This window comes from Pseudophryne corroboree, chromosome 8 (genome assembly GCF_028390025.1).
Source record: "Pseudophryne corroboree isolate aPseCor3 chromosome 8, aPseCor3.hap2, whole genome shotgun sequence".
Classification (NCBI taxonomy): domain Eukaryota; kingdom Metazoa; phylum Chordata; class Amphibia; order Anura; family Myobatrachidae; genus Pseudophryne; species Pseudophryne corroboree.
The window spans coordinates 166,629,706-166,701,794 of NC_086451.1; the positions used below are offsets into that span (position 1 = coordinate 166,629,706).

A 72,089-nucleotide genomic window follows, 5' to 3' on the forward strand; every position below is an offset into this window, starting at 1 on the left:
TTCAGTGATTTTATAAAAACAGCTAGGAAGCACAATTTAGCAGTGGGTTACAGAGAAAAAGAAATATGCTGGCAAAAAAATCCAATTGAGTGATTAAACAGCTCTTCATTTTCTGGCTTTATTTTTATGCTAACAAATTTGTTCTCTGAAAAGTGTCCACAAAGCCAAGTCTCTGATTAACACCTTTGTAAGGATGGTTTTTCACCTATTACTAAATTAAACTTGCTTCATTGGAAAGGCAGCAAGATGCATCCTCATTTCAATGTATACTGAAATAATACAGGTTGACACCAGGAAACATTAACGCCACGTGGAAGTCTGTTTAATGTGAAAACAAGGTGATATCTAATTAGCACACAGGTAAGGAATTAAGAAAATCTTTATTTAAGGGTGAAAATGTTTCTCACAAAATCGTTGCCCCAATGCATCATTGAAATTCAAGCTGGAAAGATGATTTTAATATATCACTTGTACATTTTGTATTGCTCTTCTGGTGACAATGTAGTTTGTTTTTGTCAATTACCATTTTAATAATAGGGTAAAGAAAATTAAGTGGATTTTTAAAAGAAAACAATACTTTCAATATACTATTAAAACAAATTAAAATGGTAAAAGTTATTGTACTTTAATGAAAAATAAAAGAGCAAAAATATCAATCCCAGTTTTGGATTACTTTAATTAACAAAAAAAATGCATATAGCAGAGGATAGTTTTAATCTGCCTACCTCTGGGTTATGGGCCCAGCATGCTTCCATTGCAGTACTCTGCTGCACATGTAAGTGCAAGAGATCCTGAAGCACTCACTCATCATGGGAAAGTACCAATGTGTTTCTTCGTTGGTGGATGGAAGAAACATCTTACAAAAACTCTCCAGATTATTGACTTTTTAAAGTTTTTCTAGGAAACGTTTTAGATGAATGCTTATTAGCCTTTGTCAGTATGTACTTTCGCAAAGTGTCTCTGTGGCGCAATCAGTTAGTGTGTACAGCTATAAACCAAAAGGTTGGTGGTTCAATCCCACCCAGGGACGTAATTGACCTTGTTATCAGATTTTGGTGATCTTTAAGTAGACAAGTCAAAATTTCAAATCCCCTCTTATGGTGTAGGGTACCTGGCCTTCTCTGATGTAATCAGAGTTAGATTTGATTCAGTGATTTTATAAAAACAGCTAGGAAGCACAATTTAGCAGTGGGTTGCAGAGAAAAAGAAATATGCTGGCAAAAAAATCCAATTGAGTGATTAAACAGCTCTTCATTTTCTGGCTTTATTTTTATGCTAACAAATATGTTCTCTGAAAAGTGTCCACAAAGCCAAGTCTCTGATGAACACCTTTGTAAGGATGGTTTTTCACCTATTACTAAATTAAACTTGCTTCATTGGAAAGGCAGCAAGATGCATCCTCATTTCAATGTCTACTGAAATAATACAGGTTGACACCAGGAAACATTAACGCCAATGCATCCTTGCTGCTTTCTCATGTGGAAGACTGTTTAATGTGAAAACAAGGTGATATCTAATTAGCACACAGGTAAGGAATTAAGAAAATCTTTATTTAAGGGTGAAAATGTTTCTCACAAAATCGTTGCCCCAATGCATCATTGAAATTCAAGCTGGAAAGATGATTTTAATATATCACTTGTACATTTTGTATTGCTCTTCTGGTGACAATGTAGTTTGTTTTTGTCAATTACCATTTTAATATTAGGGTAAAGAAAATTAAGTGGATTTTTGAAAGAAAACAATACTGTCAATATACTATTAAAACAAATTAAAATGGTAAAAGTTATTGTACTTTAAGTAAACATAAAATAGCTAACATATCAATCCCAGTTTTGGATTACTTTAACAAAAAAAATGCATATAGCAGAGGATAGTTTCAATCTGCCTACCTCTGGGTAATGGGCCCAGCATGCTTCCATTGCAGTACTCTGCTGCACATGTAAGTGCAAGAGATCCTGAAGCACTCACTCATCATGGGAAAGTACCAATGTGTTTCTTCGTTGGTTGATTTAAGAAAATTCTTACAAAAACTCTCCAGATTATTGACTTTTTAAAGTTTTTCTAGGAAACGTTCTAGATTAATGCTTATTAGCCTTTGTCAGTATGTACTTTTTGCAAAGTGTCTCTGTGGCGCAATCGGTTAGTGTGTCCGGCTACTACCCAAAAGGTTGGTGGTTCAATCCCACCCAGGGACGTAATTGACCTTGTTATCAGATTTTGGTGATCTTTAAGTAGACAAGTCAAAATTTCAATCCCCCTCTTATGGTGTAGGGTACCTGGCCTTCTCTGATGTAATCAGAGTTAGATTTGATTCAGTGATTTTATAAAAACAGCTAGGAAGCACAATTTAGCAGTGGGTTACAGAGAAAAAGAAATATGCTGGCAAAAAAATCCAATTGAGTGATTAAACAGCTCTTCATTTTCTGGCTTTATTTTTATGCTAACAAATTTGTTCTCTGAAAAGTGTCCACAAAGCCAAGTCTCTGATTAACACCTTTGTAAGGATGGTTTTTCACCTATTACTAAATTAAACTTGCTTCATTGGAAAGGCAGCAAGATGCATCCTCATTTCAATGTCTACTGAAATAATACAGGTTGACACCAGGAAACATTAACGCCACGTGGAAGTCTGTTTAATGTGAAAACAAGGTGATATCTAATTAGCACACAGGTAAGGAATTAAGAAAATCTTTATTTAAGGGTGAAAATGTTTCTCACAAAATCGTTGCCCCAATGCATCATTGAAATTCAAGCTGGAAAGATGATTTTAATATATCACTTGTACATTTTGTATTGCTCTTCTGGTGACAATGTAGTTTGTTTTTGTCAATTACCATTTTAATAATAGGGTAAAGAAAATTAAGTGGATTTTTAAAAGAAAACAATACTTTCAATATACTATTAAAACAAATTAAAATGGTAAAAGTTATTGTACTTTAATGAAAAATAAAAGAGCAAAAATATCAATCCCAGTTTTGGATTACTTTAATTAACAAAAAAAATGCATATAGCAGAGGATAGTTTTAATCTGCCTACCTGTGGGTTATGGGCCCAGCATGCTTCCATTGCAGTACTCTGCTGCACATGTAAGTGCAAGAGATCCTGAAGCACTCACTCATCATGGGAAAGTACCAATGTGTTTCTTCGTTGGTGGATGGAAGAAACATCTTACAAAAACTCTCCAGATTATTGACTTTTTAAAGTTTTTCTAGGAAACGTTTTAGATGAATGCTTATTAGCCTTTGTCAGTATGTACTTTTGCAAAGTGTCTCTGTGGCGCAATCAGTTAGTGTGTACGGCTATAAACCAAAAGGTTGGTGGTTCAATCCCACCCAGGGACGTAATTGACCTTGTTATCAGATTTTGGTGATCTTTAAGTAGACAAGTCAAAATTTCAAATCCCCTCTTATGGTGTAGGGTACCTGGCCTTCTCTGATGTAATCAGAGTTAGATTTGATTCAGTGATTTTATAAAAACAGCTAGGAAGCACAATTTAGCAGTGGGTTGCAGAGAAAAAGAAATATGCTGGCAAAAAAATCCAATTGAGTGATTAAACAGCTCTTCATTTTCTGGCTTTATTTTTATGCTAACAAATATGTTCTCTGAAAAGTGTCCACAAAGCCAAGTCTCTGATGAACACCTTTGTAAGGATGGTTTTTCACCTATTACTAAATTAAACTTGCTTCATTGGAAAGGCAGCAAGATGCATCCTCATTTCAATGTCTACTGAAATAATACAGGTTGACACCAGGAAACATTAACGCCAATGCATCCTTGCTGCTTTCTCATGTGGAAGACTGTTTAATGTGAAAACAAGGTGATATCTAATTAGCACACAGGTAAGGAATTAAGAAAATCTTTATTTAAGGGTGAAGATGTTTCTCACAAAATCGTTGCCCCAATGCATCATTGAAATTCAAGCTGGAAAGATGATTTTAATATATCACTTGTACATTTTGTATTGCTCTTCTGGTGACAATGTAGTTTGTTTTTGTCAATTACCATTTTAATAATAGGGTAATGAAAATTAAGTGGATTTTTGAAAGAAAACAATACTGTCAATATACTATTAAAACAAATTAAAATGGTAAAAGCTATTGTACTTTAAGTAAACATAAAATAGCTAACATATCAATCCCAGTTTTGGATTACTTTAACAAAAAAAATGCATATAGCAGAGGATAGTTTCAATCTGCCTACCTCTGGGTAATGGGCCCAGCATGCTTCCATTGCAGTACTCTGCTGCACATGTAAGTGCAAGAGATCCTGAAGCACTCACTCATCATGGGAAAGTACCAATGTGTTTCTTCGTTGGTTGATTTAAGAAAATTCTTACAAAAACTCTCCAGATTATTGACTTTTTAAAGTTTTTCTAGGAAACGTTCTAGATTAATGCTTATTAGCCTTTGTCAGTATGTAGTTTTTGCAAAGTATCTCTGTGGTGCAATCGGTTAGTGTGTCTGGCTACTAACAAAAAGGTTGGTGGTTCAATCCCACCCAGGGACATGATTGACCTTGTGATCAGGTTTTGGTGATATTTAAGTAGACAAGTCAAAATTTCAAACCCCCTCTTATGGTGTAGGGTACCTGGCCTTCTCTGATGTAATTAGATTTGATTCAGTGATTTTATAAAAACAGCTAGGAAGCACAATTTAGCAGTGGGTTGCAGAGAAAAAGAAATATGCTGGCAAAAAAATCCAATTGAGTGATTAAACAGCTCTTCATTTTCTGGCTTTATTTTTATGCTAACAAATTTGTTCTCTGAAAAGTGTCCACAAAGCCAAGTCTCTGATTAACACCTTTGTAAGGATGGTTTTTCACCTATTACTAAATTAAACTTGCTTCATTGGAAAGGCAGCAAGATGCATCCTCATTTCAATGTCTACTGAAATAATACAGGTTGACACCAGGAAACATTAACGCCACTGCATCCTTGCTGCTTTCTCATGTGGAAGTCTGTTTAATGTGAAAACAAGGTGATATCTAATTAGCACACAGGTAAGGAATTAAGAAAATCTTTATTTAAGGGTGAAAATGTTTCTCACAAAATCGTTGCCCCAATGCATCTTTGAAATTCAAGCTGGAAAGATGATTTTAATATATCACTTGTACATTTTGTATTGCTCTTCTGGTGACAATGTAGTTTGTTTTTGTCAATTACCATTTTAATAATAGGGTAAAGAAAATTAAGTGGATTTTTAAAAGAAAACAATACTTTCAATATACTATTAAAACAAATTAAAATGGTAAAAGTTATTGTACTTTAATGGAAAATAAAAGAGCAAAAATATCAATCCCAGTTTTGGATTACTTTAATTAACAAAAAAAATGCATATAGCAGAGGATAGTTTTAATCTGCCTACCTCTGGGTTATGGGCCCAGCATGCTTCCATTGCAGTACTCTGCTGCACATGTAAGTGCAAGAGATCCTGAAGCACTCACTCATCATGGGAAAGTACAAATGTGTTTCTTCGTTGGTGGATGGAAGAAACATCTTACAAAAACTCTCCAGATTATTGACTTTTTAAAGTTTTTCTAGGAAACGTTTTAGATGAATGCTTATTAGCCTTTGTCAGTATGTACTTTTGCAAAGTGTCTCTGTGGTGCAATCAGTTAGTGTGTACGGCTATAAACCAAAAGGTTGGTGGTTCAATCCCACCCAAGGACGTAATTGACCTTGTTGTCAGATTTTGGTGATCTTTAAGTAGACAAGTCAAAATTTCAAACCCCATCTTATGGTGTAGGGTACCTGGCCTTCTCTGATGTAATCAGAGTTAGATTTGATTCAGTGATTTTATAAAAACAGCTAGGAAGCACAATTTAGCAGTGGGTTGCAGAGAAAAAGAAATATGCTGGCAAAAAAATCCAATTGAGTGATTAAACAGCTCTTAATTTTCTGGCTTTATTTTTATGCCAACAAATTTGTTCTCTGAAAAGTGTCCACAAAGCCAAGTCTCTGATTAACACCTTTGTAGGGATGGTTTTTCACCTATTACTAAATTAAATTTGCTTCATTGGAAAGGCAGCAAGATGCATCCTCATTTCAATGTCTACTGAAATAATACGATTTGACACCAGGAAACATTAACGCCACAGCATCCTTGCTGCTTTCTCATGTGGAAGTCTGTTTAATGTGAAAACAAGGTGATATCTAATTAGCACACAGGTAAGGAATTAAGAAAATCTTTATTTAAGGGTGAAGATGTTTCTCACAAAATGGTTGCCCCAATGCATCATTGAAATTCAAGCTGGAAAGATGATTTTAATATATCACTTGTACATTTTGTATTGCTCTTCTGGTGACAATGTAGTTTGTTTTTGTCAATTACCCTTTTAATAATAGGGTAAAGAAAATTAAGTGGATTTTTGAAAGAAAACTATACTGTCAATATACTATTAAAACAAATTAAAATGGTAAAAGTTATTGTACTTTAAGTAAAAATAAAAGAGCAAAAAATATCAATCCCAGTTTTGATTACTTAAATTAACAAAAAAAATGCATATAGCAAAGGATAGTTTCAATCTGCCTACCTCTGGGTTATGGGCCCAGCATGCTTCCATTGCAGTACTCTGCTGCACATGTAAGTGCAAGAGATCCTGAAGCACTTAGTCATCATGGGAAAGTACCAATGTGTTTCTTCGTTGGTTGATGGAAGAAACATCTTACAAAAACTCTCCAGATTATTGACTTTTTAAAGTTTTTCTAGGAAACGTTCTAGATGTATGCTTATTAGCCTTTGTCAGTATGTACTTTTTGCAAAGTGTCTCTGTGGCGCAATCGGTTAGTGTGTCTGGCTACTAACCAAATGGTTGGTGGTTCAATCCCACCCAGGGACGTAATTGACCTTGTTGTCAGATTTTGGTGATCTTTAAGTAGACAAGTCAAAATTTCAAACCCCCTGTTCTGGTGTAGGGTACCTCGCCTGCTCTGATGTAATCAGAGTTAGATTTGATTCATTGATTTTATAAAAACAGCTAGGAAGCACAATTTAGCAGTGGGTTGCAGAGAAAAAGAAATATGCTGGCAAAAAAAATCCAATTGAGTGATTAAACAGCTCTTCATTTTCTGGCTTTATTTTTATGCTAACAAATTTGTTCTCTGAAAAGTGTCCACAAAGCCAAGTCTCTGATTAACACCTTTGTAGGGATGGTTTTTCACCTATTACTAAATTAAACTTGCTTCATTGGAAAGGCAGCAAGATGCATCCTCATTTCAATGTCTACTGAAATAATACAGGTTGACACCAGGAAACATTAACGCCACTGCATCCTTGCTGCTTTCTCATGTAGAAGTCTGTTTAATGTGAAAACAAGGTGATATCTAATTAGCACACAGGTAAGGAATTAAGAAAATCTTTATTTAAGGGTGAAGATGTTTCTCACAAAATCGTTGCCCCAATGCATCATTGAAATTCAAGCTGGAAAGATGATTTTAATATATCACTTGTACATTTTGTATTGCTCTTCTGGTGACAATGTAGTTTGTTTTTGTCAATTACCCTTTTAATAATAGGGTAAAGAAAATTAAGTGGATTTTTTAAAGAAAACTATACTGTCAATATACTATTAAAACAAATTAAAATGGTAAAAGTTATTGTACTTTAAGTAAAAATAAAAGAGCAAAAATATCAATCCCAGTTTTGATTACTTAAATTAACAAAAAAAAATGCATATAGCAAAGGATAGTTTCAATCTGCCTACCTCTGGGTTATGGGCCCAGCATGCTTCCATTGCAGTACTCTGCTGCACATGTAAGTGCAAGAGATCCTGAAGCACTCACTCATCATGGGAAAGTACCAATGTGTTTCTTCGTTGGTTGATGGAAGAAACATCTTACAAAAACTCTCCAGATTATTGACTTTTTAAAGTTTTTCTAGGAAACGTTCTAGATGTATGCTTATTAGCCTTTGTCAGTATGTAATTTTTACAAAGTTTCTCTGTGGCGCAATCGGTTAGTGTGTCTGGCTACTAACCAAAAGGTTGGTGGTTTAATCCCACCCAGGGACGTAATTGACCTTGTTATCAGATTTTGGTGATCTTTAAGTAGACAAGTCAAAATTTCAAACCCCCTGTTATGGTGTAGGGTACCTGGCCTTCTCTGATGTAATCAGAGTTAGATTTGATTCAGTGATTTTATAAAAACAGATAGGAAGCACAATTTAGCAGTGGGTTGCAGAGAAAAAGAAATATGCTGGCAAAAAAAATCCAATTGAGTGATTAAACAGCTCTTCATTTTCTGGCTTTATTTTTATGCTAACAAATTTGTTCTCTGAAAAGTGTCCACAAAGCCAAGTCTCTGATTAACACCTTTGTAGGGATGGTTTTTCACCTATTACTAAATTAAACTTGCTTCATTGGAAAGGCAGCAAGATGCATCCTCATTTCAATTTCTACAGAAATAATACAGGTTGACTCCAGGAAACATTAACGCCACTGCATCCTTGCAGCTTTCTCATGTGGAAGTCTGTTTAATGTGAAAACAAGGTGATATCTAATTAGCACACAGGTAAGGAATTAAGAAAATCTTTATTTAAGGGTGAAAATGTTTCTCACAAAATCGTTGCCCCAATGCATCATTGAAATTCAAGCTGGAAAGATGATTTTAATATATCACTTGTACATTTTGTATTGCTCTTCTGGTGACAATGTAGTTTGTTTTTGTCAATTACCATTTTAATATTAGGGTAAAGAAAATTAAGTGGATTTTTGAAAGAAAACAATACTGTCAATATACTATTAAAACAAATTAAAATGGTAAAAGTTATTGTACTGTAAGTAAAAATAAAAGAGCCAACATATCAATCCCAGTTTTGGATTACTTTAATTGACAAAAAAAAATGCATATAGCAGAGGATAGTTTCAATCTGCCTACCTCTGGGTTATGTGCCCAGCATGCTTCCATTGCTGTACTCTGCTGCACATGTAAGTGCAATAGATCCTGAAGCACTCACTCATGATGGGAAAGTACCAATGTGTTTCTTCGTTGGTTGATGGAAGAAACATCTTACAAAAACTCTCCAGATTATTGACTTTTTAAAGTTTTTCTAGGAAACGTTTTAGATGAATGCTTATTAGCCTTTGTCAGTATGTACTTTTGCAAAGTGTCTCTGTGGCGCAATCAGTTAGTGTGTATGGTTATTAACCAAAAGGTTGGTGGTTCAATCCCACCCAGGGACGTAATTGACCTTGTTATCAGATTTTGGTGATCTTTAAGTAGACAAGTCAAAATTTCAATCCCCCTCTTATGGTGTAGGGTACCTGGCCTTCTCTGATGTAATCAGAGTTAGATTTGATTCAGTGATTTTATAAAAACAGCTAGGAAGCACAATTTAGCAGTGGGTTACAGAGAAAAAGAAATATGCTGGCAAAAAAATCCAATTGAGTGATTAAACAGCTCTTCATTTTCTGGCTTTATTTTTATGCTAACAAATTTGTTCTCTGAAAAGTGTCCACAAAGCCAAGTCTCTGATTAACACCTTTGTAAGGATGGTTTTTCACCTATTACTAAATTAAACTTGCTTCATTGGAAAGGCAGCAAGATGCATCCTCATTTCAATGTATACTGAAATAATACAGGTTGACACCAGGAAACATTAACGCCACGTGGAAGTCTGTTTAATGTGAAAACAAGGTGATATCTAATTAGCACACAGGTAAGGAATTAAGAAAATCTTTATTTAAGGGTGAAAATGTTTCTCACAAAATCGTTGCCCCAATGCATCATTGAAATTCAAGCTGGAAAGATGATTTTAATATATCACTTGTACATTTTGTATTGCTCTTCTGGTGACAATGTAGTTTGTTTTTGTCAATTACCATTTTAATAATAGGGTAATGAAAATTAAGTGGATTTTTGAAAGAAAACAATACTGTCAATATACTATTAAAACAAATTAAAATGGTAAAAGCTATTGTACTTTAAGTAAACATAAAATAGCTAACATATCAATCCCAGTTTTGGATTACTTTAACAAAAAAAATGCATATAGCAGAGGATAGTTTCAATCTGCCTACCTCTGGGTAATGGGCCCAGCATGCTTCCATTGCAGTACTCTGCTGCACATGTAAGTGCAAGAGATCCTGAAGCACTCACTCATCATGGGAAAGTACCAATGTGTTTCTTCGTTGGTTGATTTAAGAAAATTCTTACAAAAACTCTCCAGATTATTGACTTTTTAAAGTTTTTCTAGGAAACGTTCTAGATTAATGCTTATTAGCCTTTGTCAGTATGTAGTTTTTGCAAAGTATCTCTGTGGTGCAATCGGTTAGTGTGTCTGGCTACTAACAAAAAGGTTGGTGGTTCAATCCCACCCAGGGACATGATTGACCTTGTGATCAGGTTTTGGTGATATTTAAGTAGACAAGTCAAAATTTCAAACCCCCTCTTATGGTGTAGGGTACCTGGCCTTCTCTGATGTAATTAGATTTGATTCAGTGATTTTATAAAAACAGCTAGGAAGCACAATTTAGCAGTGGGTTGCAGAGAAAAAGAAATATGCTGGCAAAAAAATCCAATTGAGTGATTAAACAGCTCTTCATTTTCTGGCTTTATTTTTATGCTAACAAATTTGTTCTCTGAAAAGTGTCCACAAAGCCAAGTCTCTGATTAACACCTTTGTAAGGATGGTTTTTCACCTATTACTAAATTAAACTTGCTTCATTGGAAAGGCAGCAAGATGCATCCTCATTTCAATGTCTACTGAAATAATACAGGTTGACACCAGGAAACATTAACGCCACTGCATCCTTGCTGCTTTCTCATGTGGAAGTCTGTTTAATGTGAAAACAAGGTGATATCTAATTAGCACACAGGTAAGGAATTAAGAAAATCTTTATTTAAGGGTGAAAATGTTTCTCACAAAATCGTTGCCCCAATGCATCTTTGAAATTCAAGCTGGAAAGATGATTTTAATATATCACTTGTACATTTTGTATTGCTCTTCTGGTGACAATGTAGTTTGTTTTTGTCAATTACCATTTTAATAATAGGGTAAAGAAAATTAAGTGGATTTTTAAAAGAAAACAATACTTTCAATATACTATTAAAACAAATTAAAATGGTAAAAGTTATTGTACTTTAATGGAAAATAAAAGAGCAAAAATATCAATCCCAGTTTTGGATTACTTTAATTAACAAAAAAAATGCATATAGCAGAGGATAGTTTTAATCTGCCTACCTCTGGGTTATGGGCCCAGCATGCTTCCATTGCAGTACTCTGCTGCACATGTAAGTGCAAGAGATCCTGAAGCACTCACTCATCATGGGAAAGTACAAATGTGTTTCTTCGTTGGTGGATGGAAGAAACATCTTACAAAAACTCTCCAGATTATTGACTTTTTAAAGTTTTTCTAGGAAACGTTTTAGATGAATGCTTATTAGCCTTTGTCAGTATGTACTTTTGCAAAGTGTCTCTGTGGTGCAATCAGTTAGTGTGTACGGCTATAAACCAAAAGGTTGGTGGTTCAATCCCACCCAAGGACGTAATTGACCTTGTTGTCAGATTTTGGTGATCTTTAAGTAGACAAGTCAAAATTTCAAACCCCATCTTATGGTGTAGGGTACCTGGCCTTCTCTGATGTAATCAGAGTTAGATTTGATTCAGTGATTTTATAAAAACAGCTAGGAAGCACAATTTAGCAGTGGGTTGCAGAGAAAAAGAAATATGCTGGCAAAAAAATCCAATTGAGTGATTAAACAGCTCTTAATTTTCTGGCTTTATTTTTATGCCAACAAATTTGTTCTCTGAAAAGTGTCCACAAAGCCAAGTCTCTGATTAACACCTTTGTAGGGATGGTTTTTCACCTATTACTAAATTAAATTTGCTTCATTGGAAAGGCAGCAAGATGCATCCTCATTTCAATGTCTACTGAAATAATACGATTTGACACCAGGAAACATTAACGCCACAGCATCCTTGCTGCTTTCTCATGTGGAAGTCTGTTTAATGTGAAAACAAGGTGATATCTAATTAGCACACAGGTAAGGAATTAAGAAAATCTTTATTTAAGGGTGAAGATGTTTCTCACAAAATGGTTGCCCCAATGCATCATTGAAATTCAAGCTGGAAAGATGATTTTAATATATCACTTGTACATTTTGTATTGCTCTTCTGGTGACAATGTAGTTTGTTTTTGTCAATTACCCTTTTAATAATAGGGTAAAGAAAATTAAGTGGATTTTTGAAAGAAAACTATACTGTCAATATACTATTAAAACAAATTAAAATGGTAAAAGTTATTGTACTTTAAGTAAAAATAAAAGAGCAAAAAATATCAATCCCAGTTTTGATTACTTAAATTAACAAAAAAAATGCATATAGCAAAGGATAGTTTCAATCTGCCTACCTCTGGGTTATGGGCCCAGCATGCTTCCATTGCAGTACTCTGCTGCACATGTAAGTGCAAGAGATCCTGAAGCACTTAGTCATCATGGGAAAGTACCAATGTGTTTCTTCGTTGGTTGATGGAAGAAACATCTTACAAAAACTCTCCAGATTATTGACTTTTTAAAGTTTTTCTAGGAAACGTTCTAGATGTATGCTTATTAGCCTTTGTCAGTATGTACTTTTTGCAAAGTGTCTCTGTGGCGCAATCGGTTAGTGTGTCTGGCTACTAACCAAATGGTTGGTGGTTCAATCCCACCCAGGGACGTAATTGACCTTGTTGTCAGATTTTGGTGATCTTTAAGTAGACAAGTCAAAATTTCAAACCCCCTGTTCTGGTGTAGGGTACCTCGCCTGCTCTGATGTAATCAGAGTTAGATTTGATTCATTGATTTTATAAAAACAGCTAGGAAGCACAATTTAGCAGTGGGTTGCAGAGAAAAAGAAATATGCTGGCAAAAAAAATCCAATTGAGTGATTAAACAGCTCTTCATTTTCTGGCTTTATTTTTATGCTAACAAATTTGTTCTCTGAAAAGTGTCCACAAAGCCAAGTCTCTGATTAACACCTTTGTAGGGATGGTTTTTCACCTATTACTAAATTAAACTTGCTTCATTGGAAAGGCAGCAAGATGCATCCTCATTTCAATGTCTACTGAAATAATACAGGTTGACACCAGGAAACATTAACGCCACTGCATCCTTGCTGCTTTCTCATGTAGAAGTCTGTTTAATGTGAAAACAAGGTGATATCTAATTAGCACACAGGTAAGGAATTAAGAAAATCTTTATTTAAGGGTGAAGATGTTTCTCACAAAATCGTTGCCCCAATGCATCATTGAAATTCAAGCTGGAAAGATGATTTTAATATATCACTTGTACATTTTGTATTGCTCTTCTGGTGACAATGTAGTTTGTTTTTGTCAATTACCCTTTTAATAATAGGGTAAAGAAAATTAAGTGGATTTTTTAAAGAAAACTATACTGTCAATATACTATTAAAACAAATTAAAATGGTAAAAGTTATTGTACTTTAAGTAAAAATAAAAGAGCAAAAATATCAATCCCAGTTTTGATTACTTAAATTAACAAAAAAAAATGCATATAGCAAAGGATAGTTTCAATCTGCCTACCTCTGGGTTATGGGCCCAGCATGCTTCCATTGCAGTACTCTGCTGCACATGTAAGTGCAAGAGATCCTGAAGCACTCACTCATCATGGGAAAGTACCAATGTGTTTCTTCGTTGGTTGATGGAAGAAACATCTTACAAAAACTCTCCAGATTATTGACTTTTTAAAGTTTTTCTAGGAAACGTTCTAGATGTATGCTTATTAGCCTTTGTCAGTATGTAATTTTTACAAAGTTTCTCTGTGGCGCAATCGGTTAGTGTGTCTGGCTACTAACCAAAAGGTTGGTGGTTTAATCCCACCCAGGGACGTAATTGACCTTGTTATCAGATTTTGGTGATCTTTAAGTAGACAAGTCAAAATTTCAAACCCCCTGTTATGGTGTAGGGTACCTGGCCTTCTCTGATGTAATCAGAGTTAGATTTGATTCAGTGATTTTATAAAAACAGATAGGAAGCACAATTTAGCAGTGGGTTGCAGAGAAAAAGAAATATGCTGGCAAAAAAAATCCAATTGAGTGATTAAACAGCTCTTCATTTTCTGGCTTTATTTTTATGCTAACAAATTTGTTCTCTGAAAAGTGTCCACAAAGCCAAGTCTCTGATTAACACCTTTGTAGGGATGGTTTTTCACCTATTACTAAATTAAACTTGCTTCATTGGAAAGGCAGCAAGATGCATCCTCATTTCAATTTCTACAGAAATAATACAGGTTGACTCCAGGAAACATTAACGCCACTGCATCCTTGCAGCTTTCTCATGTGGAAGTCTGTTTAATGTGAAAACAAGGTGATATCTAATTAGCACACAGGTAAGGAATTAAGAAAATCTTTATTTAAGGGTGAAAATGTTTCTCACAAAATCGTTGCCCCAATGCATCATTGAAATTCAAGCTGGAAAGATGATTTTAATATATCACTTGTACATTTTGTATTGCTCTTCTGGTGACAATGTAGTTTGTTTTTGTCAATTACCATTTTAATATTAGGGTAAAGAAAATTAAGTGGATTTTTGAAAGAAAACAATACTGTCAATATACTATTAAAACAAATTAAAATGGTAAAAGTTATTGTACTGTAAGTAAAAATAAAAGAGCCAACATATCAATCCCAGTTTTGGATTACTTTAATTGACAAAAAAAAATGCATATAGCAGAGGATAGTTTCAATCTGCCTACCTCTGGGTTATGTGCCCAGCATGCTTCCATTGCTGTACTCTGCTGCACATGTAAGTGCAATAGATCCTGAAGCACTCACTCATGATGGGAAAGTACCAATGTGTTTCTTCGTTGGTTGATGGAAGAAACATCTTACAAAAACTCTCCAGATTATTGACTTTTTAAAGTTTTTCTAGGAAACGTTTTAGATGAATGCTTATTAGCCTTTGTCAGTATGTACTTTTGCAAAGTGTCTCTGTGGCGCAATCAGTTAGTGTGTATGGTTATTAACCAAAAGGTTGGTGGTTCAATCCCACCCAGGGACGTAATTGACCTTGTTATCAGATTTTGGTGATCTTTAAGTAGACAAGTCAAAATTTCAATCCCCCTCTTATGGTGTAGGGTACCTGGCCTTCTCTGATGTAATCAGAGTTAGATTTGATTCAGTGATTTTATAAAAACAGCTAGGAAGCACAATTTAGCAGTGGGTTACAGAGAAAAAGAAATATGCTGGCAAAAAAATCCAATTGAGTGATTAAACAGCTCTTCATTTTCTGGCTTTATTTTTATGCTAACAAATTTGTTCTCTGAAAAGTGTCCACAAAGCCAAGTCTCTGATTAACACCTTTGTAAGGATGGTTTTTCACCTATTACTAAATTAAACTTGCTTCATTGGAAAGGCAGCAAGATGCATCCTCATTTCAATGTATACTGAAATAATACAGGTTGACACCAGGAAACATTAACGCCACGTGGAAGTCTGTTTAATGTGAAAACAAGGTGATATCTAATTAGCACACAGGTAAGGAATTAAGAAAATCTTTATTTAAGGGTGAAAATGTTTCTCACAAAATCGTTGCCCCAATGCATCATTGAAATTCAAGCTGGAAAGATGATTTTAATATATCACTTGTACATTTTGTATTGCTCTTCTGGTGACAATGTAGTTTGTTTTTGTCAATTACCATTTTAATAATAGGGTAAAGAAAATTAAGTGGATTTTTAAAAGAAAACAATACTTTCAATATACTATTAAAACAAATTAAAATGGTAAAAGTTATTGTACTTTAATGAAAAATAAAAGAGCAAAAATATCAATCCCAGTTTTGGATTACTTTAATTAACAAAAAAAATGCATATAGCAGAGGATAGTTTTAATCTGCCTACCTCTGGGTTATGGGCCCAGCATGCTTCCATTGCAGTACTCTGCTGCACATGTAAGTGCAAGAGATCCTGAAGCACTCACTCATCATGGGAAAGTACCAATGTGTTTCTTCGTTGGTGGATGGAAGAAACATCTTACAAAAACTCTCCAGATTATTGACTTTTTAAAGTTTTTCTAGGAAACGTTTTAGATGAATGCTTATTAGCCTTTGTCAGTATGTACTTTCGCAAAGTGTCTCTGTGGCGCAATCAGTTAGTGTGTACAGCTATAAACCAAAAGGTTGGTGGTTCAATCCCACCCAGGGACGTAGTTGACCTTGTTATCAGATTTTGGTGATCTTTAAGTAGACAAGTCAAAATTTCAAATCCCCTCTTATGGTGTAGGGTACCTGGCCTTCTCTGATGTAATCAGAGTTAGATTTGATTCAGTGATTTTATAAAAACAGCTAGGAAGCACAATTTAGCAGTGGGTTGCAGAGAAAAAGAAATATGCTGGCAAAAAAATCCAATTGAGTGATTAAACAGCTCTTCATTTTCTGGCTTTATTTTTATGCTAACAAATATGTTCTCTGAAAAGTGTCCACAAAGCCAAGTCTCTGATGAACACCTTTGTAAGGATGGTTTTTCACCTATTACTAAATTAAACTTGCTTCATTGGAAAGGCAGCAAGATGCATCCTCATTTCAATGTCTACTGAAATAATACAGGTTGACACCAGGAAACATTAACGCCAATGCATCCTTGCTGCTTTCTCATGTGGAAGACTGTTTAATGTGAAAACAAGGTGATATCTAATTAGCACACAGGTAAGGAATTAAGAAAATCTTTATTTAAGGGTGAAGATGTTTCTCACAAAATCGTTGCCCCAATGCATCATTGAAATTCAAGCTGGAAAGATGATTTTAATATATCACTTGTACATTTTGTATTGCTCTTCTGGTGACAATGTAGTTTGTTTTTGTCAATTACCATTTTAATAATAGGGTAAAGAAAATTAAGTGGATTTTTGAAAGAAAACAATACTGTCAATATACTATTAAAACAAATTAAAATGGTAAAAGTTATTGTACTTTAAGTAAACATAAAATAGCTAACATATCAATCCCAGTTTTGGATTACTTTAACAAAAAAAATGCATATAGCAGAGGATAGTTTCAATCTGCCTACCTCTGGGTAATGGGCCCAGCATGCTTCCATTGCAGTACTCTGCTGCACATGTAAGTGCAAGAGATCCTGAAGCACTCACTCATCATGGGAAAGTACCAATGTGTTTCTTCGTTGGTTGATTTAAGAAAATTCTTACAAAAACTCTCCAGATTATTGACTTTTTAAAGTTTTTCTAGGAAACGTTCTAGATTAATGCTTATTAGCCTTTGTCAGTATGTAGTTTTTGCAAAGTGTCTCTGTGGCGCAATCGGTTAGTGTGTCCGGCTACTACCCAAAAGGTTGGTGGTTCAATCCCACCCAGGGACGTAATTGACCTTGTTATCAGATTTTGGTGATCTTTAAGTAGACAAGTCAAAATTTCAATCCTCTTCTTATGGTGTAGGGTACCTGGCCTTCTCTGATGTAATCAGAGTTAGATTTGATTCAGTGATTTTATAAAAACAGCTAGGAAGCACAATTTAGCAGTGGGTTACAGAGAAAAAGAAATATGCTGGCAAAAAAATCCAATTGAGTGATTAAACAGCTCTTCATTTTCTGGCTTTATTTTTATGCTAACAAATTTGTTCTCTGAAAAGTGTCCACAAAGCCAAGTCTCTGATTAACACCTTTGTAAGGATGGTTTTTCACCTATTACTAAATTAAACTTGCTTCATTGGAAAGGCAGCAAGATGCATCCTCATTTCAATGTCTACTGAAATAATACAGGTTGACACCAGGAAACATTAACGCCACGTGGAAGTCTGTTTAATGTGAAAACAAGGTGATATCTAATTAGCACACAGGTAAGGAATTAAGAAAATCTTTATTTAAGGGTGAAAATGTTTCTCACAAAATCGTTGCCCCAATGCATCATTGAAATTCAAGCTGGAAAGATGATTTTAATATATCACTTGTACATTTTGTATTGCTCTTCTGGTGACAATGTAGTTTGTTTTTGTCAATTACCATTTTAATAATAGGGTAAAGAAAATTAAGTGGATTTTTAAAAGAAAACAATACTTTCAATATACTATTAAAACAAATTAAAATGGTAAAAGTTATTGTACTTTAATGAAAAATAAAAGAGCAAAAATATCAATCCCAGTTTTGGATTACTTTAATTAACAAAAAAAATGCATATAGCAGAGGATAGTTTTAATCTGCCTACCTGTGGGTTATGGGCCCAGCATGCTTCCATTGCAGTACTCTGCTGCACATGTAAGTGCAAGAGATCCTGAAGCACTCACTCATCATGGGAAAGTACCAATGTGTTTCTTCGTTGGTGGATGGAAGAAACATCTTACAAAAACTCTCCAGATTATTGACTTTTTAAAGTTTTTCTAGGAAACGTTTTAGATGAATGCTTATTAGCCTTTGTCAGTATTTACTTTTGCAAAGTGTCTCTGTGGCGCAATCAGTTAGTGTGTACGGCTATAAACCAAAAGGTTGGTGGTTCAATCCCACCCAGGGACGTAATTGACCTTGTTATCAGATTTTGGTGATCTTTAAGTAGACAAGTCAAAATTTCAAATCCCCTCTTATGGTGTAGGGTACCTGGCCTTCTCTGATGTAATCAGAGTTAGATTTGATTCAGTGATTTTATAAAAACAGCTAGGAAGCACAATTTAGCAGTGGGTTGCAGAGAAAAAGAAATATGCTGGCAAAAAAATCCAATTGAGTGATTAAACAGCTCTTCATTTTCTGGCTTTATTTTTATGCTAACAAATATGTTCTCTGAAAAGTGTCCACAAAGCCAAGTCTCTGATGAACACCTTTGTAAGGATGGTTTTTCACCTATTACTAAATTAAACTTGCTTCATTGGAAAGGCAGCAAGATGCATCCTCATTTCAATGTCTACTGAAATAATACAGGTTGACACCAGGAAACATTAACGCCAATGCATCCTTGCTGCTTTCTCATGTGGAAGACTGTTTAATGTGAAAACAAGGTGATATCTAATTAGCACACAGGTAAGGAATTAAGAAAATCTTTATTTAAGGGTGAAGATGTTTCTCACAAAATCGTTGCCCCAATGCATCATTGAAATTCAAGCTGGAAAGATGATTTTAATATATCACTTGTACATTTTGTATTGCTCTTCTGGTGACAATGTAGTTTGTTTTTGTCAATTACCATTTTAATAATAGGGTAATGAAAATTAAGTGGATTTTTGAAAGAAAACAATACTGTCAATATACTATTAAAACAAATTAAAATGGTAAAAGCTATTGTACTTTAAGTAAACATAAAATAGCTAACATATCAATCCCAGTTTTGGATTACTTTAACAAAAAAAATGCATATAGCAGAGGATAGTTTCAATCTGCCTACCTCTGGGTTATGTGCCCAGCATGCTTCCATTGCTGTACTCTGCTGCACATGTAAGTGCAATAGATCCTGAAGCACTCACTCATCATGGGAAAGTACCAATGTGTTTCTTCGTTGGTTGATTTAAGAAAATTCTTACAAAAACTCTCCAGATTATTGACTTTTTAAAGTTTTTCTAGGAAACGTTCTAGATTAATGCTTATTAGCCTTTGTCAGTATGTAGTTTTTGCAAAGTATCTCTGTGGCGCAATCGGTTAGTGTGTCTAGCTACTAACAAAAAGGTTGGTGGTTCAATCCCACCCAGGGACATGATTGACCTTGTGATCAGGTTTTGGTGATATTTAAGTAGACAAGTCAAAATTTCAAACCCCCTCTTATGGTGTAGGGTACCTGGCCTTCTCTGATGTAATCAGAGTTAGATTTGATTCAGTGATTTTATAAAAACAGCTAGGAAGCACAATTTAGCAGTGGGTTGCAGAGAAAAAGAAATATGCTGGCAAAAAAAATCCAATTGAGTGATTAAACAGCTCTTCATTTTCTGGCTTTATTTTTATGCTAACAAATTTGTTCTCTGAAAAGTGTCCACAAAGCCAAGTCTCTGATTAACACCTTTGTAAGGATGGTTTTTCACCTATTACTAAATTAAACTTGCTTCATTGGAAAGGCAGCAAGATGCATCCTCATTTCAATGTCTACTGAAATAATACAGGTTGACACCAGGAAACATTAACGCCACTGCATCCTTGCTGCTTTCTCATGTGGAAGTCTGTTTAATGTGAAAACAAGGTGATATCTAATTAGCACACAGGTAAGGAATTAAGAAAATCTTTATTTAAGGGTGAAAATGTTTCTCACAAAATCGTTGCCCCAATGCATCTTTGAAATTCAAGCTGGAAAGATGATTTTAATATATCACTTGTACATTTTGTATTGCTCTTCTGGTGACAATGTAGTTTGTTTTTGTCAATTACCATTTTAATAATAGGGTAAAGAAAATTAAGTGGATTTTTAAAAGAAAACAATACTTTCAATATACTATTAAAACAAATTAAAATGGTAAAAGTTATTGTACTTTAATGGAAAATAAAAGAGCAAAAATATCAATCCCAGTTTTGGATTACTTTAATTAACAAAAAAAATGCATATAGCAGAGGATAGTTTTAATCTGCCTACCTCTGGGTTATGGGCCCAGCATGCTTCCATTGCAGTACTCTGCTGCACATGTAAGTGCAAGAGATCCTGAAGCACTCACTCATCATGGGAAAGTACAAATGTGTTTCTTCGTTGGTGGATGGAAGAAACATCTTACAAAAACTCTCCAGATTATTGACTTTTTAAAGTTTTTCTAGGAAACGTTTTAGATGAATGCTTATTAGCCTTTGTCAGTATGGACTTTTGCAAAGTGTCTCTGTGGTGCAATCAGTTAGTGTGTACGGCTATAAACCAAAAGGTTGGTGGTTCAATCCCACCCAAGGACGTAATTGACCTTGTTGTCAGATTTTGGTGATCTTTAAGTAGACAAGTCAAAATTTCAAACCCCATCTTATGGTGTAGGGTACCTGGCCTTCTCTGATGTAATCAGAGTTAGATTTGATTCAGTGATTTTATAAAAACAGCTAGGAAGCACAATTTAGCAGTGGGTTGCAGAGAAAAAGAAATATGCTGGCAAAAAAATCCAATTGAGTGATTAAACAGCTCTTAATTTTCTGGCTTTATTTTTATGCCAACAAATTTGTTCTCTGAAAAGTGTCCACAAAGCCAAGTCTCTGATTAACACCTTTGTAGGGATGGTTTTTCACCTATTACTAAATTAAATTTGCTTCATTGGAAAGGCAGCAAGATGCATCCTCATTTCAATGTCTACTGAAATAATACGATTTGACACCAGGAAACATTAACGCCACAGCATCCTTGCTGCTTTCTCATGTGGAAGTCTGTTTAATGTGAAAACAAGGTGATATCTAATTAGCACACAGGTAAGGAATTAAGAAAATCTTTATTTAAGGGTGAAGATGTTTCTCACAAAATCGTTGCCCCAATGCATCATTGAAATTCAAGCTGGAAAGATGATTTTAATATATCACTTGTACATTTTGTATTGCTCTTCTGGTGACAATGTAGTTTGTTTTTGTCAATTACCCTTTTAATAATAGGGTAAAGAAAATTAAGTGGATTTTTGAAAGAAAACTGTACTGTCAATATACTATTAAAACAAATTAAAATGGTAAAAGTTATTGTACTTTAAGTAAAAATAAAAGAGCAAAAATATCAATCCCAGTTTTGATTACTTAAATTAACAAAAAAAATGCATATAGCAAAGGATAGTTTCAATCTGCCTACCTCTGGGTTATGGGCCCAGCATGCTTCCATTGCAGTACTCTGCTGCACATGTAAGTGCAAGAGATCCTGAAGCACTCAGTCATCATGGGAAAGTACCAATGTGTTTCTTCGTTGGTTGATGGAAGAAACATCTTACAAAAACTCTCCAGATTATTGACTTTTTAAAGTTTTTCTAGGAAACGTTCTAGATGTATGCTTATTAGCCTTTGTCAGTATGTAATTTTAACAAAGTTTCTCTGTGGCGCAATCGGTTAGTGTGTCTGGCTACTAACCAAAAGGTTGGTGGTTTAATCCCACCCAGGGACGTAATTGACCTTGTTATCAGATTTTGGTGATCTTTAAGTAGACAAGTCAAAATTTCAAACCCCCTGTTATGGTGTAGGGTACCTGGCCTTCTCTGATGTAATCAGAGTTAGATTTGATTCAGTGATTTTATAAAAACAGATAGGAAGCACAATTTAGCAGTGGGTTGCAGAGAAAAAGAAATATGCTGGCAAAAAAAATCCAATTGAGTGATTAAACAGCTCTTCATTTTCTGGCTTTATTTTTATGCTAACAAATTTGTTCTCTGAAAAGTGTCCACAAAGCCAAGTCTCTGATTAACACCTTTGTAGGGATGGTTTTTCACCTATTACTAAATTAAACTTGCTTCATTGGAAAGGCAGCAAGATGCATCCTCATTTCAATTTCTACAGAAATAATACAGGTTGACTCCAGGAAACATTAACGCCACTGCATCCTTGCTGCTTTCTCATGTGGAAGTCTGTTTAATGTGAAAACAAGGTGATATCTAATTAGCACACAGGTAAGGAATTAAGAAAATCTTTATTTAAGGGTGAAAATGTTTCTCACAAAATCGTTGCCCCAATGCATCATTGAAATTCAAGCTGGAAAGATGATTTTAATATATCACTTGTACATTTTGTATTGCTCTTCTGGTGACAATGTAGTTTGTTTTTGTCAATTACCATTTTAATAATAGGGTAAAGAAAATTAAGTGGATTTTTAAAAGAAAACAATACTTTCAATATACTATTAAAACAAATTAAAATGGTAAAAGTTATTGTACTTTAATGAAAAATAAAAGAGCAAAAATATCAATCCCAGTTTTGGATTACTTTAATTAACAAAAAAAATGCATATAGCAGAGGATAGTTTTAATCTGCCTACCTCTGGGTTATGGGCCCAGCATGCTTCCATTGCAGTACTCTGCTGCACATGTAAGTGCAAGAGATCCTGAAGCACTCACTCATCATGGGAAAGTACCAATGTGTTTCTTCGTTGGTGGATGGAAGAAACATCTTACAAAAACTCTCCAGATTATTGACTTTTTAAAGTTTTTCTAGGAAACGTTTTAGATGAATGCTTATTAGCCTTTGTCAGTATGTACTTTCGCAAAGTGTCTCTGTGGCGCAATCAGTTAGTGTGTACAGCTATAAACCAAAAGGTTGGTGGTTCAATCCCACCCAGGGACATAATTGACCTTGTTATCAGATTTTGGTGATCTTTAAGTAGACAAGTCAAAATTTCAAACCCCCTCTTATGGTGTAGGGTACCTGGCCTTCTCTGATGTAATCAGAGTTAGATTTGATTCAGTGATTTTATAAAAACAGCTAGGAAGCACAATTTAGCAGTGGGTTGCAGAGAAAAAGAAATATGCTGGCAAAAAAATCCAATTGAGTGATTAAACAGCTCTTAATTTTCTGGCTTTATTTTTATGCTAACAAATTTGTTCTCTGAAAAGTGTCCACAAAGCCAAGTCTCTGATTAACACCTTTGTAGGGATGGTTTTTCACCTATTACTAAATTAAATTTGCTTCATTGGAAAGGCAGCAAGATGCATCCTCATTTCAATGTCTACTGAAATAATACGGGTTGACACCAGGAAACATTAACGCCACAGCATCCTTGCTGCTTTCTCATGTGGAAGTCTGTTTAATGTGAAAACAAGGTGATATCTAATTAGCACACAGGTAAGGAATTAAGAAAATCTTTATTTAAGGGTGAAGATGTTTCTCACAAAATCGTTGCCCCAATGCATCATTGAAATTCAAGCTGGAAAGATGATTTTAATATATCACTTGTACATTTTGTATTGCTCTTCTGGTGACAATGTAGTTTGTTTTTGTCAATTACCCTTTTAATAATAGGGTAAAGAAAATTAAGTGGATTTTTTAAAGAAAACTATACTGTCAATATACTATTCAAACAAATTAAAATGGTAAAAGTTATTGTACTTCAAGTAAAAATAAAAGAGCAAAAATATCAATCCCAGTTTTGATTACTTAAATTAACAAAAAAAATGCATATAGCAAAGGATAGTTTCAATCTGCCTACCTCTGGGTTATGGGCCCAGCATGCTTCCATTGCAGTACTCTGCTGCACATGTAAGTGCAAGAGATCCTGAAGCACTCACTCATCATGGGAAAGTACCAATGTGTTTCTTCGTTGGTTGATGGAAGAAACATTTTACAAAAACTCTCCAGATTATTGACTTTTTAAAGTTTTTCTAGGAAACGTTCTAGATGTATACTTATTAGCCTTTGTCAGTATGTAATTTTTACAAAGTGTCTCTGTGGCGCAATCAGTTAGTGTGTCTGGCTACTAACCAAAAGGTTGGTGGTTCAATCCCATCCAGGGACGTAATTGACCTTGTTATCAGATTTTGGTGATCTTTAAGTAGACAAGTCAAAATTTCAAACCCCCTGTTATGGTGTAGGGTACCTGGCCTTCTCTGATGTAATCAGAGTTAGATTTGATTCAGTGATTTTATAAAAACAGATAGGAAGCACAATTTAGCAGTGGGTTGCAGAGAAAAAGAAATATGCTGGCAAAAAAAAATCCAATTAAGTGATTAAACAGCTCTTCATTTTCTGGCTTTATTTTTATGCTAACAAATTTGTTCTCTGAAAAGTGTCCACAAAGCCAAGTCTCTGATTAACACCTTTGTAGGGATGGTTTTTCACCTATTACTAAATTAAACTTGCTTCATTGGAAAGGCAGCAAGATGCATCCTCATTTCAATTTCTACTGAAATAATACAGGTTGACACCAGGAAACATTAACGCCACTGCATCCTTGCTGCTTTCTCATGTGGAAGTCTGTTTAATGTGAAAACAAGGTGATATCTAATTAGCACACAGGTAAGGAATTAAGAAAATCTTTATTTAAGGGTGAAGATGTTTCTCACAAAATCGTTGCCCCAATGCATCATTGAAATTCAAGCTGGAAAGATGATTTTAATATATCACTTGTACATTTTGTATTGCTCTTCTGGTGACAATGTAGTTTGTTTTTGTCAATTACCCTTTTAATAATAGGGTAAAGAAAATTAAGTGGATTTTTTAAAGAAAACTATACTGTCAATATACTATTCAAACAAATTAAAATGGTAAAAGTTATTGTACTTCAAGTAAAAATAAAAGAGCAAAAATATCAATCCCAGTTTTGATTACTTAAATTAACAAAAAAAAATGCATATAGCAAAGGATAGTTTCAATCTGCCTACCGCTGGGTTATGGGCCCAGCATGCTTCCATTGCTGTACTCTGCTGAACATGTAAGTGCAAGAGATCCTGAAGCACTCACTCATCATGGGAAAGTACCAATGTGTTTCTTCATTGGTTGATGGAAGAAACATCTTACAAAAACTCTCCAGATTATTGACTTTTTAAAGTTTTTCTAGGAAACGTTTTAGATGAATGCTTATTAGCCTTTGTCAGTATGAACTTTTGCGAAGTGTCTCTGTGGCGCAATCAGTTAGTGTGCATGGCTATTAACCAAAAGGTTGGTGGTTCAATCCCACCCAGGGACGTAATTGACCTTGTTATCAGATTTTGGTGATCTTTAAGTAGACAAGTCAAAATTTCAAACCCCCTGTTCTGGTGTAGGGTACCTGGCCTTCTCTGATGTAATCAGAGTTAGATTTGATTCAGTGATTTTATAAAAACAGCTAGGAAGCACAATTTAGCAGTGGGTTGCAGAGAAAAAGAAATATGCTGGCAAAAAAAATCCAATTGAGTGATTAAACAGCTCTTAATTTTCTAGCTTTATTTTTATGCTAACAAATTTGTTCTCTGAAAAGTGTCCACAAAGCCAAGTCTCTGATTAACACCTTTGTAAGGATGGTTTTTAACCTATTACTAAATTAAACTTGCTTCATTGGAAAGGCAGCAAGATGCATCCTCATTTCAATGTCTACTGAAATAATACAGGTTGACACCAGGAAACATTAACGCCACTGCATCCTTGCTGCTTTCTCATGTGGAAGTCTGTTTAATGTGAAAACAAGGTGATATCTAATTAGCACACAGGTAAGGAATTAAGAAAATCTTTATTTAAGGGTGAAAATGTTTCTCACAAAATCGTTGCCCCAATGCATCATTGAAATTCAAGCTGGAAAGATGATTTTAATATATCACTTGTACATTTTGTATTGCTCTTCTGGTGACAATGTAGTTTGTTTTTGTCAATTACCATTTTAATAATAGGGTAAAGAAAATTAAGTGGATTTTTGAAAGAAAACAATACTGTCAATATACTATTAAAACAAATTAAAATGGTAAAAGTTATTGTACTGTAAGTAAAAATAAAAGAGCCAACATATCAATCCCAGTTTTGGATTACTTTAATTAACAAAAAAAAATGCATATAGCAGAGGATAGTTTCAATCTGCCTACCTCTGGGTTATGGGCCCAGCATGCTTCCATTGCTGTACTCTGCTGCACATGTAAGTGCAATAGATCCTGAAGCACTCACTCATCATGGGAAAGTACCAATGTGTTTCTTCGTTGGTTGATGGAAGAAACATCTTACAAAAACTCTCCAGATTATTGAATTTTTAAAGTTTTTCTAGGAAACGTTTTAGATGAATGCTTATTAGCCTTTGTCAGTATGTACTTTTGCAAAGTGTCTCTGTGGCGCAATCAGTTAGTGTGTACGGCTATTAACCAAAAGGTTGGTGGTTCAATCCCACCCAGGGATGTAATTGACCTTGTTATCAGATTTTGGTGATCTTTAAGTAGACAAGTCAAAATTTCAAACCCCCTCTTATGGTGTAGGGTACCTGGCCTTCTCTGATGTAATCAGAGTTAGATTTGATTCAGTGATTTTATAAAAACAGCTAGGAAGCACAATTTAGCAGTGGGTTGCAGAGAAAAAGAAATATGCTGGCAAAAAAATCCAATTGAGTGATTAAACAGCTCTTCATTTTCTGGCTTTATTTTTACGCCACTGCATTTAATAATAGGGTAAAGAAAATCCACTTAATTTTCTTTACCCTATTATTAAAAGGGTAATTGACAAAAACAAACTACATTGTCACCAGAAGAGCAATACAAAATGTACAAGTGATATATTAAAATCATCTTTCCAGCTTGAATTTCAATGATGCATTGGGGCAACGATTTTGTGAGAAACATCTTCACCCTTAAATAAAGATTTTCTTAATTCCTTACCTGTGTGCTAATTAGATATCACCTTGTTTTCACATTAAACAGACTTCTACATGAGAAAGCAGCAAGGATGCAGTGGCGTTAATGTTTCCTGGTGTCAACCTGTATTATTTCAGTAGACAATGAAATGAGGATGCATCTTACTGCCTTTCCAATGAAGCAAGTTTAATTTAGTAATAGGTGAAAAACCATCCCTACAAAGGTGTTAATCAGAGACTTGGCTTTGTGGACACTTTTCAGAGAACAAATTTGTTAGCATAAAAATAAAGCCAGAAAATGAAGAGCTGTTTAATCACTCAATTGGATTTTTTTTGCCAGCATATTTCCTTTTCTCTGCAACCCACTGCTAAATTGTGCTTCCTAGCTGTTTTTATAAAATCACTGAATCAAATCTAACTCTGATTACATCAGAGTAGGCCAGGTACCCTACACCATAAGAGGGGGTTTGAAATTTTGACTTGTCTACTTAAAGATCACCAAAATCCGATAACAAGTTCAATTACGTCCCTGGGTGGGATTGAACCACCAACCTTTTGGTTAGTAGCTGGACACACTAACCGATTGCGCCACAGAGACACTTTGCAAAAAATATATACTGACAAAGGCTAATAAGCATACATCTAGAACATTTCCTAGAAAAACTTTAAAAATTCAATAATCTGGAGAGTTTTTGTAAGATGTTTCTTCCATCAACCAACGAAGAAACACATTGGTACTTTCCCATGATGAGTGAGTGCTTCAGGATCTCTTGCACTTACATGTGCAGCAGAGTACTGCAATGGAAGCATGCTGGGCCCATAACCCAGAGGTAGGCAGATTGAAACTATCCTCTGCTATATGCATTTTTTTTGTTAATTAAAGTAATCCAAAACTGGGATTGATATGTTAGCTATTTTATGTTTACTTAAAGTACAATAACTTTTACCATTTTAATTTGTTTTAATAGTATATTGACAGTATTGTTTTCTTTCAAAAATCCACTTAATTTTCTTTACCCTATTATTAAAATGGTAATTGACAAAAACAAACTACATTGTCACCAGAAGAGCAATACAAAATGTACAAGTGATATATTAAAATCATCTTTCCAGCTTGAATTTCAATGATGCATTGGGGCAACGATTTTGTGAGAAACATCTTCACCCTTAAATAAAGATTTTCTTAATTCCTTACCTGTGTGCTAATTAGATATCACCTTGTTTTCACATTAAACAGACTTCCACATGAGAAAGCAGCAAGGATGCATTGGCGTTAATGTTTCCTGGTGTCAACCTGTATTATTTCAGTAGACATTGAAATGAGGATGCATCTTGCTGCCTTTCCAATTAAGCAAGTTTAATTTAGTAATAGGTGAAAAACCATCCTTACAAAGGTGTTCATCAGAGACTTGGCTTTGTGGACACTTTTCAGAGAACAAATTTGTTAGCATAAAAATAAAGCCAGAAAATGAAGAGCTGTTTAATCACTCAATTGGATTTTTTTGCCAGCATATTTCTTTTTCTCTGCAACCCACTGCTCAATTGTGCTTCCTAGCTGTTTTTATAAAATCACTTAATCAAATCTAACTCTGATTACATCAGAGAAGGCCAGGTACCCTACACCATAAGAGGGGATTTGAAATTTTGACTTGTCTACTTAAAGATCACCAAAATCTGATAACAAGGTCAATTACGTCCCTGGGTGGGATTGAACCACCAACCTTTTGGTTTATAGCCGTACTCACTAACTGATTGCACCACAGAGACACTTTGCAAAAGTACATACTGACAAAGGCTAATAAGCATTCATCTAAAACGTTTCCTAGAAAAACTTTAAAAAGTCAATAATCTGGAGAGTTTTTGTAAGATGTTTCTTCCATCCACCAACGAAGAAACACATTGGTACTTTCCCATGATGAGTGAGTGCTTCAGGATCTCTTGCACTTACATGTGCAGCAGAGTACTGCAATGGAAGCATGCTGGGCCCATAACCCAGAGGTAGGCAGATTGAAACTATCCTTTGCTATATGCATTTTTTTTTGTTAATTTAAGTAATCAAAACTGGGATTGATATTTTTGCTCTTTTATTTTTACTTGAAGTACAATAACTTTTACCATTTTAATTTGTTTGAATAGTATATTGACAGTATAGTTTTCTTTAAAAAATCAACTTAATTTTCTTTACCCTATTATTAAAAGGGTAATTGACAAAAACAAACTACATTGTCACCAGAAGAGCAATACAAAATGTACAAGTGATATATTAAAATCATCTTTCCAGCTTGAATTTCAATGATGCATTGGGGCAACGATTTTGTGAGAAACATCTTCACCCTTAAATAAAGATTTTCTTAATTCCTTACCTGTGTGCTAATTAGATATCACCTTGTTTTCACATTAAACAGACTTCCACATGAGAAAGCAGCAAGGATGCAGTGGCGTTAATGTTTCCTGGTGTCAACCTGTATTATTTCAGTAGAAATTGAAATGAGGATGCATCTTGCTGCCTTTCCAATGAAGCAAGTTTAATTTAGTAATAGTTGAAAAACCATCCCTACAAAGGTGTTAATCAGAGACTTGGCTTTGTGGACACTTTTCAGAGAACAAATTTGTTAGCATAAAAATAAAGCCAGAAAATGAAGAGCTGTTTAATCACTCAATTGGATTTTTTTTCCAGCATATTTCTTTTTCTCTGCAACCCACTGCTAAATTGTGCTTCCTATCTGTTTTTATAAAATCACTGAATCAAATCTAACTCTGATTACATCAGAGAAGGCCAGGTACCCTACAACATAACAGGGGGTTTGAAATTTTGACTTGTCTACTTAAAGATCACCAAAATCTGATAACAAGGTCAATTACGTCCCTGGGTGGGATTGAACCACCAACCTTTTGGTTAGTAGCCAGACACACTAACCGATTGCGCCACAGAGACACTTTGTAAAAAGTGCGTACTGACAAAGGCTAATAAGCATACATCTAGAACGTTTCCTAGAAAAACTTTAAAAAGTCAATAATCTGGAGAGTTTTTGTAAGATGTTTCTTCCATCAACCAACGAAGAAACACATTGGTACTTTCCCATGATGAGTGAGTGCTTCAGGATCTCTTGCACTTACATGTGCAGCAGAGTACTGCAATGGAAGCATGCTGGGCCCATAACCCAGAGGTAGGCAGATTGAAACTATCCTTTGCTATATGCATTTTTTTTTGTTAATTTAAGTAATCAAAACTGGGATTGATATTTTTGCTCTTTTATTTTTACTTAAAGTACAATAACTTTTACCATTTTAATTTGTTTTAATAGTATATTGACAGTATAGTTTTCTTTAAAAAATCCACTTAATTTTCTTTACCCTATTATTAAAAGGGTAATTGACAAAAACAAACTACATTGTCACCAGAAGAGCAATACAAAATGTACAAGTGATATATTAAAATCATCTTTCCAGCTTGAATTTCAATGATGCATTGGGGCAACGATTTTGTGAGAAACATCTTCACCCTTAAATAAAGATTTTCTTAATTCCTTACCTGTGTGCTAATTAGATATCACCTTGTTTTCACATTAAACAGACTTCTACATGAGAAAGCAGCAAGGATGCAGTGGCGTTAATGTTTCCTGGTGTCAACCTGTATTATTTCAGTAGACATTGAAATGAGGATGCATCTTACTGCCTTTCCAATGAAGCAAGTTTAATTTAGTAATAGGTGAAAAACCATCCCTACAAAGGTGTTAATCAGAGACTTGGCTTTGTGGACACTTTTCAGAGAACAAATTTGTTAGCATAAAAATAAAGCCAGAAAATGAAGAGCTGTTTAATCACTCAATTGGATTTTTTTTGACAGCATATTTCTTTTTCTCTGCAACCCACTGCTAAATTGTGCTTCCTAGCTGTTTTTATAAAATCACTGAATCAAATCTAACTCTGATTACATCAGAGTAGGCCAGGTACCCTACACCATAAGAGGGGGTTTGAAATTTTGACTTGTCTACTTAAAGATCACCAAAATCCGATAACAAGTTCAATTACGTCCCTGGGTGGGATTGAACCACCAACCTTTTGGTTAGTAGCTGGACACACTAACCGATTGCGCCACAGAGACACTTTGCAAAAAATATATACTGACAAAGGCTAATAAGCATACATCTAGAACGTTTCCTAGAAAAACTTTAAAAAGTCAATAATCTGGAGAGTTTTTGTAAGATGTTTCTTCCATCAACCAACGAAGAAACACATTGGTACTTTCCCATGATGAGTGAGTGCTTCAGGATCTCTTGCACTTACATGTGCAGCAGAGTACTGCAATGGAAGCATGCTGGGCCCATAACCCAGAGGTAGGCAGATTGAAACTATCCTCTGCTATATGCATTTTTTTTGTTAATTAAAGTAATCCAAAACTGGGATTGATATGTTAGCTATTTTATGTTTACTTAAAGTACAATAACTTTTACCATTTTAATTTGTTTTAATAGTATATTGACAGTATTGTTTTCTTTCAAAAATCCACTTAATTTTCTTTACCCTATTATTAAAATGGTAATTGACAAAAACAAACTACATTGTCACCAGAAGAGCAATACAAAATGTACAAGTGATATATTAAAATCATCTTTCCAGCTTGAATTTCAATGATGCATTGGGGCAACGATTTTGTGAGAAACATCTTCACCCTTAAATAAAGATTTTCTTAAATCCTTACCTGTGTGCTAATTAGATATCACCTTGTTTTCACATTAAACAGACTTCCACATGAGAAAGCAGCAAGGATGCAGTGGCGTTAATGTTTCCTGGTGTCAACCCGTATTATTTCAGTAGACATTGAAATGAGGATGCATCTTGCTGCCTTTCCAATGAAGCAAATTTAATTTAGTAATAGGTGAAAAACCATCCCTACAAAGGTGTTAATCAGAGACTTGGCTTTGTGGACACTTTTCAGAGAACAAATTTGTTAGCATAAAAATAAAGCCAGAAAATGAAGAGCTGTTTAATCACTCAATTGGATTTTTTTGCCAGCATATTTCTTTTTCTCTGCAACCCACAGCTAAATTGTGCTTCCTAGCTGTTTTTATAAAATCACTGAATCAAATCTAACTCTGATTACATCAGAGAAGGCCAGGTACCCTACACCATAAGAGGAGGTTTGAAATTTTGACTTGTCTACTTAAAGATCACCAAAATCTGATAACAAGGTCAATTACGTCTCTGGGTGGGATTGAACCACCAACCTTTTGGTTAATAGCCATGCACACTAACTGATTGCGCCACAGAGACACTTTGCGAAAGTCCATACTGACAAAGGCTAATAAGCATTCATCTAAAACGTTTCCTAGAAAAACTTTAAAAAGTCAATAATCTGGAGAGTTTTTGTAAGATGTTTCTTCCATCAACCAACAAAGAAACACATTGGTACTTTCCCATGATGAGTGAGTGCTTCAGGATCTCTTGCACTTACATGTGCAGCAGAGTACAGCAATGGAAGCATGCTGGGCCCATAACCCAGCGGTAGGCAGATTGAAACTATCCTCTGCTATATGCATTTTTTTTTGTTAATTAAAGTAATCCAAAACTGGGATTGATATTTTGGCTCTTTTATTTTTACTTAAAGTACAATAACTTTTACCATTTTAATTTGTTTTAATAGTATATTGACAGTATTGTTTTCTTTCAAAAATCCACTTAATTTTCTTTACCCTATTATTAAAATGGTAATTGACAAAAACAAACTACATTGTCACCAGAAGAGCAATACAAAATGTACAAGTGATATATTAAAATCATCTTTCCAGCTTGAATTTCAATGATGCATTGGGGCAACGATTTTGTGAGAAACATCTTCACCCTTAAATAAAGATTTTCTTAATTCCTTACCTGTGTGCTAATTAGATATCACCTTGTTTTCACATTAAACAGACTTCCACATGAGAAAGCAGCAAGGATACAGTGGCGTTAATGTTTCCTGGTGTCAACCTGTATTATTTCAGTAGACATTGAAATGAGGATGCATCTTGCTGCCTTTCCAATGAAGCAAGTTTAATTTAGTAATAGGTGAAAAACCATCCCTACAAAGGTGTTAATCAGAGACTTGGCTTTGTGGACACTTTTCAAAGAACAAATTTGTTAGCATAAAAATAAAGCCAGAAAATGAAGAGCTGTTTAATCACTCAATTGGATTTTTTTTGCCAGCATATTTCTTTTTCTCTGCAACCCACTGCTAAATTGTGCTTCCTAGCTGTTTTTATTAAATCACTGAATCAAATCTAACTCTGATTACATCAGAGAAGGCCAGGTACCCTACACCATAACAGGGGGTTTGAAATTTTGACTTGTCTACTTAAAGATCACCAAAATCTGATAACAAGGTCAATTACGTCCCTGGTTGGGATTGAACCGCTGACCTTTTGGTTAGCAGCCGGACACACTAACCGATTGCGCCACAGAGACACTTTGCAAAAAGTACATACTGACAAAGTCTAATAAGCATACATCTAGAACGTTTCCTAGAAAAACTTTAAAAAGTCAATAGTCTGGAGAGTTTTTGTAAGATGTTTCTTCCATCAACCAATGAAGAAACACATTGGTACTTTCCCATGATGAGTGAGTGCTTCAGGATCTCTTGCACTTACATGTGCAGCAGAGTACTGCAATGGAAGCATGCTGGGCCCATAACCCAGAGGTAGGCAGATTGAAACTATCCTTTGCTATATGCATTTTTTTTGTTAATTTAAGTAATCAAAACTGGGATTGATATTTTTGCTCTTTTATTTTTACTTAAAGTACAATAACTTTTACCATTTTAATTTGTTTTAATAGTATATTGACAGTATTGTTTTCTTTAAAAAATCCACTTAATTTTCTTTACCCTATTATTAAAAGGGTAATTGACAAAAACAAACTACATTGTCACCAGAAGAGCAATACAAAATGTACAAGTGATATATTAAAATCATCTTTCCAGCTTGAATTTCAATGATGCATTGGGGCAACGATTTTGCGAGAAACATCTTCACCCTTAAATAAAGATTTTCTTAATTCCTTACCTGTGTGCTAATTAGATATCACCTTGTTTTCACATTAAACAGACTTCTACATGAGAAAGCAGCAAGGATGCAGTGGCGTTAATGTTTCCTGGTGTCAACCTGTATTATTTCAGTAGACATTGAAATGAGGATGCATCTTGCTGCCTTTCCAATGAAGCAAGTTTAATTTAGTAATAGGTGAAAAACCATCCCTACAAAGGTGTTAATCAGAGACTTGGCTTTGTGGACACTTTTCAGAGAACAAATTTGTTAGCATAAAAATAAAGCCAGAAAATGAAGAGCTGTTTAATCACTCAATTGGATTTTTTTTGCCAGCATATTTCTTTTTCTCTGCAACCCACTGCTAAATTGTGCTTCCTAGCTGTTTTTATTAAATCACTGAATCAAATCTAACTCTGATTACATCAGAGAAGGCCAGGTACCCTACACCATAACAGGGGGTTTGAAATTTTGACTTGTCTACTTAAAGATCACCAAAATCTGATAACAAGGTCAATTACGTCCCTGGGTGGGATTGAACCACCAACCTTTTGGTTAGTAGCCGGACACACTAACCGATTGCGCCACAGAGACACTTCGCGAAAAGTACATACTGACAAAGGCTAATAAGCATACATCTAAAACTTTTCCTAGAAAAACTTTAAAAAGTCAATAATCTGGAGAGTTTTTTTAAGATGTTTCTTCCATCAACCAACGAAGAAACACATTGGTACTTTCCCATGATGAGTGAGTGCTTTAGGATCTCTTGCACTTACATGTGCAGCAGAGTACTGCAATGGAAGCATGCTGGGCCCATTACCCAGAGGTAGGCAGATTGAAACTATCCTCTGCTATATGCATTTTTTTTGTTAATTAAAGTAATCCAAAACTGGGATTGATATGTTAGCTCTTTTATGTTTTCTTAAAGTACAATAACTTTTACCATTTTAATTTGTTTTAATAGTATATTGACAGTATTGTTTTCTTTCAAAAATCTACTTAATTTTTTTTACCCTATTATTAAAATGGTAATTGACAAAAACAAACTACATTTGTTTGGGAGAAAAATGCAAAGGTACAAGACAGCTTTTCCTTGCCAATATCTCTCTTTTGCAAAGAGCTACGCATTGGAAAATTCAGGGCTATACCGTGTAGATGAAGCACTAACAGGAGGCTTTAAAATTTTCATTCTAGTGTCCTTCGTTTGGGAGAAAAATCCAATGGTACAAGACAGCTTTTCCTTGCCAATATCTCTCTTTTGCAAAGAGCTGCGCATTGGAAAATTCAGGGCTATGCCGTGTAGATGATGGCCTAACAGGAGGCTTTAAAATTTTCTTTCTAGTGTCCTTCGTTTGGGAGAAAAATGCAAAGGTACAAGACAGCTTTTCCTTGCCAATATCTCTCTTTTGCAAAGAGCTGCGCATTGGAAAATTCAGGGCTATGCCGTGTAGATGATGGCCTAACAGGAGGCTTTAAAATTCCAAACGAAGGACACTAGAAAGAAAATTTTAAAGCCTCCTGTTAGGCCATCATCTACACGGCATAGCCCTGAATTTTCCAATGCGCAGCTCTTTGCGATTACAATCCAACCTGAATCAGGCTCTATTACCTATCACAATGCACTGCAGGTAGTACAAAATGGGGTTAATATAGGAGAAAAACCCCCAGAGCTGTGCTCCTTAACTGTCCCTGGTGGCTAGTGGAGCGGCTGCCCAGTAATCAGTGTCCACGCCAGTGCGCACACGGCCCGCCCCCTACAGCCACGCTGGATCTCGGTATAGTGTGGGCACAGAAGCCCCTTACCTCCCTTTCATCAGCGGCCTCGTGATCCCGGAGGGCGGTGTGTGTGTGTGACTGACCTTAGGAAGAAACCGGAGCCTCCGCTGCAGTGACCCAGCAACCAGGGCACGGGAGTATACTGCGCCGCTGGGAGTGATGGAGCTGCAGTAAAGATGTCTATTAGACCTAGCCTGCTGCAGCCCTTGTAGATTCTTATAAAAAAGTTCTTCTTTTCTTGTCAAAATTAATAGCTAAGAATAGGCTGCCTGAGGCAGCCCCCTGTTAAGTGGCCTGCTACTGAAGGCACCAACTACAAACTGAGCTCCCTGTTCATGGAAGCGAGGTTATAGAGCAGGGGGCGCTGAGCATCTTGGGAACAGTCAAAAGCTTTGAGCCTGTTGGTGCCTCAGATCAAGATCCTACTCTACACCCCAATGTGAATCCTTGTGGAGTCCAGTGTACCCCACAGAAGAAATGAATGTGTCACACCCATTGGCAGCAACATTAGAATAGCTGCTGATGGGCACAATTGAGAAAGGAAGGGGGGAAAACATTTGAATCCAGCACATATATGTAATTTGAATATGTAATTTGTACCTTCCTACTTTAAAATGTAATGGATGAACCTCACCCTGTGAGAACTATCTTTATGATCAAGAGATCTCATATGCAAGATAAGTATGTGTTGGCAGAGGCGCTCACTGGGCAGAGATGCTGATCGCATCTCTGGCATGTGCCGGTGCACTGCGGCACCAGCACACACACACACTGCAGACCTGATCTCCTGTTGTGTGAATATGCACAGCAGAGATCAGGTCTGAATTAGGCCCTATATACAGCTGTCAGTAAGGCAGGGATCTGCTGCTGCCAGTGAGGCAGGGATCTGCTGCTGCCAGTGAGGCAGGGATCTGCTGCTGCCAGTGAGGCAGGGATGTGCTGCTGTCAGTGAAGCAGTGATCTGCTGCTGTCAGTGAGGCAGTGATCTGCTGCTGTCAGTAAGGCAGGGATGTGCTGCTATAAGTGAGGCAGGGATGTGCTGCTGTCAGTGAAGCAGGGATGTGCTGCTGTCAGCAAGGCAGTGATCTGCTGCCCACTATCTCCCTATCACCCCTGCCTGAGTCACACACTTTCCCTGTCACCCCTGCCCCAGTTACCCACTATCTCCCAGTCACCGCTGCCTCAGTTAACCACTATACCTGCGACCCCTGCCTCAGTCACCCACTATACCAGTCACCCCTGCTTTAGTCACCCACTATCTCTGTCACCCCGGCCTCAGTCACCCACTATCTCCCACTCATACATGCTTCAGTCACCCACTATCTCCCAGTCATCCCTGCCTCAGTCACCTACTGACACCAGTGCAGACATTTCTGCTGCGGCCTCTCCACTCTCCAGCGTGAACGTCCTGACGACTGAGGAAATCCGCTTCCCAGTTGAGGACTCCGGGAATGAACACTGCCGATATTGCTGGCAGATGACGTTCTACCCAACTGAGGATTTTTGATACTTCCAGCTTTGCTATGCAATTTCGAGTGCCGCCTTGATGATTTGTGTACACTACCGTGGTGGCGTTGTCCAATTGTACTTGAACAGGCCTGTTCTGTACTAGAGGCAGGGCCAGTGTCAATGAATTGAACACTGCCTGCAATTCCAGAATGTTTATCGGGAGGAGAGATTCCTCCCTGGTCCACCGATGGTGAAGGGTCGTCATCACGGCCATGACCTTGGTGAATTTCCGAGGTGCCGTGGCCAAACCAGAAGGCAGGACCTGAAATCCAAAAACTAACCAGGCACAACACTGCTTAGCTTCCAACATCAGATGAGATTGGACATATCCAGTGTGATGCGGCTGTAGATGATTTTTGCTGTTTCTAACTTCTACTTCTAACTACTGGTACATCAATGAATAAGTTTCAAAATAGAATGCATCAAGAGAACGGTGTTGGTAGTATAAAACTACCTACAGCACCTGGTATTCCCAGGTGGTCTCACATCCAAGAACAAACCAGGCCTAAAATCAGGTGATATTGGGCATATACAGTGTGGTGTGGCAGTAGATGAGCTTAGTGGTTTCTGTTAGAGTTCTTCTACTTCTAACTACTCGTACATAAATGAGTAAGCGGACGATTTATTAAACCTGGTGAAATGATAATTTGCATGGTGATAAAGTACCAGCCAATCAGCTCCTAATTGCCATGTCACAGGCTGGGTTTGAAAAATGACAGTTAGGAGCTGACTGGCTGGTACTTTATCACCTTGCACTTTATCAGTTCACCAGGCTTAATAGATCTGCCCCAATGTTTCAAAATGGAATGCATCAAGAGAACGGTGTTAGTATTGTAAAAATACACACCGCCCCTGGTATTTCCTGGTGGTCTCCCATCCAAGTACTAAAACCAGGACCAACACTGCTCAGCTTCCATGATCAGGAGAGATTGGGCAAATCCAGTGTGCTGTGGCTGTAGATGAGCTGGTGGTTTTTATTACAGCTCTTCTACTTCTAACTTCTGGTACATAAAAGAATACATGTAAAAATTAAATGTACCAAGAAAATGGTGTTGGTAGTTTAAAAACACCTAAAGAATCTGATACTACCAAGCAGTCTCCCATCCATGTATTAACAAAGTCCAATACTGCTTTGCTTCAAAAATCAAATGAGATTGGGCATATCCAGTGTGGTGTGGCTTTAGATAAGCTTTGTGGTTTCTGTTAGAGCTTTTCTACTTCTAACTACTGGTACATTAATGAATATGTATAAGGTTGTAGTTTATCCAATATGCCTTTACTACCTTACCTTTCAACCCCCCCTCCCCTCTTCTCCTTATAGCTTCCTTAGTTCTCTCCTCCTCATGTGTGCGTTATTTGTTTTCTCATACGTCCTAGATGATGCTGGGGTCACATTAAGAACCTTGGGGTATAGACTGGATCCGCAGGAGACATGGGCACTTTAAGACTTTCAAAGGGTGTGAACTGTCTCCTCCCTCTATGCCCCTCCTCCAGACTCCAGTTTTAGTATTGTGCGCAGTGATACTGGATGCACTACAGGGGAGCTCTACTGAGTTTCTCTGAAAAGACTTGTTAGTTTTTTTTATTTTCAGGGAGGCTGCTGGCAACAGTCTCCCTGCTTCGTGGGACTTAGGGGAGAGAAGTATGACCAACTTCTAGTGAGTTCAATAGCTCTGCTTCAGGCTGACAGGACACCATTAGCTCCTGAGGGTGCTGATCGCTGGGTACGCCTAGATGCACACTCCCGCAGCCTGCCGTCACCCCCTTACAGAGCCAGAAGACAGGTGAGTAGCAGAAGAACAGAAGACTTCTTCTCCAGTGATGGCATTCTGAGGTACCGAGCAGCGAGCGGAACGCTGCGCGCCATGCTCCCACACAAACACAGGCACGGGGGGGGGGGGCACCGTGGGCAGCATAAATTCCTCACAAAAGGCTGGAAAAAGTGGACATTAGTGCCTGGGCACTGTCCTTACCCCGCTAGCGTAATTAATTATTTCTGAGCAGGACAGATACGCGCCATTACAGTAGCGGGGCTTCTTCCTCACCTCACCAGAACATCTTTAGAGCATTACAAGTCTATCACTATAGAGTTTATTATTTCCCAGACTGTGTACTTTTGGCGCTGGATTGTGAGCTGAAAAATCCTCTGTGTCCCTCTGACAGATTTACTGACGGTCTGTCCCCCATAAGCCGATGTGTCTGTGGGTACTTGGTACATGTGTGTCAACATGTCGATGGCTGAATGTTTTTCCCAAGAGGAAACTATATTAGGAATGCAGACATATGATGGTGGCCCTGTTGGCACCACCAATAACTGACTGGGTAAAAGTTTCAGTAATATCAGAGTAAGGTTGGATAAATCTGTGTCCCAGACACAGACGTAGAGAAAAGATGTGATGTTCATGGCTATGTTTCTTTTCCCTCAGGCCCGCGGGGTCGCAAAAATTTTATTTTGCCCAGTTACTACACACTGATACTGACACGGATACTGATTCCTATGTCGACCATAATGTTTCCTGATTAGATCCAATATTGGCAAGGAGCATTCAGTACATGATTGTGGATATTAAGGACATATTAAAATCACTGAAGACCCTGCTGTTCCTGAGAAAGGGGTCTATATGTATGTATATATAGATATATAATGAAAGCTGATGTAACGTTCCTCCATCTCTGTTTGAGAAAGTCTGGGCCAGCTCGACAAGATGGTTTCAAATCCCCAAAAGGATTCTGGTTGTTTATTCATTTCCCGCCGCGGACAGAATAAAGTGGGAGTCACCCCCTGTTCTGCACGGGGCCCTGTCACAAATCCAGCGGATCGTATGCAGGAAGCTACATTATTTCTAGTTATGTAACCAAGGGTACATTACTTAGACCTGCCATTACATGTGCATGGGTGAGTAGTAGTATTCAAGAATTGGTCGAATACCTTGTCATCCGATATAGATTCCTTGGAGAGATGGGATACTCCTTACGTTGTATCATATCAAGGACACTGCAGCATACTTACGTGAGACTGCAAGGGATATAGGACTCTTGAGTTCACGGGCCAATTTCATGGCAGTCTCGGATAGGAGGGCATTGTGGATTCACCAAGAGAATGCTGATGCTGACTCCAAGAAGAAAGGGAGTCCCTTCCCTATGAAGGTGAAGCGTTGTTTGGTGACTGCCTAGTTAATTTGATCTCGGCAGCTCCCGCAGGTAAGTCAACCTTCTTGCCCTATGTTCCCTCCCAACGGATGAAGACGCATCATTATCTGATGCAGTCATTTCGGCCCAATAGATATGCAAGAAGTTAAGATTCCCCTTTCTTTGCAGGTAGAGGAAGGAGAAGAGGGAAGAGGTCTGCATCCTCTTCAAGATCGCAGGAGCAGAGATCATCCTCTGCTTCTGCCAAATCCACCGCATGACGCTGGGGCTCTCTTGCAGGAGCCCGCACCAGTGGGGGCACGTCTAAAACTCTTCAGTCAGTTCTGGATTCATTCGGACATGGACTCGTGTGTTTTACAAATAGTGTCCCAAGGGTACAAACTGGGGTTTCAAGACGTTCCCCCTCACCGATTGTTCAAATCGGCTTTAGTCAGCAGGGAGAAGGTTTTTATTCAAGCCTCTTCGTGGTCCCTAAGCCGGACAGCTCAGTCAGACCAATCTGAAATCTGAAATCCCTCAATTTCTACCTAAGGAAATTAAATTTCAAGATGGAATCTCTCAGTGCAGTGATCTCCAGTCCGGAGGAAGGAGATTTCATGGTTTTGGTAGACATAAAGGATGCCAACTTACATGTTCCCATTTAGCCTCTGCATCAAGCTACCTGAGGTTTGCAATTCAGTATTGTCATTACCAATTTCAGACATTGCCGTTTGGTCTGTCCACGGCTCTGAGGATTTTCACCAGGGTGATCGCAAGCAAGGAGTAACAATTATCCCGTACTTGGATGATCTTTTGATAAAGGCGAAATCCAGGGACCAGTTAGTGCAAAACATTGCACTCTCCCTGACAGTTCTTCAACAACATAGTTGGCTCCTAAACTTGCCAAAATCGCAGTTGGTCCCAATGACGCGGTTGTTGTTTTTGGGAGTGATACTGGACACAGAAGAGGTTTTCTTCCAGTGGAAAGGCTCTGGAGATCCAGAGTCTGGTCAAACAAATTCTGAAACCAGCAAGAGTGTTAATCCATCAATGCATTTGGTTGCTGGGTAAGATGGTTGCGGCCTACGAGCCCATTCAGTTTGGCTGGTTCCATGCCAGAGTGTTCCAGTGGGACCTGTTGGACAAGTGGTCCGGATCCCACCTACACACGCACCGGAGGATAATCCTGTCTTCCAAGACCAGAATCTCACTCCATTGGTGGCTGCACAGTTCTCACCTCCTAGAGGGGCGAAGGTTCGGGATCCAGGACTGGATCCTAGGGACCATGGATGCAACCCTCCGAGGCTGGGGAGCAGTCACACAGGGGGAAAACGTCCAAGGAAGATGGTCAAGTCGGGAAAGTTGTCTCCACATAAATGTTCTGGAGTTAAGGGCCATTTAATAACTGCAGACACAGTACGCACTGGGACGGGTGCCCAGCATCCTCTACGGAATAAGAGAAAAGGATTTACCTGTAGGTATTAAAATCCTATTTTCTCTAACGTCCTAGAGGATGCTGGGGACTCCGTAAGGACCATGGGGATAGACGGCTCCGCAGGAGACATGGGCACTTTAAGAAAGACTTTAGTTCTGGGTGTGCACTGGCTCCTCCCTCTATGCCCCTCCTCCATACCTCAGTTTGATACTGTGCCCAGTGGAGACTGGGTGCTTTTCAGGAGCTCTCCTGAGCTTTCTGACAGACAGTATTTTGTTAGGTTTTTAATTTTCAGGGAGCACTGCTGGCAACAGACTCCCTGCATCGAGGGACTGAGGGGAGAGAAGCAGCCCTACTCTCCGAGTTGCAAGGTCCTGCTTCTTAAGCTACTGGACACCATTAGCTCCAAAGGGATTAGCTCCAAAGGGATTGGTACGCAGGATCTCACCCTCGCCGTCCGTCCCAGAGCCGCGCCGCCGTCCCCCTCGCAGAGCCGGAAGATAGAAGCCGGGTGAGTATGAGAAGAAAAGAAGACTTCAGAGGCGACAGAGGACTTCATGATCTTCATTGAGGTAACGCACAGCACTGCAGCTGTGCGCCATTGCTCCCATACACCTCACATACTCCGGTCACTGTAAGGGTGCAGGGCGCAGGGGGGGCGCCCTGGGCTGCAATATAAACCTCTTTTTGGCAGAAATATAACATATATACAGCTGGGCACTGTATATATGTATGAGCCCCCGCCAATTGTACAGTTTAAGCAGGACAGAAGCCCGCCGCCGAGGGGGCGGGGCTTCTCCCTCAGCACTCACCAGCACCATTTTTTCTCCACAGCACCGCTGAGAGGAAGCTCCCCGGACTCTCCCCTGCTTATACCACGGTAGACAAGAGGGTTGAAAAGAGAGGGGGGGGGCACATAATTTGGCGCAAATTACTTACAGCAGCGCTACTGTGCAAACATTAAGTTACTGTGCTATTCCTGGGTTATATAGCGCTGGGGTATGTGCTGGCATACTCTCTCTCTGTCTCTCCAAAGGGCAGAGCCGGCCATAGGCATAGGCAAACTAGGCAATTGCCTAGGGCATTTGATATGCCTAGGGGCATCAGCAACTTCTGCTGATTAAAATGATATGCGGCATGCCTATATTCTGTGTGTAGCATTTCATATGCAGATACAGCCACAGTCTCACACAGTATATAGGCGTGCTGCATATCATTTTAATCGGCAGAAGCTGCGTGTGCATCCTAACAACATAGCAATGCAAATAAGATGCATTTTAATAAAAAAAAGGTGCCCCAACGTTAGCATTGAGGCAAGATTTATGAGGACACATCTGTATCCAAGCAGAGGCAGAGGTCACAGTGTTAGTGGCAGTGTGAGTGCTGTGTGCATGTGAGTGGGTTGATTGTGCAGTAGTGTTCGGAATATGAGTAAGGAGCATTATGTGTGTCATGTAAAAATGCATTAATAATGTGCAACATATGGGTAAGGGGCACTATGTGTGTCATTATGTGTATAAGGGCATTAATAATGTGCGGCATATGTGTAAGGGACATTGGTGGTCATTTCGAGTTGTTCGCTCTGTAATTTTCTTCGCATCGCAGCGATTTTCCGCTAATTGCGCATGCGCAAGGGTGGTCATTCCGAGTTGTTCGCTCGGTAATTTTCTTCGCATCGCAGCGATTTTCAGCTAATTGCGCATGCGCAATGTTCGCTCTGCGACTGCGCAAAGTAAATTTGCTATGCAGTTAGGTATTTTACTCACGGCATTAGGAGGTTTTTTCTTTGTTCTGCTGATCGTAGTGTGATTGACAGGAAGTGGGTGTTTCTGGGCGGAAACTGGCCGTTTTATGGGTGTGTGTGAAAAAACGCTGCCGTTTCTGGGTAAAACGCGGGAGTGTCTGAAGAAACGGGGGAGTGTCTGGGCGAACGCTGGGTGTGTTTGTGACGTCAAACCAGGAACGAAACTGACTGAACTGATCACAGTTGTCGAGTAAGTCTGGAGCTACTCAGAAACTGCTAAGAAGTGTCTATTCGCAATTCTGCTAATCTTTCGTTCGCAATTTTGATAAGCTAAGATTCACTCCCAGTAGGCGGCGGCTTAACGTGTGCAATGCTGCTAAAAGCAGCTTGCGAGCTAACAACTCGGAATGAGGGCCATTATGTGTAAAAGGGCATTAATAAAGGTTGTCATAATGTGTAAGACGCATTATGTTTATAAGGACATTAGTGATGTGTCTCATATGTGTAAGGGGCATTACTGTGTGGAATTATGTGTATAAATGCATTACTAATGTGTGGCATTATGTGTATAAGGTGCTCTAATATGTAGCGTTGCGTATAGAAAGGGCATTTACTGTGTCGTCTAATGTGAATAAAGAGCAATAGGGTGTGGTGTAATGTAAATAAGGAGCAATTCAGTGTGATGTAATGTGAATAAGGAGCACTACTGTGAGAAGTAACGTTTATAAGGTAAAGTAATACTACTGTGGGATGTAATGTGAATTATGGACACTATCGCGTGATCAAATGTGAATAAAATTGCAGTACTGTGTGGCGGAATTTTAATTGGGGGTACTATTGTGAGGACATGCCCATTGCCAGCAAAAACACACCCCTTTTTGGACTGTGCGCCAAATGTGCGAACTGTTCCTGTTTAAAATATAGGGGGTACAAACACCAAAATAAGTACTGTTATGGGTGAGGGTTGATGGTGCTGGGAAAGAGGTGCAAGGTCAGAGGCGGAACCAGCGGTGGTGCTAGGGGGCACCAGGCAAAATCTTGCCTAGGGCATCATATTGGTTAGGGCCAGCTCTGCCAAAGGGCCTTGTGGGGGAAATGTCTTCAGTAAAAGCATTCCCTGTGTGTGTGGTGTGTCGGTACGCGTGTGTCGACATGTCTGAGGAAGAAGGCTATATTAGAGAGGAGCGGGAGCAAATGAATGTGGTGTCTCCGCCGACACCTGATTGGATGGATATGTGGAATGTTTTAAATGCTAGTGTAAACTCATTGCACAAAAGATTAGACAAGGCTGAAGCTTTGGGACAGTCAGGGTCTCAACCCATGCCTGATCCTATGTCGCAGGGACTGTCAGGGTCTCATAAGTGCCCACTATCCAGATTGTTGACACAGATACCGACACGGATTCTGACTCCAGTGTCGATTACGATGATGCAAAGTTACAGCCAAAATTGGCAAAATACATTTGATATATGATTATGGCAATAAAAGATGTTTTGCACATCACAGAGGAGCCCCCTATCCCTGACAAGAGGGTACATATGTACAAGGGAAAGAAGCCTGAGGTAACCTTTTCCCCTCACACGAGCTGAACGAGTTATGTGAAAAAGCTTGGGAATCTCCTGCAGATTTCCAAAAGGATTCTTATGGCGTATCCTTTCCCATCAACGGATAGGTTACGATGGGAATCCTCCCCTTGGGTGGACAAAGCATTAACACGCTTATCCAAGAAGTTAGCCCTCCCGTCCCAGGATACGGCTACCCTCAAAGAGTCTGCTGACCGCAAACAGGAGATTACCCTGAAGTCCATTTATACACATTCAGGTACCTTACTCAGACCGGCAATTGCGTCGGCCTGGGTGTGTATGTGTAGTGCTGTAGCGGCATGGACGGATACTCTAGATAAGGATACTATTTTATTGCCCCTGGGGCATATAAGAGATGCTGTCCTATATATGTGTGTATGCAAACTACAGGTGGTGCTGCATGGCTCACACGCTTTTACTTGTCTTGTAGAGCAACTCTGGAGCTGTTACTGGGTCCAGCTGCTGCAAGAAATCAGCTTGAATGCTTCAGGGGCTGGGGCATGGCCAACATGAGCCCCACACTGATGGGGGTGTATAAAGCGATCTAGGGGTCATCCAAGCGCAACCCCACAAAGGCCGCCATGCCCTGCGTGACCATTTTCTCTTTTCATATGCAGACGAGGGTTGCAGCCAACTATACCCATTGCTTGGATGACATCACCATATGCGAATCCATCTGCTGCAGGCCTTCCCCCAGGAATGCTTGCACTAGTTGTTGCATTTGGTTTGTTGCTTGGGGGGTGCTTCAGTATTAGGCAGCCTTCTGCCCTCACACATTCGTCTGAAAATGTGTTCTCCCTGCAGTTGTTGTCCCCAGATGAGAGTTCCCTTGTGCTGCCTCAGTTGAATCTCCTTTACTTGACGGAGGTGTGCCTGAGCAGCGGCCCTCCCCAGCCCTATCTCAAATCATACTTATTTTGCTTAGGTGATACCATGGTCATGAAGATTGTTTTCCCAGGGTGAGGTTCATTCATTGCATTCTGGGTATGCTGACCTCTGTGATTTCCCCAAATGTGAGAATCTCGACTGCATAATTTGTGGTAGGGGGGGGGGACTGCATTTGTGCTTTCCCCTGGTTGGCTCTGGTATAATTTAGATCTCATTGTCTCAGGTCTCTCTCCCGCCTAGTTTGCTGTCTGTTTCCACTTCTCTTTTCTTGAGCCCCTCCCTTCTATGCCCTTGCGCACTATCCTGACTTCTCCCGTCTGCTTACTTTGTGCCTTCCAACGCACAATGCGAACTACAGGTGGTGTTGCAGGGCCCACACCCTTTTATTTGCATTACAGAGCAGCTCTGGAGCTGTTACAGTGCCCAGCTGCTGCAAGAAATCAGCTTGAATGCTTCAGGGGCTGGGGCATGGCCAACATGAGCCCCACACCAAAGGAGGGTGGGGGGTGTTCAATGCGAACTAGGGGTCATCCAAGCGCCCCTTTTCTCTTTTCATATGCAGATGAGGGTTCCAGCCAACTTTGGCCCACTGCATGGATGACATCACCGTATGCAAATCCGTCTGCTGCAGACCTTTCCCCAGGAATGCTTGTACTAGTTGTTGCATATGGTTTGATGTTTGAGGGTGCTTCAGTATTAGGCAGCCTTCCGCCCTCTCATTTTCATCTGAAAAGATGTGGTCTCCCTGCAGTTGTTGTCCCCAGACAAGAGTTCCCTTGTGCTTCCTCAGTTGAATCTCCTTAACTTGACGGTGGTGTGCTCGAGCAGCCGCCCTCCACAGCCCTATCCCAACACATGCTTTTCTTGCGTATGAGATCTCTTGATCATGAAGATAGTTCTCACAGGGTGAGGTTCATCCATTACATTTTAAAGTAGGAAGGTACAAATTACATATTCAAATTACATATATGTGCTGGATTCAAATGTTTTCCCCCCTTCCTTTCTCAATTGTGCCCATCAGCAGCTATTCTAATGTTGCTGCCAATGGGTGTGACACATTCATTTCTTCTGTGGGGTACACTGGACTCCACAAGGATTCACATTGGGGTGTAGAGTAGGATCTTGATCTGAGGCACCAACAGGCTCAAAGCTTTTGACTGTTCCCAAGATGCTCAGCGCCCCCTGCTCTATAACCTCGCTTCCATGAACAGGGAGCTCAGTTTGTAGTTGGTGCCTTCAGTAGCAGGCCACTTAACAGGGGGCTGCCTCAGGCAGCCTATTCTTAGCTATTAATTTTGACAAGAAAAGAAGAACTTTTTTTTATAAGAATCTACAAGGGCTGCAGCAGGTTAGGTCTAGTAGACATCTTTACTGCAGCTCCATCACTCCCAGCGGCGCAGTATACTCCCGTGCCCTGGTTGCTGGGTCACTGCAGCGGAGGCTCCGGTTTCTTCCTAAGGTCAGTCACACACACACCGCCCTCCGGGATCACGAGGCCGCTGATGAAAGGGAGGTAAGGGACTTCTGTGCCCACACTATACCGTGATCCAGCGTGGCTGTAGGGGGTGGGCCATGTGCGCACTGGCGTGGACACTGATTACTGGGCAGCCGCTCCACTAGCCACCAGGGACAGTTAAGGAGCACAGCTCTGGGGGGTTTTTCTCTTATATTAACCCCATTTTGTACTACCCGCAGTGCATTGTGATAGGTAATAGAGCCTGATTCAGGTTGGATTGCAATCGCAATAAGCAATCCAACTGCAAAAATTGCTAAGAGCATACGCATGCGCCTGCATTTTCTGCGGCACCCCGCAGATAATGCGATCGCTTCTGACTGTCAATCGGTGCTGGGGGGGGGGGCAGCAACAATCCATTTCCAAGTCGGAGATGGAGCGGTGCATGGGCAGGGCTACAAAATGGGGTCGGCAACGGAGAAACAGGAGGCGTGGTCAGAGCTGCTGCATGACATCACATGCAGCAGCTGCGATCACAAAAATGGTGGCGGCTTCCTGCGCACACATACAGTCTGCACCAACAGGAGGCTAACCCATTTTTTATGATCACGCTGAACTGCACTGAGACTGCAATTTCAGCGTGGTCAAGAAGGGAGGCGGCATGCTGGGTGGCCCCAGCATGCGAACCAAAGGATTGCAAATTCTGTTACTTAGCAGAATTTGCAATCCTTACTGAATTAGGCCCATTGATTACAAAATGTATTTGTAAATATTTGAAGTTTTTCTTCAGGGACTAACACAAAAGATGCTTGGGGCTACTAACACATGGGTAAGCCACGTAAAGCTTCCCATGGGTCAGTGGCATCACAACGGGGTTGCGGCCCACACCCGAGTGTCACCCGCCAAGGGGGGTGACACCAAAGTGCCGGCTCCTCTTCAGTGACAGAATATGGGTGTTTCACTGTAACATTACGTGCAACACCCAGTTTCTGTCACTGTGCAGGAGCCAGCACCACTCACACACTAGTCCCCGGGTGCAGCACTCAACCCCCGGGATACCCGGAGCAACAAAATGGAGATTCAGGAAAACAGGCCACACCCCTACCTATGAGACCATGCCTCCTTTTTACCATTGCGCTGCTTATCTGCGCGCACTGCATTACAATCTCCCTCGCTGCCTCTCTGGGTGTCACCAATGATAGTGACACCTTTGCCATGCTTGTAGCAGCTGGTCCTAAGATCTACACCTCCAGCCCTGAGTGTTTGCCCTTGTGACTTGTTGATCATCATAGCGAAGCAGATTCTTACAGAAAACTGCAGGGGCTTAGATTGAAAAGAAAAACATTGACGAACCCATCATTTCAGCAACAGGGTCTGCCACACGGCTGACTGAAATGACTGGTTGGTTTGGGTCCCCACCAAAAAAGAAGCAATCAATCTCTCCTTGCACAAACTGGCTCTACAGAGGCAAGATGTCCACCTCATCATCCTCCGATTCCTCACCCCTTTCACTGTGTACATCGCCCCCCTCACATATTATTAATTCGTCCCCACTGGAATCCACCATCTCAGATCCCTGTGTACTTTCTGGAGGCAATTGCTGGTAAATGTCTCCACGGAGGAATTGATTATAATTCATTTTGATGATCATCATCTTCTCCACATTTTCTGGAAGTAACCTTGTACGCCGATTGCTGACAAGGTGAGCGGCTGCACTAAACACTCTTTTGGAGTACACACTGGAGGGAGGGCAACTTAGGTAGAATAAAGCCAGTTTGTGCAAGGGCCTCCAAATTGCCTCTTTTTCCTGCCAGTATACATACGGACTGTCTGACGTGCCTACCTGGATGCGGTCACTCATATAATCCTCCACCATTCTTTCAAAGGTGACAGAATCATATGTAGTGACAGTAGACGACATGTCAGTAATCGTTGCCAGGTCCTTCAGTCCGGACCAGATGTCAGCACTCACTCCAAACTGCCCTGCATCACCGCCAGCGGGTGGGCTCGGAATTCTTAGCCTTTTCCTTGCACCCCCAGTTGCGGGAGAATGTGAAGGAGGAGCTGTTGACGGGTCACGTTCCGCTTGACTTGACAATTTTCTCACCAGCAGGTCTTTGAACCTCTGCAGACTTGTGTCTGCCGGAAAGAGAGATACAATGTAGGTTTTAAATCTAGGATCGAGCACGGTGGCCAAAATGTATTGCTCTGATTTCAACAGATTGAATCCTGGTTAAGCGAATTAAGGGCTCCATCCACAAGTCCCACATGCCTAGCGGAATCGCTCTGTTTTAGCTCCTCCTTCAATGTCTCCAGCTTCTTCTGCAAAAGCCTGGCAGTGTCTGAACTGACTTCACGTGTGGCAAGTTCAAAGGGTTGCAGAACCTTACACAACGTTGAAATCATTCTCCACTGCGCTTGAGTCAGGTGCATTCCCCCTCCTTTGTCTATATCGTGGGTAGATGTATAGGCTTGAATGGCCTTTTGCTGCTCCTCCATCCTCTGAAGCATATAGAGGGTTGAATTCCACCTCGTTACCACCTCTTGCTTCAGAGGATGGCAGGGCAGGTGCAGGAATGTTTGGTGGTGCTCCAGTCTTCGGCACGCGGTGGCTGAATGCAGAAAGTGGCCCGCAATTCTTCGGGCCACCGACAGCATCTCTTGCACGCCCCTGTCGTTTTTTTAAATAATTCTGCACCACCAAATTCAATGTATGTGCAAAACATGGGACGTGCTGGAATTTGCCCAGATGTAATGCACGCACAATATTGGTGGCATTGTCCGATGTCACAAATCCCCAGGAGAGTCCAATTGGGGTAAGCCATTCTGCGATGATGTTCCTCAGTTTCCGTAAGAGGTTGTCAGCTGTGTGCCTCTTATGGAAAGCGGTGATACAAAGCGTAGTCTGCCTAGGAACGAGTTGGCATTTGCGAGATGCTGCTACTGGTGCCGCCGCTGCTGTTCTTGCTGCGGGAGGCAATACATCTACCCAGTGGGCTGTCACAGTCATATAGTCCTGAGTCTGCCCTGCTCCACTTAACCACGGACATGTGGACTAGTGGACCTTGGGTACAACTGCATTTTTTAGGACACTGGTGACTCTTTTTCTGAGGTCTGTGTACATTTTCGGTATCGCCTGCCTAGAGAAATGGAACCTAGATGGCATTTGGTACCGGGGACACAGTACCTCAATCAAGTCTCTAGTTGCCTCTGAATTAACGATGGATACCGGAACCACGTTTCTCACCACCCAGGCTGACAAGACCTGAGTTATCCGCTTTGCAGCAGGATGACTGCTGTGATATTTCATCTTCCTCGCAAAGGACTGTTGGACAGTCAATTGCCTACTGGAAGTAGTACAAGTGGTCTTCCGACTTCCCCTCTGGGATGACGATCGACTCCCAGCAGCAACAACAGCAGCGCCAGCAGCAGTAGGCGTTACACTCAAGGATGCATCGGAGGAATCCCAGGCAGGAGAGGACTCGTCAGACTTGCCAGTGACATGGCCTGCAGGACTATTGGCTTTCCTGTCTAAGGAGGAAATTGACACTGAGGGAGTTGGTGGTGTGGTTTGCAGGAGCTTGGTTACAAGAGGAAGGGATTTAGTGGTCAGTGGACTGCTTCCGCTGTCATCCAAAGTTTTTGAACTTGTCACTGACTTATGATTAATGCGCTGCAGGTGACGTATAAGGGAGGATGTTCTGAGGTGGTTAACGTCCTTACCCTTACTTATTACAGCTTGACAAAGGCAACACACGGCTTGACACCTGTTGTCCGCATTTGTGTACAGGATGCATACCTTCATGTCCCCATTTATCCATCTCATCAGGCGTACCTCAGATTTGCGGTACAGGATTGTCATTGCCAATTTCAGACGTTGCTGTTTGGTCTCTCCACGGCCCAGAGAATTTTCACCAAGGTAATGGCGGAAATGATGGTTCTCCTGCGTAAGCAAGGTGTCACAATTATCCCGTACTTGAGCGATCTCATAAAAGCGAGATCAAGAGAGCAGTTGCTGAACAGCGTATCACTTTCACTGAAAGTGTTACAGCAACACGGCTGGATTTTCAATATCCCAAAGTCGCAGTTGGTTTCTACGACTCGTCTGTCTTTCTTGGGCATGATTCTGGACACAGACCAGAAGAGAGTTTATCTCCCGATAGGAAAGGCCCAGGAACTCATGACTCTTGTCAGGAACCTATTGAAACCAAAACTTGTGTCAGTGCATCACTGCACTCGAGTCCTGGGAAAGATGGTGGCATCATACGAAGCCATTCCATTCGGCAGGTTCCATGTGAGGACTTTCCAATGGGACCTACTGGACAAGTGGTCTGGGTCACATTTGCAGATGCATTGGTTGATCACCCTGTCCCTCAGGGTCAGGGTATCACTCCTGTGGTGGCTGCAGAGTGCTCACCTTCTCGAGTGACGCAGATTCGGCATTCAGGACTGGATCCTGGTGACCACAGAGGCAAGCCTCCAAGGTTGGGGAGCAGTCACACAGGGAAGAAATATCCAAGGTCTTTGGTCAAGTCAAGAGACTTGTCTTCACATCAACATCCTGAAACTAGGGGCCATATACAATGCCCTACGTCAAGCGGAGACCTTACTTCGCGACCAACCGGTTCTGATCCAGTCAGACAACGTCACCGCAGTGGCTCATGTAAACCGCCAAGGCGGCACAAGGAGCAGAGTGGCGATGGCACAAGCCACCAGAATTCTTCGCTGGGTGGAGAATCACGCAAGCGCACTGTCAGCAGTGTTCATTCTGGGAGTGGACAACTGGGAAGCAGACTTCCTCAGCAGACACGACCTACATCCGGGAGAGTGGGGACTTCATCAGGAAGTCTTTGCACAGATTACAAGTCGGTGGGAACTGCCACAGATAGACATGATGGCGTCCCGGCTCAACAAAAAGCTACAGAGGTATTGCGCAAGGTCAAGAGACCCTCAGGCAGTAGCTGTAGACACCCTAGTGACACCGTGGGTGTTCCGGCCGGTCTATGTATTTCCTCCTCTTCCTCTCATACCCAAGGTGTTAAGGATAATAAGACAAAGAGGAGTGAGAACAATCCTCATTGTTCCAGATTGGCCACGGAGGACCTGGTATCCGGATCTGCAGGAAATGCTCACAGAAGATCCGTGGCCTCTTCCTCTAAGACAGGACCTGTTGCATCAGGGGCCCTGTCTGTTCCAAGACTTACCGCGGCTGCGTTTGACGGCATGGCGGTTGAATGCCGGATCCTAGCAGTGAAAGGCATTCCGGTTGAGGTCATCCCTACGCTGATAAAGGCTAGGAAGGATGTAACGTCAAAACATTACACCGTATATGGTGAAATTATGTTTCTTGGTGTGAGGCCAGGAATGCTCCTACGGAAGAATTCCATCTGGGCCGTTTCCTTCACTTCCTACAAACTGGAGTGAATTTGGGCCTAAAATTAGGCTCTATTAAGGTCCAGATTTCGGCCTTATCCATTTTCTTTCAAAAAGAATTGGTTTCTCTTCCAGAAGTTCAGACTTTTGTAAAAGGAGTGCTGCATATTCAGCCTCCTTTTGTGCCTCCGGTGGCACCTTGGGACCTTAACGTGGTGTTAAGTTTTCTAAAATCACACTGGTTTGAACCACTTAAAACGGTGGAGTTAAAATATCTCACATGGAAGGTGGTCATGTTATTAGCCTTGGCTTCGGCTAGGCGAGTGTCGGAATTAGCGGCTTTGTCACATAAAAGCCCATATTTGGTGTACCATGTGGATAGAGCGGAATTGCGGACCCGTCCTCAATTCCTACCAAAAGTGGTCTCATCTTTTCACATGAACCAACCTATTGTGGTGCCTTTGGCTACGCGTGACTTGGAGGATTCCGAGTTACTTGATGTGGTCAGGGCTTTGAAAATTTACGTGGCCAGGACGGCTAGAGTCAGGAAAACTGAAGCGCTGTTTGTCCTGTATGCAACCAACAAGATTGGTGCCCCTGCTTCAAAGCAGGCTATTGCTCGCTGGATTTGTAACACGATTCAGCAAGCGCATTCTATGGCTGGATTGCAGTTACCGAAATCGGTCTAGGCCCATTCCACGAGGAAAGTGGGCTCTTCTTGGGCGGCTGCCCGAGGGGTCTCGGCACTACAGCTGTGTCGAGCTGCTACTTGGTCAGGTTCAAACACCTTTTCAAAATACTATAAGTTTGATACCCTGGCTGAGGAGGAACTCATGTTTGCTCAATCGGTGCTGCAGAGTCATCCGCACTCTCCCGCCTGTTTTGGAGCTTTGGTATAATCCCCATGGTCCTTACGGAGTCCCCAGCATCCTCTAGGATGTTAGAGAAAATAAGATTTTAAACCTACCGGTTAATCTTTTTCTCGTAGTCCGTAGAGGATGCTGGGTGACCGTCCCAAGTGCGGACTACTTCTGCAATACTTGTATATAGTTATTGCTTCAATAAGGGTTATGTTAGAGTTGCATCAATCCTGCACTGATGCTACAGTATGTTGTTTTTTCGTACTCATAACTGGGTAGTTTATCACAAGTTATACGGTGTGATTGGTGTGGCTGGTATGAATCTTGCCCTGGATTAACAAAATCCTTTCCTCATACTGTCAGTCTCCTCTGGGCACAGTTTCTCTAACTGTGGCATAGAGGGGCATAGAGGGAGGAGCCAGTGCACACCCAGAACTAAAGTCTTTCTTAAAGTGCCCATGTCTCCTGCGGAGCCCGTCTATCCCCATGGTCCTTACGGAGTCCCCAGCATCCTCTACGGACTACGAGAAAAAGATTTACCGGTAGGTTTAAAATCTTATTTTCTACTTTATTCTTTTCTATCCTAGTTTATTACGACCAACTTTCATCCAAGGAGTTTGATATTCTACTACCTGCATGCAATTTAAATTGCTTAAATTGTTTATATGGTTGATTTGTCCTTCACAATCCATAATCTGCAACTTGGATGTACTTGTGTCATTGAAAATCTTATAATAAAAATGTTTATATATTGAAAAAAAAAGTTATAAGACATATGCCTACCTACTAAATGGGGTAAAATTAGGGGATTCTGTACTGGAAAAGGACTTAGGTGTCCTCATAGATAGCAAGCTAAGCAGTAGTACCCAAAGTAGGACTGCAGCAAAGAAGGCTAATAAGATATTAGCATGCATAAAACGGGGTATTGATGCTAGGGACGAGAGTATTATACTCCCGTTATATAAATCACTAGTGAGGCCACACCTTGAATACTGTGTACAGTTCTGGGCACCGTACTACAAAAAGGATATCCTGGAGCTTGAAAAGGTACAGAGGAGGGCGACCAAACTAATTAAGGGCATGGAGATGATGGCATACAAGGAAAGGCTTGAAAGACTAGGCATGTTTACATTGGAAAAGCGGAGACTAAGAGGGGATATGATCAACATCTACAAATATATAAGGGGACAATACACAGAGCTTGCGTGGGACCTGTTTCTGGTTAGATCAACACAGAGGACTCGTGGACACTTGCTCAGGTTAGAGGAGAGGAGATTCCGCACAATACAGCGTAAAGGCTTTTTCACGGTAAGGACAATACGTGTTTGGAATTCCCTGCCCGAGGGAGTTGTAATGGCGGAATCTGTCAACACCTTTAAGAATGGGTTAGATAAATTCCTATTGGATAAGGATATCCAGGGGTATGGTGCATAGTCATGCATTATAATTACTATAAATAGGGATAAAATGCAATGGCTGACAGCAGCATCAGTCAGACATTTTAGTAAAATCATCATGCATAGGACACCACAAATAGGTTGAACTCGATGGACAATTGTCTTTTTTCAACCTCAGATACTATGTTACTATGTTACTATGTAATATTTGAAGAAACAAAATAAAATAAAGCTATGTATTGGGTTTCACTAACAAGCACATTGGAAGACTTGACTACTGTTAAAAGACATGCATTACATGGTATAGAGCCACAAACCACAATGTAGTAAAATAAAAACAAACTTACATGTGTATCAAACCTATGTGAGGCTTACATTGATAGTGCAAGATCAACACTCTATCAACTGTGCAAACTAGACTGCACATAAATGCCATAAAATTTATCTGAGATTTTAGTAAATAAGGCCTGTTGCTGTCCGGGTCACACAGCCGTCACGGCCCCGCCCCCATACGGTCCGGTCATGTCTGCGTTGTCCTGACTGTGCCCCCAAAATGGCGGCACAACGCCGCTGGCCCGACTCCTCCTGCCCAGTGACCGCCTCTACCTGTCAATCAGGCAGAGGCGCTCACTGGGCAGAGATGCTGATCGCATCTCTGGCATGTGCCGGTGCACTGTGGCACCAGCACACACGCACATCAGACCTGATCTCCTGTTGTGTGAATATGCACAGCAGGGATCAGGTCTTAATTAGGCCCTATATACAGCTGTCAGTAAAGCAGGGATGTGCTGCTGCCAGTGAGGCAGGGATGTTCTGCTGTCAGTGAAGCAGTGATGTGCTGCTGTCAGTGAAGCAGTGATGTGCTGCTGTCAGCGAGGCAGTGATGTGCTGCTGTCAGCGAGGCAGGGATGTGCTGCTATAAGTGAGGCAGGGATGTGCTGCCGTCAATGAGGCAGGGATGTGCTGCCGTCAATGTTGCAGGGATGTGTCGCTGTCAACGTTGCAGGGATGTGCTGCTGTCAGTGAAGCAGGAATGTGCTGCTGCAGTGAGGCAGAGATATGCTGCCCACTATCTCCCTATCACCCCTGCCTGAGTCGCACACTTTCTCTGTCACCCCTGCCTCAGTTACCCACTATCTCCCAGTCACCGCTGCCTCAGTCAACCACTATACCTGCGACCCCTGCCTCAGTCTCTTACTGTCCCTGTCACCCCTGCCACAGTCATCCACTATCTCCCTATCATCCCTGCCTTATTCATTTATTATCCCTGTCACCCACTTTCTTCCCATACTTACCCAACCCCTTCCTATCACCCCTCCCTCAGTAACCAACTATCTCCCTGTCACCCCTGCCTAAGTCACCCACTATCACTGTCACCCCTGCATCAGTCACCCACTATCTCCCAGTCACCCCGGCTTCAGTCACCCACTATATCCCACTCATACATGCTTCAGTCACCCACTATCTCCCAGTCATCCCTGCCTCAGTCACCTACTGACACCAGTGCAGATATTTCTGCTGCAGCCTCTCCACTCTCCAGCGTGAACGTCCTGACGACTGAGGAAATCCGCTTCCCAGTTGAGGACTCCGGGAATGAACACTGCCGATATTGCTGGCAGATGACGTTCTACCCAACTGAGGATTTTTTTATACTTCCAGCTTTGCCATGCAGTTTCGAGTGCCGACTTGATGATTTGTGTACACTACCGTGGTGGCGTTGTCCGATTGTACTTGAACAGGCCTGTTCTGTACTAGAGGCAGGGCCAGTATCAATGAATTGAACACTGCCCGCAATTCCAGAATGTTTATCGGGAGGAGAGATTCCTCCCTGGTCCACCGATGGTGAAGGGTCGTCATCACGGCCATGACCTTGGTGAATTTCCGAGGTGCCGTGGCCAAACCAGAAGGCAGGACCTGAAATCCAAAAACTAACCAGGCACAACACTGCTTAGCTTCCAACATCAGATGAGATTGGACATATCCAGTGTGATGCGGCTGTAGATGATTTTTGCTGTTTCTAACTTCTACATCAATGAATAAGTTTCAAAATAGAATGCATCAAGAGAACGGTGTTGGTAGTATAAAACTACCTACATCACCTGGTATTCCCAGGTGGTCTCACATCCAAGAACAAACCAGGCCTAAGATCAGGTGATATTGGGCATATACAGTGTGGTGTGGCTGTAGATGAGCTTAGTGGTTTCTGTTAGAGTTCTTCTACTTCTAACTACTAGTACATAAATGAATAAGCGGCCGATTTATTAAACCTGGTGGAATGATAATTTGCATGGTGATAAAGTACCAGCCAATCAGCTCCTAATTGCCATGTCACAGGCTGGGTTTGAAAAATGACAGTTAGGAGCTGACTGGCTGGTACTTTATCACCTTGCACTTTATCAGTTCACCAGGCTTAATAGATCTGCCCCAATGTTTCAAAATGGAATGCATCAAGAGAACGGTGTTGGTATTGTAAAAATACACACAGCTCCTGGTATTTCCTGGTGGTCTCCCATCCAAGTACTAAAACCAGGACCAACACTGCTCAGCTTCCATGATCAGGAGAGATTGGGCAAATCCAGTGTGCTGTGGCTGTAGATGAGCTGGTGGTTTCTGTTAGAGCTTTTCTACTTCTAACTTCTGGTACATAAAAGAATACATGTAAAAATTAAATGTACCAAGAAAAGGGTGTTGGTAGTTTAAAAACACCTAAAGAATCTGATAATACATGGATGGGAGACTGCTTGGTAGTAACAAAGTCCAATACTGCTTTGCTTCAAAGATCAAATGAGATTGGGCATATCCAGTGTGGTGTGGCTTTAGATAAGCTTTGTGGTTTCTGTTAGAGCTCTTCTACTTCTAACTACTGGTACATTAATGAATATGTATAAGGTTGTAGTTTATCCAATATGCCTTTACTACCTTACCTTACCCCCCCCCCTCCCCTCCCCTCCTTATAGCTTCCTTTGTTCTCTCCTCGTGTGTGCGTTATTTGTTTTCTCATACGTCCTAGAGGATGCTGGGATCACATTAAGAACCATGGGGTATAGACGGGATCCGCAGGAGACATGGGCACTTTAAGACTTTCAAAGGGTGTGAACTGTCTCCTCCCTCTATGCCCCTCCTCCAGACTCCAGTTTTAGAATTGTGCCCAGTGAGACTGGATGCACTACAGGGGAGCTCTACTGAGTTTCTCTGAAAAGACTTATGTTAGTTTTTCTTATTTTCAGGGAGGCTGCTGGCAACAGTCTCCCTGCTTCGTGGGACTTAGGGGAGAGAAGTATGACCAACTTCTAGTGAGTTCAATGGCTCTACTTCTGGCTGACAGGACACCATTAGCTCCTGAGGGTGCTGATCGCTGGGTACGCCTAGATGCCCACTCCCGTAGCCTGCCATCACCCCCTTACAGAGCCAGAAGTCAGAAGACAGGCGAGTAGCAGAAGAACAGATGGCATTCTGAGGTACCACGCAGCGAGCGGAATGCTGTGCGCCATGCTCCCACACAAACACAGGCACTGCAGGGTGCAGGGCGTTGGGGGGGGGGGGCACCCTGGGCAGCATAAATTCCTCACAAAAGGCTGGCAAAAGTGGACATTAGTGCCTGGGCACTGTCCTTACCCCACCAGCGTAATTAATTATTTGTTTCTGAGCGGGACAGAAGCGTGCCATTACAGCGGCGGGGCTTCTTCCTCACCTCACCAGCACATCTATAGAGCGTTACAAGTCTATCACTATAGAGTTTATTATTTCCCAGACTGTGTACTTTTGACGCTGGGTTGTGAGCTGAAAAATCCCATCTGTCCCTCTGACAGATTTACTGTAGGTCTATCCCCCATAAGCCGATGTGTCTGTGGGTACTTGGTACATGTGTGTCAACATGTCGGTGGCTGAATGTTTTTCCCAAGAGGAAACTATATTAGGAATGCAGACATATGATGGTGGCCCTGTTGGCACCACCAATAACTGACTGGGTGAAAGTTTCAGTAATATCAGAGTGAGGTTGGATAAATCTGTGTCCCAGACACAGACGTAGAGAAAAGATGTGATGTTCATGGCTATGCTTCTTTTCCCTCAGGCCCCGCAAAAATGTTATTTTGCCCAGTTACTACACACTGATACTGACTCGGATACTGATTCCTATGTCGACCATAATATTTCCTGATTAGATCCAATATTGGCAAGGAGCATTCAGTACATGATTGTGGATATTAAGGACATATTAACATCACTGAGGACCCTGCTGTTCCTGACAAAGGGGTCTATATGTATGTATATATAGATATATAATGAAAGCTGATGTAACGTTCCTCCATCTCTGTTTGAGAAAGTCTGGGCCAGCTCGACAAGATGGTTTCAAATCCCCAAAAGGTTTCCGGTTGTTTATTCATTTCCTGCCGCGGACAGAATAAAGTGGGAATCACCCCCTGTTCTGCATGGGGCCCTGTCACAAATCCAGCGGATCGTATGCAGGAAGCTACATTATTTCTAGTTATGTAACCACGGGTACATTACTTAGACCTGCCATTACATGCGCATGGGTGAGTAGTAGTATTCAAGAATTGGTCGAATACCTTGTCATCCGATATAGATATCCTGGAGACATGGGATGCTCCTTACGTTGGATCATATCAAGGACACTGCAGCATACTTACGACTGCAAGGGATATAGGACTCTTGAGTCATTTTGGCCCAATAGATATGCAAGAAGTTAAGATTCCCCTTTCTTTGCAGGTAGAGGAAGGAGAAGAGGGAAGAGGTCTGTAGCCTCTTCAAGATCGCAGGAGCAGAGATCGTCCTCTGCTTCTGCCAAATCCACTGCATGACGCTGGGGCTCTCTTGCAGGAGCCCACACCAGTGGGGGCACGTCTAAAACACTTCAGTCAGTTCTGGATTAATTTGGACCTGGACTCGTGGGTTTTACAAATAGTGTCCCAAGGGTACAAACTGGGGTTTCAAGACGTTCCCCCTCACCGATTGTTCAAATCGGCCTTAGTCAGCAGGGAGAAGGCTTTTATTCAAGCCTCTTCGTGGTCCCGAAGCCGGAAGGCTCAGTCAGACCAATCTGAAATCTGAAATCCCTCAATTTCTACCTAAAGAAATTCAATTTCAAGATGGAATCTCTCAGGGTAGGGATCTCCAGTCCGGAGGAAGGAGATTTCATGGTTTTGGTAGACATAAGGATGCCTACTTACATGTTCCGTTTAGCCACTGCATCAAGCTACCTGAGGTTTGCAATTCAGTATTGTCATTACCAATTTCAGACGTTGCCGTTTGGTCTGTCCACGGCTCCGAGGATTTTCACCAGGGTGATGGCGGAAATGATGGTTCTCCTTCGCAAGCAAGGAGTCACAATTATCCCGTACTTGGATGATCTCTTGATAAAGGCGAGATCCAGGGACCAGTTGTTGCAAAACATTGCACTCTCCCTGACAGTTCTTCAACAACATGGTTGGCTCCTAAACTTGCCAAAATCGCAGTTGGTCCCAATGACGCGGTTGTTGTTTTTGGGAGTGATACTGGACACAGAAGAGGTTTTCTTCCAGTGGAAAGGCTATGGAGATCCAGAGTCTGGTCAAACAAATTCTGAAACCAGCAAGAGTGTTAATCCATCAATGCATTCGGTTGCTGGGGAAGATGGTTGCGGCCTACGAGGCCATTCAGTTTGGCAGGTTCCATGCTAGAGTGTTCCAGTGGGACCTGTTGGACAAGTGGTCCGGATCCCACCTACACATGCACCGGAGGATAATCCTATCTTCCAAGACCAGAATATCACTCCATTGGCGGCTGCACAGTTCTCACTTCCTAGAGGGGCGATGGTTCGGGATCCAGGACTGGATCCTAGGGACCACGGATGCAACCCTCCGAGGCTGGGGAGCAGTCACACAGGGGGAAAACATCCAAGGAAGATGGTCAGCCACGCTGGATCACGGTATAAAGTGGGCACAGAAGCCCCTTACCACCCTTTCATCAGCGGCCTCGTGATCCCGGAGGGCGGTGTGTGTGTGACTGACCTTAGGAAGAAACCGGAGCCTCCGCTGCAGTGACCCAGCAACCGGGGCACTGGAGTATACTGTGCCGCTGGGAGTGATGGAGCTGCAGTAAATATGTCTATTAGACCTAGCCTGCTGCAGCCCTTGTAGATTCTTATTAAAAAAGTTCTTCTTTTCTTGTCAAAATTAATAGCTAAGAATAGGCTGCCTGAGGCAGCCCCCTGTTAAGTGGCCTGCTACTGAAGGCACCAACTACAAACTGAGCTCCCTGTTCATGGAAGCGAGGTTATAGAGGAGGGGGCGCTGAGTATCTTGTGAACAGTCAAAAGCTTTGAGCTTGTTGGTGCCTCAGATCAAGATCCTACTCTACACCCCAATATGAATCCTTGTGGAGTCCAGTGTACCCCACAGAAGAAAAAAATGTGTCACAACCATTGGCAGCAACATAAGAATAGCTGCTGATGGGCACAATTGAGAAAGGAAGGGGGGAAAACATTTGAATCCAGCACATATATGTAATTCGAATATGTAATTTGTACCTTCCTACTTTAAAATGTAATGGATGAACCTCACCCTGTGAGAACTATCTTCATGATCAAGAGATCTCATATGCAAGATAAGTATGTGTTGGGATAGGGCTGTGGAGGGCGGCTGCTCGGGCACACCCCCGTCAAGTTAAGGAGATTCAACTGAGGAAGCACAAGGGAACTCTCATCTGGGGACAACAACTGCAGGGAGAACACATTTTCAGATGAATGTGGGAGGGCAGAAGGCTGCCTAATACTGAAGCACCCCCAAACAACAAACCAAATGCAACAACTAGTGCAAGCATTCCTGGGGGAAGGCCTGCAGCAGATGGATCCAATAACAGCTCCAGAGTTGCTCTACAAGACAAGTAAAAGGGTGTGAGCCCTGCAGCACCACCTGTACTTTGCATACACACATATAGGACAGCATCTCTTATATGCCCCAGGGTCAATAAAATAGTATCCTTATCTAGGGTATCCATCCCCTCAGATAAGGTATCCGTCCATGCTGCTACAGCACTACACACCCAGGCCGACGCAATTGCCGATCTGAGTAAGGTACCCGAATGTGTATAAATGGACTTCAGGGTTATCTCCTGTTTGCGGTTAGCAGACTCTTTGAGGGTAGCCGTATCCTGGGACGGGAGGGCTACCTTCTTGGATAAGCGTGTTAATGCTTTGTCCACCCTAGGGGAGGATTCCCATCTTAACCTATCCATTGATGGGAAATAATACGCCATAAGAATCCTTTTGGAAATCTGCAGTCTTTTATCTTGAGATTCCCAAGCTTTTTCACATAACTCGTTCAGCTCGTGTGAGGGGGGAAAGGTTACCTCAGGCTTCTTTCCCTTGTACTTATGTACCCTCTTGTCAGGGACAGGGGGTTCCTCTGTGATGTGCAAAACATCTTTTATTGCCATAATCCTATATCGAATGGATTTTGCCAATTTTGGCTGTAACTTTGCATCATCGTAATCGACACTGGAGTCAGAATCCGTGTCAGTATCTGTGTCAACAATCTGGGATAGTGGGCGCTTATGAGACCCTGACAGTCCCTGCGACATAGGATCAGGCATGGGTTGAGACCCTGACTGTCCCAAAGCTTCAGCCTTGTCTAATCTTTTGTGCACTGAGTTTACACTAGCATTTAAAACATTCCACATATCCATCCAATCAGCTGTCGCAGAGACACCACATTAATTTGCTCCCGCTCCTCTCTAATATAGCCTTCTTCCTCAGACATGTCGACACACGTGTACCGACACACCACACACACAGGGAATGCTTTTTCTGAAAACAGTTTCCCCACAAGGCCCTTTGGAGAGACAGAGAGAGAGAGTATGCCAGCACACACCCCAGCGCTATATAACCCAGGAATAACACAGTAACTTAATGTTTGCCCAGTAGTGCTGCTGTATGTAATTTGCGCCGAATTATGTGCCCCCCCCCCTCTTTTCAACCCTCTTGTCTACCGTGGTTTCAGCAGGCGAGAGTCTGGGGAGCTGCCTCAGCGGTGCTGTGGAGAAAAAATGGCGCTGGTGAGTGCTGAGGGAGAAGCCCCGCCCCCTCGGCGGCGGGCTTCTGTCCCGCTTAAACTGTAAAATTGGCGGGGGCTCATACATATATACAGTGCTCAGCTGTATATATGTTATATTTTTGGCAAAAAGAGGTTTATATTGCTGCCCAGGGCGCCCTGCACCCTTACAGTGACCAGAGTATGTGAGGTGTATGGGAGCAATGGTGCACAGCTGCAGTGCTGTGCGTTACCTCAGTGAAGATTATGAACTCTTCTGCCACCGCTGAAGTCTCTTTTCTTCTCATACTCACCCGGCTTCTATCTTCCGGCTCTGCGAGGGGGACGGCGGCGCGGCTCTGGGACGGACGGCGAGGGTGAGATCCTGCGTACCAATCCCGCTGGAGCTAATGGTGTCCAGTAGCCTAAGAAGCAGGACCTTGCAACTCAGAGAGTAGGGCTGCTTCTCTCCCCTCAGTCCCTCGATGCAGGGAGTCTGTTGCCAGCAGTGCTCCCTGAAAATTAAAAACCTAACAAAATACTTTCTGTCAGAAAGCTCAGGAGAGCTCCTGAAAAGCACACAGTTTCCACTGGGCACAGTATCAAACTGAGGTATGGAGGAGGGGCATAGAGGGAGGAGCCACTGCACACCCAGAACTAAAGTCTTTCTTAAAGTGCCCATGTCTCCTGCGGAGCCCGTCTATCCCCATGGTCCTTACAGAGTCCCCAGCATCCTCTAGGACGTTAGAGAAAATAGGATTTTAATACCTACCGGTAAATCCTTTTCTCTTAGTCCGTAGAGGATGCAGGGCACCCGTCCCAGTGCGTACTGTGTCTGCAGTTATTAAATGGCCCTTAACTCCAGAACATTTATGTGGAGACAACTTTCCTGACTTGACCATCTTCCTTGGACGTTTTCCCCCTGTGTGACTGCTCCCCACCTCGAAAGGGTTGCATCCGTGGTCCCTAGGATCCAGTCCTGGATCCCGAACCATCGCCCCTCTAGGAGGTGAGAACTGTGCAGCCACCAATGGAGTGAGATTCTGGTCTTGGAAGACAGGATTATCCTCCGGTGCATGTGTAAGTGGGATCCGGACCACTTGTCCAACAGGTCCCACTGGAACACTCTGGCATGGAACCTGCCAAACTGAATGGCCTCGTAGGCCAAAACCATTTTCCCCAGCAACCGAATGCATTGATGGATTAACACTCTTGCTGGTATCAGAATTTGTTTGACCAGACTCTGGATCTCCATAGCCTTTCCACTGGAGGAAAACCTCTTCTGTGTCCAGTATCACTCCCAAAAACAACAACCGCGTCATTGGGACCAACTGCGATTTTGGCAAGTTTAGGAGCCAACCATGTTGTTGAAGAACTGTCAGGGAGAGTGCAATGTTTTGCACCAACTGGTCCCTGGATCTCGCCTTTATCAGGAGAACATCCAAGTACGGGATAATTGTGACTCCTTGCTTGCGAAGGAGAACCATCATTTCCGCCATCACCCTGGTGAAAATCCTCGGAGCCGTGGACAGACCAAATGGCAACGTCTGAAATTAGTAATGACAATCCTGAATTGCAAACCTCAGGTAGCTTGATGCAGTGGCTAAATGGGAACATGTAAGTAGGCATCCTTTAAGTTTACCAAAACCATGAAATCTCCTTCCTCCGGACTGGAGATCACTACCGTGAGAGATTCCATCTTGAAATTGAATTTCTTTAGGTAGAAATTGAGGGATTTCAGATTTCAGATTGGTCTGACTGAGCCGTCCGGCTTCGGGACCACGAAGCGGCTTGAATAAAAACCTTCTCCCTGCTGACTAAGGCTGATTTGAACAATCGGTGAGGGGGAACGTCTTGAAACCCCAGTTTGTACCCTTGGGACACTATTTATAAAACCCACGAGTCCAGGTCCGAATGAATCCAGAACTGACTGAAGAGTTTTAGACGTGCCCCCACTGGTGCGGGCTCCTGCAAGAAAGCCCTAGCGTCATGCAGTGGATTTGGCAGAAGCAGAGGACAATCTCTGCTCCTGCAATCTTGAAGAGGCTACAGACCTCTTCCCTCTTCTCCTTCCTCTACCTGCAAAGAAAGGGGAATCTTAACTTCTTGCATATCTATTGGGCCGAAATGACTGCATCAGATAATGATGCGTCTTTATCCGTTGAGAGGGAACATAGTGCAAGAAGGTTGACTTACCTGCGGGAGCTGCCGAGATCAAATTAACTAGGCCGTCGCCAAACAAGGCTTCACCTTCATAGGGAAGAGACTCCCTTTCTTCTTGGAGTCAGTATCAGCATTTCCTTGGTGAATCCAGATATACAGGGAATGGGGGGAAGGGGATGTGTTCTGCACCAGCTATTAAATTCTAAATATTTGTATGAAGAGGCCCCAATAAATGTCCATCAGTTATATTAAATATTAATTGTAGGACGTTCGGGGGTGCTACCAGAGACAAGTAATGTTATGCAGGAAAGGAGAAAAGAAAAGAATGTCTCTTTTGCTGGCGCACAAATGATGATTTAAAAATTAACTTTTAATAAATTCGTTAAAATTGTCTAAACACGAAATAAAGTACAATAAGTTTGTATAATGTAATTACCATATATAATAAATGGAAATACATTTATTAATATCAAGGTTCGCTACCTGTGTTGTGTCTTTATTATTGATCCAAATTGACTATATCAATTAGTCTGATACTGAATTACTGGACACTATGTAATATTAGTTGAATGTATATTAGTAATTCACTTGACAAATGTCAGAACCTGGCAATAGTTCTACATATCATACACTTACAGCACTCTTTCCACAATATTTTCCCTTTATTCCAGATCAAATGGTATAATCCCCCACAGTAATTATTCCTGTTGTAGTATAGTACAGTATGGTTGCTGGGGACGTCTTTAATGAAAAGAGAGGGAACATCTAATGTGTCTCCTTATGTGTAAAATACTTGCAAGCTAAGTGCTATGAATAGCATCAGCATGTAGATAAATGCTGAGTGTTAGGTGAGTAATGCAGATAAATAGGGATATCTAATAATTCTATAGAATAGTGGGTGAATTATTAGATATCCCTATTTATCTGCACCTCTAAGCACACTATTTGACTGTCCACACCCTGCTGTGCCTATTACCCATCTCCTCCACCACCCTCAACACTGACCCACACATCATTCACCCACAAAGATACAATAAAGGTAGTTTGGATAAATTAGCTAAATGAAATGGATTTAACCAATTTATCTAAATGACCATTTTTGGATGTTTTCCAGTGTTTGGGAGCAAATGGTCAATTGTCATTTGCTGCCACATATTAGCATAATTTTGTTTCAACTAGAAAAAAAAATTGGACAGATAATCTAAGTGTGGATCCAGTTTAATGCTGATTTCAGAGCCAACTATAGACTTGATTGAGGTACTGTGTCCCCGGTACCAAATACCAATTAAAATAATATTGTGAGGTGTGAGGTGTTCAAAAAAGACTGAAAATGAGTGGAAATTATGGTTATTGAGGTTAATAATACTATGGGATCAAAATGACCCCCAAATTCTATGATTTAAGCTGTTTTTTAGGGTTTTTTGAAAAAAACACCCGAATCCAAAACACACCCGAATCCGACAAAAAAATTTCGGTGAGGTTTTGCCAAAACGCGTCCGAACCCAAAACACGGCCGCGGAACCGAACCCAAAACCAAAACCCGAAAAATTTCCGGTGCACATCACTACTTAATTAGAACTTCGGTCAATGTGAATTAATAATTGGACTCAACCATGGTTATCCTTAAAACCCAGGGGTCTATTTAAGATCGATCTTAATCGATGTTGGGCTTCCAGGTTGAAAAAAACACACATTTACTAACATTTTAAAATTTATATAAAAAATCATCTGTTCGTAAATGCAGTGCACATGGTTTTGCCCAACTGCTAACAAAATTCCTGCTGCGATCAACTTGGAATTACCCCCATCGATTGATGTTTTCACACTGCTCGTTCCAACCCCAAAAACTATGAAGAGGATGGGGGCATGTGCCTACATTTTCTCCGGGTGCCCCGCAGAAAATGCGAATGCCTCTGCCTGTCAATCAATAGAGGGCGTACCTTCGCAGGTATATCGCGATCATGAGCCATGTCTCCCATTTTTGTCATTATAGGTGCTCTGTGAGCTGCTGACCATGCCCCAGCCCCTCTGTCTCCCGTGAATAGACATTGGGGCTTATTCAGACCAGATCGCTTCAATTTATTTTCACCCAGCGGGCAATCAGGTCTGCACTGCACATGCGTATGCGCCACAATGCGTAGGTGCACAAGAAGATTGACAAGAAGAGGGTGTTTGTGTGGGTGGCAACTGAATGTTTCTAGGGAGTGTCCGGAAAAACACTGGAGGGACCCGGCGTTTTGTGGGAGGATTTGTGACGTCACCTCAATGGCTGAGTAAGTGCTGAGCTGTGCAGCTCTTGTGCACATGTGATCACACACCTGCACAGCAAATTTTCCCTTCCGCTGTAGGCGGCAACCACCTGATCACAGGGATGCAAAAAACACACCCCCTTCCCCATGACTATGGGACACTGGGGGGGGGGGGTTATTTGGGTTAGCTGGACATTCCCAAAAAAAGTGACTGTCCTGCAAAAATTGGGTTAGTTGGGAGGTATGTGCAAATACATTTATTGTTTTGCATGCAGGGTAAATACTGGCTTCTTTGACATTTAGCCACAAATGCTGCACAGTTGAATTACAGTATTACACTGCAATTAACAGTTATGCTAGGACATTCCTTCTCCCAAAATCTACCTCTCTCTGCATGTTACATCTGTCCCACAGTGGCGTGCGGTGAGGTCAGTGGCTAGTGAGGCACTACAGCCATAATGTCCGCCGAATCCTGCCGATGACCCTTAGCCAATGCCCGCTACTGCCTCTGAGCCGATACCCACTGCCACCGCCAATGGCTTACAAACTCTCCCACAATCAACTGACCCAGCCCTCCACCACTAATTTCTATCTCAGTCCGATGCCGCCAATGCCCGCTGCCTGCCTGCTCATTGTTCTTGTGATATATTATAAATTTTTAAAGAAAAAAAATGAGTGTTTGGGACTGGGAAGGGTGAGGGAGGAGGACATGAATGCAATTTTGTTGTCCAGGGCTTCCATTAACTTAAAGGAGAAGGGTCTGAATGGGTTAAAAAAAATGTGTGAGGTCCCCCCTCCTTAGTATAACCAGCCTCTTTGAGCCGGTCCTGGTTATTTAAATACTGGGGGAAAAATTGGACAGAGGTTCCCCGTATTTAGACAACCAGCACCGGGCTCTTAGACGGGTCCTGGTTCCAAAAATACGTGGGACAAAATATGTAGGGGTCCCCCATATTTTTAAAACCAGCACCGGGCTCCACTAGCCAGAGAGATAATGCCACAGCCAGGGGACACTTTTATGTAGGTCCCTGCGGCCCTGGCATTACCCCTCCAACTAGTCACCCCTGGCCGGGGTTCCCTGGAGGAGTGGGGATCCCTTAAATCAAGAGGTTCCTCCCCTCGAGGCACCCAAGGGCCAGGGGTGAAGCCCGAGGCTGTCCCCAGCACCCCTGGGTGGTGGGTGCCGGGCTGATAGCCATATGTGTAAAAAAAGAATATTGATTTTTTGTTGTGGAACTACAAGGCCCAGCAAGCCTCCCCCACTTGCTGGTACTTGGAGAACCTCAAGTACCAGCAGGCGGGGAAATAACGGGCTCGCTGGTACCTGTAGTTCTACAACAACAAAAAATACCCAAATAAAAACACAAACACACACACCGTGACAGTAAAATTATTGAGACAGGCTGTAGCATGTGGATGCATGTAACCCTATAAAAGTGATGGATTGGGTGACTATTACAATACCCACTGTTGCTGTCTGAAAAATGATGGATATATAGATTGCTCTGCCGAGATATGTTTTTTTTCTAAAATGCACCACAGGTATGGATGGATAGTATACTTGACGACACAGAGGTAGGTAGAGCAGTGGCCTACTGTACCGTACTGCTATATATTATATTATTTATTATTATTATCCTTTATTTATATGGCGCCACAAGGGTTCCGCAGCACCAAATTACAGAGTACATAAACAAATAATCAAACAGGAAAACAGCAACTTACAGTTGATGACAATATAGGACAAGTACAGGGTAAATAAACATAGCTACATCAGCAGATGACACTGGAATAAGTATCAGGTGGCAGAAGACTGCTGGATTTGGTGCAGCTGAAGATTATTAAAGTAAGAAAAGAGTAAGCACATGAGGGAAGAGGGCCCTGCTCATGAGAGCTTACATTCTAAAGGGGAGGGGTAGACAGACAGGGGTGAGACAGATGGGGTACATAGAGAGCGTGGAACAGAGGTTTAGGATGAGATTTGGCTGGGTTTGGTGAAGAAGTGGGTCTTGAGAGCCCATTTGAAGTTTTGTAAAGAGGTGGAGAGTCTGAGGGGGAGAGGTAGGGAATTCCAGAGAAGTGGTGCAGCACGTGAAAAATCTTGGAGGTAGGAGTGGGAGGAAGTAATCCGTAGGCAGGAGAGTCGGCGTGCATTAGCAGAGCGAAGAGGACGGGTGGGAGTGTAAAGCGAGATAAGATCAGAGATGTAGATGGGAGAGGAGTGGGTGAGGGTTTTGTAAGCAAGTGTGAGAAGCTTGAAATGGATTCTGAAAGGGAAGGGGAGCCAGTGAAGGACTAGTAAGAGAGGAGAGGTGGACGTAGTGCATTTGGTGAGGAAAATGAGCCGGGCAGCAGCATTGAGGATAGATTGGAGTGGAGAGAGGTATTTGTCAGGAATGCCAGTCAGGAGGAGATTACAGTAGTCCAGTCTGGAGATGACCAGTGAGTGGATAAGAGTCTTAGTAGCATCCTGGGTCAGAAAGGGTCTGATCCTGGAAATATTTTTTAGATGAAAACGGCAGGTTTGTGAGAGGTGCTGAATGTGTGGTTTGAAGGAGATGGAGGAGTCAAGGATTACTCCAAGACAGCGCACTTGGGGGGTAGAGGAGATAGTAGTGCCATCAATAGATAATGAGATTGTAGGAGGTGAGGTTATGCGGGAGGGAGGGAAGATGATCAGCTCGGTCTTAGACATGTTAAGTTTAAGAAAGCGCTGGGACATCCAGGAAGAGATAGCAGAGAGACAGTTGGAGATACGAGTGAGGAGAGTAGGGGAGAGGTCTGCAGAGGAAAGATAGATTTGAGTGTCATCAGCATAGAGATGATATTGGAAACCAAAAGAACTAATGAGCTTACCTAGTGAGGACGTATAGAGAGAGAAGAGGACCAAGGACAGAACCTTGGGGTACCCCTACAGTTAGTGGAAGTGAGGGGGAGGTGGAGTCATGAGAGGAGACAGAGAATGAACGGTCAGAAAGGTAGGACGACAACCAAGAGAGGGCAGTGTTACGCAGACCAATGGAGTGAAGGATTTGCAGTAGGAGAGGATGGTCCACAGTGTCAAAAGCAGCAGAGAGATCAAGTAGAATAAGTAGAGAGTAGTGTCCCTTAGATTTAGCAGCATGGAGGTCATTGCATACTTTTGTAAGGGCAGTTTCAGTGGAGTGGAGAGGACGGAAGCCAGACTGGAATGGGTCAAGCAGTGAGTGTGAGGAAAGAAAGGAAGTAAGGCGGTTGTAGACAATACGCTCAAGGAGTTTGGAGGCAAAAGGGAGAAGAGAGATGGGTCGGTAGTTGGAGAGAGTGTTTGGATCAAGGGTAGGTTTTTTTAAGAATAGGAGAGATGAGAGCGTGCTTGAAGGCAGAGGGGACAGTGCCTGATGAGAGGGAGAGATTGAGAAGGTGGGAAAGATGGGAACAAGCAGAAGAAGAGATGTGGCAGAGGAGGCGGGAGGGGATAGGGTCAAGTGGGGAGGTGGTGAGGGGACAGGAACGAATGAGGGCCATGACTTCCTCTCCAGATGCATGGGAGAAAGATGACAGAGTTGGTGCGAGGGATGGGGAGGGTTGGTAAGGGATGGGAGAAGGCTGGTTACTGATAGTCTGGTGTGATGTGATGTCCTGACGTATGGAGTCAATTTTGGATGTGAAGTAAGTGGCAAAGTCAAGAGCAGAGAGTGAGGAAGGGAGACGAGGTGGAGGTGGGCAGAGGAGTGAGTTGAGAGTGGCAAAGAGGCGCCGGGGGTTGGAAGACTGGGAGGAGATGAGGTTCTTGAAGTATGACTGTTTAGCAAGAGAAAGGGCAGCACTGAAGGATGAGAGCATAAGTTTGAAATGGAGGAAGTCTGCCTTAGAGCGTGATTTCCTCCAGTGTCGCTCAGCAGTACGTGAGCATTTTTGCAGATATCTGGTGCATTTGGTGTGCCAGGGTTGAGGTGTTAATTTGCGAGGGTGAACAGTGGTTGGTGGAGCAACAGAGTCAAGAGCAGAAGTAAGGGAAGCATTGTATGTGGAAGTGGCTTGTTCAGGGCATGAGAGAGAGAGAGAGAATAGGAGAGAGAAGTGAGTCAAACAGGGAGGAAAGGAATGTGGTGTCAATAGCTTCAATGTTACGCTTAGTGATGGTAGCCTTAGGAGGTTGAGATGGGGAAGTCGAGAGAGATAGGTTGAAGGAGAGCAGGTGGTGGTCAGAGAGGGGAAATGGGGAGTTGGAAAAATCAGAAATATCACAGCGGTGAGTGAAGACCAGATCCAGTGAGCTCCCATTCACATGGGAGGGTGAGGAGGTCCACTGGGAGAGACCAAGTGAAGAGGTGAGGTTAAGGAGTTTAGAGGCAGGGGATTGTGTGGGGATGTCAATAGGGATGTTGAAATCGCCTAGGATAATGGTGGGAATGTCAGAAGAGAGGA

General features: G+C 41.2%; 5 non-coding genes across 5 annotated transcripts; 3 read left to right on the plus strand and 2 right to left on the minus strand.

Moving 5' to 3' along the window:
• The first annotated feature begins 6,763 nt into the window (after window positions 1-6,763).
• Window positions 6,764-6,837, plus strand: TRNAS-ACU (transfer RNA serine (anticodon ACU)). The gene has a single exon. It is a non-coding gene; the product is annotated as a tRNA-Ser (tRNA).
• A 5,740-nt stretch (window positions 6,838-12,577) lies between these two features.
• On the plus strand, window positions 12,578-12,651 carry TRNAS-ACU (transfer RNA serine (anticodon ACU)). The gene has a single exon. It is a non-coding gene; the product is annotated as a tRNA-Ser (tRNA).
• Window positions 12,652-29,935: 17,284 nt separating this feature from the next.
• On the minus strand, window positions 29,936-30,009 carry TRNAS-ACU (transfer RNA serine (anticodon ACU)). Its single transcript has one exon. It is a non-coding gene; the product is annotated as a tRNA-Ser (tRNA).
• A 4,604-nt stretch (window positions 30,010-34,613) lies between these two features.
• TRNAS-ACU (transfer RNA serine (anticodon ACU)) lies at window positions 34,614-34,687 on the minus strand. The gene has a single exon. It is a non-coding gene; the product is annotated as a tRNA-Ser (tRNA).
• Window positions 34,688-46,177: 11,490 nt separating this feature from the next.
• LOC134951725 (U1 spliceosomal RNA) lies at window positions 46,178-46,344 on the plus strand. The gene has a single exon (XR_010184412.1). It is a non-coding gene; the product is annotated as a U1 spliceosomal RNA (small nuclear RNA).
• The last annotated feature ends 25,745 nt before the right edge of the window (window positions 46,345-72,089 follow it).